This window comes from Pinus tabuliformis, chromosome 1_1, assembly GCF_031772625.1.
Source record: "Pinus tabuliformis cultivar Carrire ecotype Pingquan chromosome 1_1, CPIR1, whole genome shotgun sequence".
Classification (NCBI taxonomy): Eukaryota; Viridiplantae; Streptophyta; class Pinopsida; order Pinales; family Pinaceae; genus Pinus; species Pinus tabuliformis.
The window spans coordinates 816,055,980-816,128,068 of record NC_142297.1 but is presented as its reverse complement, the minus strand read 5'-3'; the positions used below and the strand labels follow the sequence as shown (position 1 = coordinate 816,128,068).

Below are 72,089 nucleotides of genomic sequence, written 5' to 3'. Positions count from 1 at the left end.
TAGCTGTCGAATTGCTCCCGAATACTACTCCTATGGAAGAATATCCTCTTTATCTAGAACGACTTGATGAGACACATCGACTTGCTGCTTTAGTTACTGAATCACAAAAGAAAAGAGTCAAAACTCACTTTAATATAATTGTCAAGCCACGTTCCTTCATGGAGGAAGATTTAGTCCTGTTGTATGATGAAGCTAATGACAAGCTGGGGGTAGGCAAATTCAAACCCATGTGGCATGAGCCCTATATTTTCAAATGTGTGTTGCAAAAAGGGGCTTATGAGCTAATCACTTATGAAGGTAACCCTTTAGATAAGCCTAGGAATGGGCTTTATCTTAAGAAATACTATGCATGAGTCTTTCGTGCATTGTTGTGTATATCAGTGTGTTTGTCATTTTGTACATGTTTGGCTTGGTGTGTAAGCATTTGCCACTTATTGTGTCCTTTTTCTTTTTATGTAGATGTCTATCACACCTTATGTCAATTTCGCTGATGGTGCCTATCACAGTACTAGGAATATTTCCTCTGCAGCATGGGTTATCTACGATCGTCATGGTGAGTTAGTGGATCTTCAAGGTGTTTGTCTAGGGTGTACCACAAACAATGTCGTTGAATATAGCGCTATCATCGAATTACTGGCTGAGGTTGTAGTCCTCAATATTCACACATTAGTTGTGAATCTAGACTCCCAGCTTATTGTTCTTTAACTTAAAGGGCGTTTCCGTCAGAAATCCTTAAATTTTAAGGTTGTATTTACGTGTTTGTTTACTGGAAAGGAATTTTGATTATATCACATATCAACACATTCCTAGAAGACTAAATACATTAATTGATGCATTGGAAATTCATGTATTAGATAGACATTTGTGAAATTTATGAAAGTAAACCATTAAAGACATAATAAGTCATATAGCAAAACAAAAACATAGGCATGTATATATATATATATATATATATATATATATATATATATATATATATATCTGTGTGTCTGTGTGTGTATCAGTGTCGCACATCACAATGCTAAAAAATATGTGTTCGGTTACATCACAAGACATCATGTCTTTCAAAAATGGTAGAAATTAAACCTAGGAGTCTAATTCTACATGGTGCTCTCTGTAGCACATCATTGCTTGGACCAAATGTCTGAGAAGTCGATGGATCCTGCCTGACATGCCTATTGTGTGTCGTTGGTACTATCGAGAGACATCCTCGAATCTCGCATAGTCAAGGATTCCCTTCGCCAATCCCTCCAAGTCTCGATCAATCTCATCCTCTCGATCTCCATGAGGAGGAGGAATATAAAACTCCCACTCACCTCTCTAAGCAATTGGGGACAAGCCTGCAGGCCTTTTCGGCCCAAAATTTGCCAGATTGAAACATAGTGATTAGAACATATATAAAAAATAATAAAAAATGATAAAATCATTAAAATCAAAATTTGTTACCTCTGTGGTCCCAAAGTTCCCCAAGGGTAAGTACTAACTCCAGATCACCTCTCAAATCTAGCCCATGATATGCCTAGTCCTCAACAACGAGAAGCTAGCGGTCCAACCACTCAAATAATTTGGGACTCTAGGACATATACTAACCCTCGCCTCCTCTGAGCATCATCAGTTCCCATCAAGTCATCCTCGGCTCTCGTGGAGTTGACCATGCTACAACTGCTTCCTGTCTCTGAAAAATAGGAAGGCGCTCAAGGATAAATGATACTAGGATGGACCCATACCCGAACTATTTTACATCCCCTCAGTGGCATTTTACTAATTTCCGTTTCTTGTTATTAGCCATGGCCTTGGCCTAGTTGAAGACAGTGGGATCCATGCAGTCAGCGGCCAGTCGTAGTTGGGTGTTTATGGCCTCATGAGGGGCCTGTGAACTAGCCTCTCTAGTAATGGTCAAGAGAAGGATGCAGAGAGATAAGTCTTTGACAGTAGTGATCTTGAGCTTTCCACACTTTTCTGACTTCTTTGCCTCTGGACACATCCTTCCCATCATCATGTCCATAGTTTCTCCTGTGATCTAAGTTTCGGTCATGCAGGGCCTTTCCCCCCTCCGAGACAAACCTGTCAAGAAATAGATATATGTTACCTCTATCTCCAACTCTTGCCCTCGAATGATGAACTTAGCCTTATTCGGATTCCACACTCTAATCAGATACTACAGTAAATCCGGTTGTGCCCTCGGACTAGGCAACATAAATAATTTAGGCAAACCATAGTTCTGGAGCACGTCCAGACAATCTTGGTCTCCCATGGCCAGTTCATCATCACCAGTATGATCTCATTCTTTCCACTCAATCACCATTTTTCTTCCCGCACATACACAACACAAATTATAAATACTTTGTTTCCATTTCAAATCCAAGGAAATGGCTTTAATTTTGAGAATTGTAAAGAGTCGACACTCAGCGCACCTGTTTTTCAAATAGGTGCACAGACTCGAAATCACACGTTGAGAAAAATCAGGATCTTCACGACTTTTTCATGTACTTTTTCATTGCGATCCTGAGCTAGCGACTTACGATGACCACCATGCATATGTCGACCCTAAAAACTTCCTTAAGGGCAGCTCGAACCACCGAAAAGGACAAATTATTTATGAAAACATGCAGGAAAATTATTAGAGTTTACGTGGACCGGAGGAATTTGCTGACAGGCTACTAATCTTTCTCCACTCAACTATTGAAATTTTGAATGCACGAGGGTACAATTTTAACTCTAAGGTTAAATGGTAAAAATTAATTTTTTTTACCAAATGACTCTTTTATATTCCTTTTTTTGTCAAATTAGGGTTTGTAAGTTAGGGTTTCTAACTATTTCGCGTATTTTTATATCAAAGATGGATCTTACGCTTGTTTTTGTGTAACAACAGGTTTTGCGAACCCTGGTGACTACTCTACGAGTTGTATTTCATACTTTTTTGGACTCGGTAAAAACATGAAAAATTCCCCCTTGGAGTCATCTTTAAGCTCTTTTGTGACTCTCAAAACATGAAAATATTGCTAAGTTCTTGTCACTTTGAACTTACTAAAGGCTGTGAAGCGTCATCTGCCCAGTATAAATTTACCCCTTTTTCAGGCTAGGATAGATTATTTACAAAAAAGGTATACCTTGATCTTTCATGGTCAATAGCTTCCATTGGATATTATTTTCTACCTTTTCAGGTTCAAGGGACAAATTTATGAAAAGGGACCTCTGTAGATTTCTTTTTCGTGTCTTTTTCAAACTCTCTAAACATGAAAAAGACTCTGAGTTTCACCTATGTTGGACTTGTTAAACTCTGACAACATTGGACTTATCACCATGACGAGATCGAGCTTCAACTTCATAGGGCTCATTAAAACTCACTAGGTCAGATTCGTCCAAAGGATGAACTTACATTACAAGCATATGCTATCCCATTCAAGCTTGTTTTTCAAAAATAATTGGGGTACTCGCCAAAAATTGTGGGGGAAATTTGGAAACATTCTGTTGATTGGCAGCTTGTCTCTCTTAGACATCGACACTCTTTGTGCTTCATGTCAGCTTGGGATATCCTCATTCTATCATTGTCCTTCCGGGTTTTGGGTTATTCATTTTGCCTCATTCCATCTGGTCCCTGCTACATCGTCATGACCATTGATCCCTTGGTACCAAAATGCTGCCAAATTCCATAGTCGTGTCGCCAATATCTCCAAGAGATTAATCCTTCTGCAGTTCGTGGCCTTATACACCTCCCTCATATTCTCTGTCTCATTCATAATCATCTTGTTCCTTCGTCTCGCATTGATGATGTGGGAAACATTATGGTCGTCCTTCGACTGGTCGCTTCCTGTCAACTTCAGCTCATTATCTGCGAAGTTGACCTAGAGACTCCTTTCTGGTACCTTGGAGCTTGCATGCCGTAATGGAAAGTTCTTCGCACTCGAAAGAAGGCTTGCATCATTGCTCTTCGATTGGGTGATTTCACAAGTGTTCCACTCTAGATCATTTTTCACACCTTGAGGATTGTAATAGCAGTACCGTGAGAACCATTGACATTACTGGTGGTCACTCTCGCACTTGTTAACAGTTCACATCATTAGCTGATAATCAAGTGATTTTCTAGTGTGCTTGACTTCAACACATCTATTCGTATATTAGAAATTGTACAATGGACAGGTCGGGATTCAAGACCCTGGCTCAGATTACACAAGTCCAGGTTGTGTGGATTGATTTATACATGACTCTTTTGATTGGATGGATATGACCATACCTGAGTCGTTTTTATGGTCTTTCTGATTATATGGTTGCATCCATACCACAGACCATTTATGTTTATATTCTGGATGGCTATGCCCATGCCTTATGCATATGTATTTCCTTTCACTATGTAGTCATGTATCAGAGATATCACTTGTACTTGTGTTTGTAGGTTCACCATGAGGACATTCTGTTTCGATTATGGATTCTTAAATCATTTCACCCCTCCCACTCTCTCGGCCTTCATGATTTAGGGGGAATCTATTATACAGTAATTTGTCACTGACTTTGCATTCCCTGATCCTGAATACTGCTAGTCCATATTACTAACATTTGTGTTGTGTCATGTTGCTGACTATGTGTCATTACCTTCCTTGCAATCTCAAGAAGAGTGTCTCATTTCATTATCCCTGAAGAAGACCCTTTTTACCTAAGCTTTTGGGTCGGCATGAGTCAAAATTTATCCTCCTCGCGAAGATTGACAAGTTAACACTAGCCCTAGCGAAGTCTTCTCTCTATCCATATGTTGCACCCACGACGAGCCAGATTTGGCAAGTTTTTCAACAACTCATCGAAACTTCTATATGAAATTACTTCATGGGCAGTCCTAGGGATGTTTGTTGGGTCAATTTAGCTCGCCTTTCTCCTTTGGGATAGTTGTTCCACCTTTTGTGCAACCTCCCTAAGATATAAGCTCATGCTTCCTTCTCTTATGGGACCTCTCCCTCCTGTAAATACCTCCTCCATGAATAACATCAACTAGCTTGGATGTAATGGAATGATAGCTAGATGTAATTGGATAGTTTCAAGTTACTAAGATAGGAGTAGAGGTAGAGAGTGTTGTTGGAGTGTGGAGGTAGCCTCATTTGTGTTGTGATTTGAGAGATGCTTGAGTAGAGTTGGCTTGAGAGCTTTATAGTATCAACCCTTTTGGACAGAACAGGGAGTCATATGTTCCCTCGGGAGATGGTTAACAAGTAAATGCTAACGGAGACATACAGACAGGACCCTTCAAGGCGGCTTGCGACGTCAAGTACTGATTGTAAGTTTACTTTCATTTATATTAATACAAGTCAACAACTTGTTTCCTATATCGTGTGTGATATGTCAATAGCTTGAGATTCCTTGACTCTTCAATTAGATTGTTTGGTTGTTTTCTATTTGCATTTGTGGTTTTTCTCTACATGTTGATTTCAAGTATAAACGACTAGAAGAACGAAGAGCTGGAGCAACACAACGAGGACTCCATCAAACGTCGCATTGAAGGTAGGTCTTCATAACACACACTTTCTAAGGAAGTCTGCTTTGATATTGTCTGTATAGCGACTAGACCCACTCTAGGGCTATAGGGGTTGCCTCTGTCCATAGAGGGAACTTACTTGTGTCACAACCTGTTAACTCATAGATAAATGAGGAGGAGTCCTTGACAAAGGATTATGTATGGCCAGCAAGGGGTTTAAGCTTCTGGGTTAAATATCTAGCAAGAAGATAGGTTGGCCCTCCAATAGTGTTGACAATGGATCTCAAGGGAGCCCCTTCCTTATGAATCTTTGGAAGGCCATAGATTCTAGGGCTAAAAGGGTTGCTTTTAATAAGCTCATGACTAAAAGAGCTAACTTAGCTATTGGATTTTATAACAAGAGCCACACTTTTGGAGATATTCTTTAAAGGATCTTTATTAAGTTTCCTATATCTCTTGCTATTACAAAGATGGTCCAACAATTTTTTTCAGTAATCCTCTTTATCTAGAATAACCACTGCACCAAACTCAAGTTTGCTAATATTAATTATTTCTAATTACATTATTAGAATTTTATCATTTGATTACGTTATTGTATTTTCCAAAAAGATAAAAACAAAGAAAAATATACTAATATAAGTTTCGTCTACAGATAATGAAAAATATTATATATATATATAGGACAATAACGTATATCAAACCCAAAAATTATATCACGAAGTGCCACAAATATTTAATGAATATGCCAAACCAAAACTGGTGAAAAATATTATATATATATATATATATATATATATATATATATATATATATATATATATTAAAATATAGAATATTAGCATATATTAAACCCAAAAATTCTGTTTATTGAAATAGCATACAAATAGAAATTGCAATGATTATAACTAGCTTTACTTTTATTATTACGTGAGGCTAATGGTATGCCATTTCGATAATAATCATAACAAAAAGAATTTGTTCACTATTTCCATATAAAAAATTAAACCACTTTAATATTGATCACCTAAAATATCATACAATATAAATAAATTTATTTTTCTTTCCAATATCATATCACAAATCACATAAATAAACCTAAAAATATGTATATTTTTTAAATAAATAAAATTATTTTTTATTTACTAATTTAAAAAACATTAAATAGTATCCAATTTATTTATTTTTTATTTATAAAATGTTATATACTAAGAGAATAATTCATTTTCATTAAATACCATCGGTAGATTTCATATCATAAAATTTAAACCTGGTTTCCAATTTAGCTATTCATTTTTAATAATTTCATCATTTGTTTCTGATTTGGTTATTCATTTTTAATGATTTCTAACCTTTAAATTATATATTAATTGTAAATCTAAATAAATTATTTAAAATCTAAATTAATCGTAATTTTACGTTTTTGAATTTGGAAAAGTCATACGTAGATTTTTTAGTTTTAGAATATAAAATCATTTTAAAATTATTTAAAATATATAAAAAAGTTTCTTAAATTTTTAAATAAAAATATGACATTTTATGCCATTTTATTAAAAATAATTGAGTTTATTAATTATTTATTTACTTATTTTAATAGTATTGATTTATTTTAAGTTCAAATTTAATATGAGCATACAGGAATCAAATTTTTTCAAGCTTTAACAAGCAAAATATAATGTGTTATTTTTCATTGTTTAAATTGTACTTTTATATTTTAAATGTTTTAACAGTAAAATTTTATTTTTTTGTGATATATAAGAATTTTTTTTAAATGATATATAATATATATCTAACCAACACTAAAATATTTTACACATGTATATCTAGATATTTTATCATGCAAATTAAAATAGTTTTTTTATTATTAATATATTTTTAAGTATATGTCAATATTAATCAATATTAAAATATTTTATGATAATCTACATTGAATATTTTTTTATACAACATAAAAATATTTCATTTTAACAATTTTTTTTTTTATATAGATATATTTAAATATTTTTGAAAAATATAAGGTTTAAACATCTTATTCATACATTTTTTTTTTGCTTCTAATTACTTTACAACATATTCATTTTTTTTTTATTATAATGGATATTATTTTTCAATTTAGAATATAATTGTTAGTTTCTATTTTTATTTTTATTTTTCATATTGGGTTTACACATCCCCCTCATACTAGGTTGTAGAATGAGCATCTCCATTGAATGAATTTTTCACCATGGGAATTAGTGACTTGCGGGATTGAAAGTCAAATATATCAAACATTTGTAACTTATCAAAGGATGAGATGTCCAAAACATATAGAAATGGATCTTATACTTAAGGGACCTTACCCTTATCTTTCTATTACAATGGGCTAACATGTCCCTTGTGAGAATTAAAGCTAGGTGGGGAGGCGAACAAATAATCTATAGATCCAAACTAGCTATGAACCCTAGAGTACAAAATTTATGAATAAGATGAAACTTTGTTTGATTCACTTAAAACATTATTGTCTATGTATAATAAGATATTCTTGAAATTGGATAATGGAATATGGAAGAAAATTGGGGTAGACACATTGTTAAAAAAATAACTTTAATCATAAAGTGTTATAGCATATTTAGACACTTGGGAGCTAGTTAAGACCAATTTGGTCTAACATATCTTTACATAAATGTATTTCTTTAGTGTTTTTTCTTAGTATGCATTGATATGCATTTATAGCTATGATATACAATAGTCACTAGACAGTAAGTGATCAAACAATTCATATTCTCCTCCATACTAATGACTATATTGATCCATAACGTACTATTTTATTGATTCATAATATTTATTTAAAAATAATAAAGATTATTTATTAATAATCAATTGAGAGAATATTTAATGTAAGAAAAATATTTTGCACTACTATATTCCCTGATATCAAGTTTGGTGGGTTGTGCATTGTCTCCATCAGATTTAACCATGTAATAAACCAGTTTACTAATCTTTAATATGTTTTTGCAAACAATTATTTAAAGTATTTGACTTAAGTGGAGCTACCCAATTTGTCTAACATGCATGTATATTTATACACAACCCTCCTTTAAACTTAATCAAACCACTTTTCATGAAATTCCAATCAATTTTGGACATATTTTCAAGCCATTTCAGAAAAAAGCAAATTATTTTTTCTAATTCCTAGTCACATTAAATGACATATTTTTCATTTTCTAATGTTGTTCTAATTCTCAATTTCATTGCATTTTCATAAACCATCGACTAGATAATTGTTGTCCAAGTTTTCGCGGAAACTAGTTTAGTTCATTTTTTACAAATCCATGGAATGAGAAACTTGTTGTTTTCTTATTTTATTTTATTGGTACAAAAATCACCAAGTTCGTTTTTTCTTCCCCTTCCACTCAAATATACTTCCCAACAATTTCAACCATCGTATTAGTTGATGGAGGACCATATCAAAGTTGATTTTTCTTTAGAAAGCTTGCCATCAAGTCCCTTGCTTATGCTTATGGGATTCTCCAACATGTTTTTGCTGCCCAAATGATATCAGTTTTAGACGGCTTCTCAAGATACAATTAACAACCCTCTAATCTTTTGATTCTCGTAGAACCATATTTATGTGGCAAATATGTGCTTCAAAGGATGCCTTTTGGCTTAATTAATGCCTCATTTACTAAACTTCATGGGAACTCATTATTCTAACCAAGTTGTGTTCAAGAACTCAATATTTTATACCAGGCATAATAGTTGCGAGATAAAAATGGATTGGTATATTTATTCATTAACTAAATTAAAATATAAAAATAAAATATAGTTAAAGTATTGTTGAAGCCCCTAAAATCGTTGCTTCAACATGGAGGAAAACCACCCGATCCGGACCTTGGTTGGCAGCTCCTATTGTGTTTGGAGTAGTTGCTCTGAATGGGGATAATGGGACCAGTTTCCCAATCTATTTAATGCTTGTCCTAATGGGGCGATATGTGAGGTTTTAAAGGAATTTCTAAGCTAAAAGTAATCTAATCTTAACTAACAATCACATGCATTTTATCCTAATTTAAGCACTATCTAATTATAAATATACTCGAGATTTAAATTGATGTATGTGATCTACAATAATATCTAAAAGAAATTGGTAATAAAGATCATTCAATTGCGATTAGAAGTGAATCCATTTTAACAATAATCATTTCGTATAAAAAGTTAGCCGAAATGATTGTGAAAGATATATCGCATAAGGAATTATTCATATATTCAACATAAAATATAGATCATCATCATACAGAAGTGCGATAATGGCAATCAAGATTTAGACATTCATACATAAAAAAATCGAGAATAAATCATTGCTTAATACATAAGTAAAAAGGATTACGAGATAAAAGTACCATTTATAATACGTCATACTCATGTGTTCCAGCAATATTGATATATCTTTAGTCCATTCAACACCTTCTAAGAGCACAAAAGTGAAATTTCATTAGAAGATTCTAAATCAGATAGAAAATAAATCATGTTCCATTAATTTCAGCAGAACTTCCTCAAAGGGACAAAAGTGCATGTTTTGAAGACAGTTTCTGATAAAATTTTGTACCCTCTCTAAATGCATGAGAGGGGTTTAAATACTAAAACTATAAAACTAAAAATAGATTATTACAAAAATAGTTGAGGAGGTTTAAACGACTTGCCTCAATTTGTGCAAAAATAAAATCAAAATGGAAATAAGCAAGGTGACTAACTATCCTGCATTTGATACTTCAGATCGAAAATGTCCATCATGGGCTTAAGCTATGCTAGTTGGCCGGCTTCAGCTTTCAACCATCTAACGAATACAGCATTGGTCAGTGTTGCCACCATTTTCTTCGTGGAAGTGGTTAGGCACCGTTGGGTCATCCATTGGCTATGAGGCTTTACCGAATGTTGCCAATATGCCTGTGAGTTTAACCTGGTCATCTTCCTTATCACTTCTGCTTTTTCTGTCTTTGCCTATTTCCATTGTTATTCAATCTGTTTCGCGTTAGGAAGGAAACCCATAATGGACTCTGCCACAAGGTTGGCACTATGTAAATTCTCATTGATGTTTTCTATGACATTGCTTTCTGCAACCATCGAGTCTGTTGTTTCCTTTTCTGCTTCTTTAAGCCGAGAATCCCAACTCACAAATAGGATTTTACTATGTGATACTTCTAGCTTGGGCAGGTCGGCCTTTCTCCCATCTTTTGTATTTTTCCAGGCGATAAAATCAGAGACCTTTCTAAAGGTATCATTGTATTCAAGTCTCATTTCCATGACTTGAATTATTAGTTTATCGCTTGTTTCACAATAAGATTTCCACTAGGAAATCTTCTAGCAGAATAATTCTTTTTGGTGCATCTGCTGAGAGTTAAGACTAAGTGCTTCAATAAAAAACTGATCAATTTTTAGATCATCTTTATGTAGATCAGTTATTGACTACGTATTTGCTTCCTTCCAGACTAAGCTAGTTCGATATTCTATTTGCATCTGTTCAAATGCCTATTGAAGATTGGCCAACTATATCTCTGCCTGCTGGTTGGATTTTACTTGCTGTAATTGTTTCTCAAGTGAAATTATTTTACCTTCATTTTCTCTAAGCAATACTTGTATTTCTTTTCCTCTGTCCATGGTTGTTGTAGTGTAAGCACCTACAAACTATGAGAGTCTAGTAAGGTTGGCAGATGGGTCAAGAGGTGATTCTTTCCATACAACATCCATTGGTTCATTTTCAGGGGTAGTAGAATATGTAGAGTCCAATTTACTTTTCTTTCTTTGTCTTTTCACCATGGCCTTATGTTGTGGGCTATAGAACACATTTAGAGGGGGGATTTCTTCAATTCTCAAAATTATTTCGGAAGTGGGGGTAGCAGGGATGTGATCTATCTCTTGTGTATTTGCAGGCTCTTCCACTATAATTTCCAAAGTTGTTTTCTGTTGTGGAGTTTGCAACTCTGGAATTTGTTCCTATGTGTTGAGACTTTTCTTAAAATTATCCCACTCTTCCTCTAAATAGATTACCAGGGGTTTTATTGGCTATGCGAAGGTAGTAGGGATTTCAGCCTACTTGCTAGCTGAAGTTTCTTCAACTGGCTTTTGTGTAGATTGGGATGTATCCTTCACTGACTCTATGCTTCTGTTTTCCCATTTTGCGATGACTGTAATGATTCCTTGGTGGATTTCTCTTGAGATTCTACTCCAGAATCGATCTTGGAATTTTCTTTGGAGTCACCTTCTATAGTCACACTAGGAGTAGGCTCCCTTATTGGTTCAATAAATAATTGGTCCAGTGGGACCTTTGCTAACCTCCTTTCTCTGTAACTATAAAATTTCCAAATATTCATGGTCAAAAAATAGTTGTGCCATATGCTTCACTTTTGTGAAGGTGTTTTTTTATAAAATGATATAATCAAAGGCATCCACCTCATTGCTAAATAATTTTATTTTCACCAAAGTGGTGAAATTCTCGACAGTTTCGAATGGGTCATATTTCCTTCCAGGGAATTTAGGTAATCACAAGCATAGCATGTTCTCTTCTTCTTTGAATGCATACCCTAGGTTGTGTAATGAAAATGCTCCACATTGTACAGGGAATGTAGGTCAGATGGCCTTCTTTGAATCTTTCAATGTCTTGCTCATTCCTCCCTCACTAGAAATTTGATAGGCTATCTCTATAGCCATCATTTCATTTGGAACATAGTATGGGAGGAAATGGGGGGAGGTGATGCTACCAAAAACCCTAATATATGTAAATGTTTCCTCCCCAAACCCTCCGGCCACTAGGAGGATGTCTACTTTAGCTTCTTGGGAAAACCTAGGGGCATCTCAATTATAAAGCCGCTTGTGAATAGGGAGCATAACTCCATGACAAATGTTGAAAAAATGTGGTTGAAACTTACATTCCCATATGTCCTTGTTGTATATGTGAATGGGAAGTGGATTTTGAACAGTCTATTTCCATCCCATGATAGGGAATTCAAAACTAAAACAAATTGCATCCATGACATAGGCGCTCATAAAAAATGGAGGGTAAACCCTGGAAGAAACACTTCTTTTCCTTCTATACTCGATAATTGGTTTTGCTAAATTGTCAAACAAAATTTGTTCCCAATTCATTATATTTGTGTTAACCGCTACATCTATTAATGACAACCATTATGGGGAGAACATAGCACTATCAGGTCTGCCAAATAGTCTACATAACATAGCCACTGTGTTATAGCTCCAAATCTCACTCTTATGGTTTGTGATGCTACAATCATGGCCTAGGGAAACCCCTCCTTCTAGACATGGTTCAAAATTTAAAAAATAGTGTTTTATTCCCTATACGCGACATTTCCCTGAGCTAAACGCATATATACGTAGGTCTATGTATACCCAACCCACGTATATGTCTTAAAACACTTAAAAAAAATTAAAACTCAATTTCAAGTGGAGATCGCAGGTTTTACCTGCTGATCACCTATTAGTGCCTGTGGCCCAACTATTCCCAACGAATTCCCAAGTAAAAAACTACTTTGGGAGAAGTATAAAAAGGCTTCAATGGGAAGGCCTAAGGGAGGAGAGAAGAGAGAGAAAGGTTATTATGCTGAGATTTCCTTGACTAGGTTTGAAGATCCTTGTGCCTCCTGCACTTCCCCCATTTTTACTAGAAACCCTTGTTTCCTTGTGTGATGATGTCCATTTACTACTTGTGATATCATGGAGTAAGTCATGGAAGGAGTTTGTTAAAGGCTTGAGACTGGACGAATCTAGAGGACGGTCCCACTTGGAGCCTGCGAAAGGATGACTCAGGTGAAATTGTTCCTTTCTGTACTTTATTTGTCTATAATAAAAGAAGCACTTGTCTTTGTTCCTGATATAAATCTTCTTCATGTTTATGATATTCATGTTAGAATTTGTATGTGAATGGTTGTTTAATTGCATAACTAACTCCCTTTCTTTATAATATGAAGATGGTTTCTTTATAATATTTAGTCCATATACTGTTGTACTTTCTTGAATTGATTGTTTTGCAGGTCAAAGGAGCAAAAGGAACTCCAAGAAGGGTCTGGACCCTGGAAATACCTTCTCAAACATAGGACCTCAGGTACACCCCTTATCATAGAGTTTTCTTATATTAGCATTATGGTTGTATGGAACGTGTGTTTCTCTGTATAGACAACTTTCAGTCTGCTAGGGTATTAGCCCAAGACCCTAGGGGAACTTTTCCCTTAACAGAATTGGCGACTCCACTAGGGAAAACATCATTGTTGTTCCTAGTTTGGTTGTGTTCAAGCCAATCACAGCTCAACTGTCCGTTTGCTTGCTGTTGCTGTGTAGTCTGTTCCTATAGGAACTTGAGTTGTAAGTTTGGTCAGTTTCTTCAGACTGTTTTTTATTTTTTTCTTGAAATATTTTATATACGATATTTTTCTTGTTTGCAGAGGCGTATATATGCATGTTTCCTTAAGTGAACCCACGTATACGCAAGTTTCCTTAGGTACAGTCACGTATACACCCAATCTGTACATCAGTAAAGTCGCATATATCTTGCAATTTTCAAGATTTTTTAAATCTTTTTGTCTTTGAAGGTCTATCTTCTGGTTTGATTCAGTCCTGAATAGTTACTTTCCAGTGTCAGTTTCTAGTTTTATAGCAAGTATCTGATTTCAAATTCTCTCTGATTGTGGGAAGTGTTGGTCTTGTTTTTGTTTTTGCAAGTGTCATTGTTTTTGCTTAAGCACACAAGATTTCTTGCTAGGAATCTTGGCTGCTTTGATTCATCAAGGCAGGAAGATTGATCTCAATCTTTGTGTTAAATATTGCTTTTGGTGACCTTTTTGTTTGCTTGAAAAACCTGCTTTTTGTGACCATCTACTTTTCTTGTTTCATGAAAGTTGTTGATTGACACTTTCTTGAAAATTGTCTTTTTGATCTTTTGGTCTTTGTTGCCAAAGCTTTCATTCTTGCTTTTGATTGTTAATATCATCTTTAAACACATTTATTTTTATTTATTTTTCATCCATTGTGTGTTGTCAACTTGCAAAGGTGTTTGTTGCCTATTATTCAATCATAAAGTTTAGTCTTGTTGAGAGCATTTTTGAAAATACATTTTTGTTTTTGCTTTTGAAGAAAACTTTTGAAAAACTTGGTTTTGCTTTCTTGAACTTTGTTTTGATTTGGTTTCCTTTTAGTGAATGAAAGTGCATTTTTGTTTTTGCTTTTGAAGAAAACTTTTGAAAAACTTGGTTTTGCTTTCTTGAACTTTGTTTTGATTTGGTTTCCTTTTAGTGAATGAAAGTGCATTTTTGTTTGTCTTGAAACTTCTTTTTAGTGTTTAGACAAAATGAATGGTAGCAACTCATATTCCATCTAAACATTTTGAGTGGCAAAATAAAAAATTGATAAACAAGTAACTTTCATTTCTTGATTTAGAGTAGTCTTAAGTCTTGCATCAGCATGTACTTATTGCATTAGGATTGATTTGCACATCCTTTTAGGCATCCATAGCTTTGTTAACTTTTGTGAGTGTGAAGCTTGAATTAAAGAAAAGAAAAGAAAAATTTGTTTTATTTGCAGTTCCTCTGAACCTTGTAGAAATTTCTTTTCATCAAAAAACAAAAACAAGTGCATTTACATGTAGTTTGGTTTTTATTAATTTCTTTTGCATCAAAACACCACAATTTTCATTCCCGCTATCCCTTGACTTAAAGAACATCCTATTTTAACATCAAGTGCTAATTAAAATATACTAGAACTTTTATAATTGTCAAGTTAGACACACCAACAGGTTTTAGGATATTTTAGGGCCTTGGATTAGGTGAGTGGATAGATAACTCTCGAAGGCCATTTAAACTGTCAAACATAGGAGTCTGAATAGTGAGTGAAAATCCAATAGCGTTAGGAAGACCAGGAAAGCTCCAGATTTGGGAGTTAAGCACGAGGGTTTTTGAAGACAGGGAAGAGAGATACCCCCTCTCCTACTTGTCCGATCTTACCTCACGACTATTTCGCCTGGCTTCTACAACGAGTTGGTATCCATAGTTGCTACTCCTAGGGATCTACACAGGTGGCTGCAGAGGGGAATCCTGTGGCACCTGAGGTCGACGTTGCATCACTCTCAATGGTACTACTGGAGGGAACCCTTGCGGAGCTTGGGGGCTTGCACCAGCACAGGATGTTGTTAGGAGGTCAGCGTAACTTCCTCTATTACCTTTGTTGATGGGACTGGGTCGTCATTATCCCAGACTATCCTCGGAAGGCCCCTTAATTCACTTTCTTTTATTTTAGTGTCCGGTCCTAATCACCCAGAGTGGAAATACTTGGAAGTTGTTTGACTGGCTGATATCTTTTAGGGACTTTACAGTGTGTGCTTTGTGCTCTTAGTTGGCCTAGCTTTCAAATTTTTGAGTCTTTAGTTAGATCTTAATAAAAAATTCAAAGTGGCTGACCGATCACCTAGATGGTCTCGAAGACTTCGTGGTCTTTCACCACCAAGTTTAGAGCCTTCTCCTAGAAGGCACGGAGGTAATACTATTGGTGGGTTTCGTCCCATGGCAGCTGACGCATCGGGGATTGATCCTCCTCTAGGGGGCATTAGTGTTCAAGTAAGGCCTGGCACTTCCGCAGAACAAGAGAGGAACACTCCAATTCTTTCTTGAGTTCTCTTCCAAACATAGAATAGCATAGAGGTAGAAGAACTCTTAGAGTCATTAGTGGCTCCGAATTCTCCCCTACCATCTAGCCATTTGAAAGTATTACAATATGTTGGGACTCCGACGCATAGACCGTCAAGTCCAGGTCACATTACGCACTTACCGTCGATGAACACTACTGGAAGCATGGCTTCTACTACAAGTGCTACAACTATGCAGACTCCAACATCAGTACAAGGGGGAGGAACAATTTCCATCCCCTCTGCATCTTTATTTGGGTCTTTTGCTAGCACATCTTTAGTTGGGTTTACCTCCATTCCTTCCACGAGTGGAAATTTCCAAACCAATGCTTTTAGTTCTGGATTCTTCTCATTTGGCACCCATTCACAAGGTATTTTGTCAGTTCTGTTTAGTGCCGCCACATCCATGATGGGTGGATCAGCTTCACTCTAGGGTTTTCCTTTTGGAAGTGGTCATATACCACATTCCAACCCAACAATTGGATCTATGCCTTTCTCTTCTTTAGGACAAAGCAGCAACCCTTTCCAAGGTTGGACTAACCCTACGGTTAGTGGCATGGGAACTGGGAATCCGTTTTTTGGCCAACAAGGGAATAGGCCGTACTCCACAGTTAGTTCGTTTCAAAGTATTCCTCCCTTAGATTCTTCTTGGAATCTGTATCAGGGGTTATAACCTCCTTATAATCCTTTAGGAGGAAGCCTTGCTGGTTATGGAGGTTTTGTGGCCAAAGTTGGTCAAACTCCGAATTTTTCTAGATCACAAGGTTTTCCTTTTGGTTCAGCTGGTTCTGCTGGTTACTTCAGGTAGCCTGGTGCCTTCCAAAATGTAAGCCAATCTTTTTAGAACTTTGGGAGCTCTGCCTAGTCTGGGTGGAATCCCCAAGGTCCTCCTAGGCTTCCATTTCTGGCAACTTTGAACTTGCCAGATCTCACAAAATTAACAAATGATCCAATCAAATATAAACTGGCCTAACCTCCGGTCCCAACCAAAATCCCTTCAGACATTCCAAAATTTGAAGGGAAGAGCGGTGAAGACCCAGGCGACCATGTAACCACATTCCATTTGTGGTGCTCATCTAACTCCCTTATCGATGACTCCGTTAGGTTGAGACTTTTTCAATGCACCTTCACTGGTAATGCGGCCAAATGGTATATAGAGTTTCCAAGGGGTATATTTACATCTTTCGTTGACTTAGCTAATATTTTCTTAAATCATTTCCAATTGCTTGTCCGTTATGATGCCGGAATTGAACTTCTGGCCACTTTTCGTCAGGATAAGGAAACTCACATTTATGACCATATTCAAGAACGGAGATGGAGAAAGAGGCTCATTAAAGCCGAAATCCCTCCGGTGTACTGTCTCGAATGGTTTTCGAAATCTTTACAACCTGAGATCTCTAAGGATGTCTCCATGTCCGGAGTCTATTCTAAGGAGCAAGCCATTTTTAGGGCCTAGCGATTAGAATTGATCTACTCTCAGTCTGGGATCCTACAAAAATGCTTGCCAGATGCTCTTGGGTCTAAGGTTGATATGGCCAAGTCGAAGCCAGGTCCCCATGCAGATGGTATCATTGGATCAGTAGACACAAATGCGGTGAACTTGTTGAGCCAATTACAACAGTTGTCTTTGCAAACTGCTCCTAACACCCAAGTCACATCGTCTAACCCCCCATCTTCCCAACCCTCTTTAATTAATGTCGTACATCCAACCCCAACGGAAATAAAAATTCCAATGGGAAGAAGAAAGGACGAGGTAAGAAAAAGAATCAAGATGGGAAGACTGATGCAAATAATCTTGGAAATAATGCTGGTGGTGGTAGAAATGAGTCTAAAAAGAAAGTCAAGTTTCCATGCAAGTTATGCGGTGGAGACCATTTAACTCACCTCTGCCCCAAGATTGAAGATGCTCAGTGCTTGTTAGGGCTGCAAGGGACTTCTAGTTCTCAAGCTGTGTTAACCAACCCTTTTCCCCAAGGGCAGCAACTTCTTGCTGGCGCGAGTTCAAACCCTAGTACCTCCATTGGGGGCATCCAGGAAGGGGATAAATCATCAAATGTTTTCATGATGGGTTCTCACGCTAATGTGGCCACACGGTCACGCGATTATGGTGAAGGTGAAACTTCCAAGGGTAAATCAGTTCCTGAAACTACCAACCCACTTCATATTGAGCGACCTTCTATTGAGACTATACCACGGGTACCGAAAGGTTCTCCAGTCGTGTCCTGCTCAACGAAGTGCCTTGCTATCGGAAATGGGGGCAGTGGATCCAAATAATTCCTTAGCTCTCACTTTTGATATGCATAATGTCAAAAAGAGACTTCCTCATCACATGGCTTTCCAGATAAAGTCTACCTACCAAAAAACTAATATTTTTCGGACGGTTATAGATGAGGGAGCTTCCACGTGTGTCATGTCTACGTCATGTTGGAAGGCCATTGGATCGCCTTCGGTTGTTCCTTCACCTACACTCTTGACAGTGTTTGATGGTCATTCTCATAGGCCATACGGGATTATTCCGGCCTTTCCTTTATGTGTTGGGGGGAAGGTCGTTAATATTGAAGTAGAAGTCATTGATGCTAACCTAGACTATAATCTCCTCTTAGGAAGGAACTGGGTATACGAAATGGACACCGTTGTTTTGACTATGTTTCGTGTCATTTGCTTTCCTCATGAAGGAAAAATCGTTAAGGTTGATCAATTGGATTACTGTCCGGTCAATCCTCAGGCAACTTCGGACTCTACTGTCCCTTAGTGGTTAACCCTTGTCTGCCTACTGAGAATCTAGGAGTCGGGTTGTACTCTTCATTAATGGGTACGTTTGATCTTCCCCCTCCTATGGCTAGAATAGGTACAATTTCATCCTCCAGGGACCCTTTACAGAAAGAGTTTGTTCCAGCTCATTATTTTTCAGATCTTGGAACCTTGTCTTCATCTGTGACCACATCATATGACGACAAGGCCGATGGAATAGAATCTTTTATGTCTGCAGTAGAACCTAGATGTGAATCTATTGATAACTCTGCAGATAACCATTCTACTCCTTCCTCTAAGAAAGAGATAGATGGTGATGTGGCTCATTTTTGGACCCTTAATTCCACCTCTGCATCGGATTGCTCGGATATTGTGTTTCCATCTGAGGAAGCGATGTTCGAAGCAATGACGACTGTAGATTGACCTTTGGAAGATTTACATCGTCGGTCACGTTTTCGTTCCCCTTTGTATAAAGTCGAATCTAGGTCCTCTAGTCTGACTAGAAATGTTTGTACGGTTCCTTTGGCACCAGCACAGTTGTTCGCCGAAGGAGGTATATCAATTGGTTCAGCAATATTGCCGATAAAAATCCCTAGGAGCAAGTGGGAAGAGCCCCCTGATGGGCTCTACCTTAAGAAGTAATTTGCTTAGTAGCTAGGCAATGGCTTCTTACATGTATATTTGTACATATCTCATCGAGAGTTTTTGATATCAACAATTTTTGGTCAAGTTTGCTCCTTTTGCTCCACTTCTTCGCTCTCAAACTCAAATGGTGAAAATGGTGAGTCCAAAAGCTCTTTTATACGTTTTGAAAATGCAAAATTTTTTCAAAATTTTATTTTGTTTGGCCTCATGTGACTTTTAAATTGGGAGCTTGGAATGTTGAGAATGGTTTGATTTTCAGGACATTTTGGATGTTTTTTCGACGGTTTTGAGATAGTTCCATGACTGCTGACCTATCATGGCAAGTATCATTTTCTCACTGGCATATAGGTTAGGGAAGCCATTTTTCCATTGCATTATGCATACTAGCCTCCATTTGTCACTGCATCTTCCATAGGGCCGATCCCATCGTGTTATGGTTCGTAAGTCATCTTCACTCGCTAATTCTTTAAATCATGACACGATGGTAGAAGCCATCCTTTATATGGTCATCATAGTTAGCACCTCACTGACATTTGTTGCCCATGCTGCTCCGATTTGAGTAGGCTTGGGAGTCCTCTGTAGTCCCGCCATGACTTATGCGATGAAGACTCATTCCTCTTTGCTTCTTCGCTTCGTTCTAGCCTTATACCCTGGAGGCTCCTTTGTGTTGGGTTGTACTACTGAATTGCATGTTGACTACTTGCAACTTTTGGCCTAGCGTCGACTTCACTTGGACTCGTGTTTAAGCCAACTTTTGACCATGACGACTGCAAAATCAACCTTGCATACCTTTCACTTATGCAGTTTGACACACCTTGACCCGTGGAAGGAACACACCTTTGAGTGTCATTGACCAGTTTTCACCTCCCTGCATTGAGCATAGGAACGTTCCATTCCCAGGAACTAAATCATCTGTTTCACCGACACTTGTTCTTTCCACTATACCATAGCATTCTTTTATTCTTTTTCCAGCTTAACAAAAAAAGACAAAAAAAATTATATATTCCAAAAAAGAGCAGGAATGGGACAATATTTCCATTTATTATTGGTAGCTAGAGTCAGCCATGTCACCCTTGAACAAATAACTCAAAACAAAGTCTTCTTGGTTTGGGTGGGATTGAGTTTGACTTAACCTTGTTATTGAGTCAATTCTACCCCAATTGGTTATCTCTTCCAATCAGATGGAGGGTTCGTTCGTGCCTCCTGCATGACGAACTTATGCAGAGTCATCATATGCTGCCATATAGTCACATTGAGTCGCGCTTTTGTTCAAGGGAAGTTAGCCTGAGTCGGCCTTTCTGCGATGTCTCTTAACTCATTTTTCAGTCGGCCATCCCTGGTTGTCAGTATCATGTCTATCATCACATCAGTTATATTGGTCCTTTACTCGTGCCGATTTGAGAAGGTCTCCATTGACTTCTTGCTGGCAGGCTTTGTCCTTATCAATGAAGAAACCTTGCTCTGAGGACAGGCCTAGAGTTACACCCTGGCCCTATTTTCATTATTGATAGGTCACCTTGTGCTCAGCGTCGATCAGTATCATGGGTCTTTCACTGAGTGGTTTCCCTTGTGTTCGACATCAACTTACATTATCACCTCGCCTCTGTGTTAGCTTCCATTATTTGTTGGTTCAGAGGGATCTGTCGTGCGCTAGCCACATCTTGCGTACGCTGGAAACGTACTTCGATTGGGTTACTACATCTCTTTCATCCGATTCTTTCCACATTATTTGCCTACGGGTTACACTTGTGCTATATTGGTGAAGGATGCCTTAATGCCTTCCTCCTAGTGGATCTTTCCCTATCGACTCCCACTCATTGCTCTGGGGCAAAGATCTAGAGTCCATTTGGCAGTACCTTGGGGTTTGCAGTCATTAGTGGCAGATCCTTCACTATCAATAGTGGGAAACCATCATTGTCTCCTTATCGATAGATTCTTGCAGGTGTTCAAGTCCAGCTCATGTATTCATGCTTAAAGAAGGTTATAGGAGACAAGCTCCCAGTTCAAAAAATATTGTCGGAACTTGATGAGGAAGGAAAAGTCATATTGGAACCTAAAGCATTCACAGAAACAAGAACTCGACAGCTACAGAATCGATCTATTTTAGAGTATCTCATGAAGTGGAAGGACTTACCTACTGAAGATTCCATATGAGAGGATGAGAATTTTATACAAAAGCATCCAGAACTACTCAAGCCTTGAGGACAACAATTTTTGAAGGAGAGGGGCATGTTAGGTCCCTATACTACTAGCATAACCCCTTATTGTTATTAGTGCAACCCTCGTATTATATTGTTGTGCCCATGTAGTCCCCATATTGTTATTATTATGCCCCATAGAAGCCCACTATTATTATTTTTGTTCCCTTACATTATTATTTTTATGTTGGCTTTGATTATATTATGACCCCTTAGACTCCTATATATAGAAAGGAGGTCTTTTCATTTTTATCATCCAAGAATTCTTCATTTGTGTAATGTAAAGGAGGTTCCCCCCTTAAAGAGGTTGATTTTGAAGTCGTTGATCTATCTTTCCTTCTATTTTTGGAGCTGTTTAGACAACATCCTTTGTTGTTCACAAGTGTTCAATGTTTCCTCCAAGGGCACAAAGTTCACTCCTTAATCCACCTTTTTCATTCCTTATTCTGAACTGCACCCTTCAAATACCAAGCCTTCCTTTAAGTGCACTCCTTTGACCTGAAGGAATACACCCTCCTTGGTAACACTCCTTTGACCCGAAGGAATGCGCCCTCCTTGGGAGAACTTCTTCGACCCAAATTAATGCACCCTCCTTGAGTGCATGAGTGCACTTGAAAGGCATGAAGCTTCATCCTTTAGCCTTTAGAATTTCTACATGCACCCTCTCTAGTCTCTTGAGCACATGAACACACTTTGAAGGGAGGAAGCTTCATCCTTCAACCTTCAGACTTGCGTCGTGCACCCTCATTGGTTTCCTTTGAGTGCACTCCTTCGACCTGAAGGAATGCACCCTCCTTGAGATATCTGCTTCGACTCGAATGGATGCAAACTCCTTGTTTTATTGAGCACATGAATGCACTTAGAAGGCATAAAGCCTCATCCTTTAGCCTTCAAGAGTGTTCCCTAGGCCATATTTCTCTCCCTTGAGTGCACAACGCACTCGGGAAGCCCGAAGCCTTCCTCTTCATTCTCTATACTTGCGCCATGCACCTTGCCATGGCTATCTTCCTCTCTTGAGTTGTTGGGCATGGGATCCCCCCAAGGCATGTTCTGCGGCTTAAAGCCCAAGTTTTGACTAAGTCCAATGTAAAGACTTCGCGAATTATGGGCATGGAGCGCAAAGTCGTAATAGAGTCATAGGACTATCTGCTCTTGTTTTTGTAATGTAATGTTGGTTTGAAAGATCTACCCATGGTCCACAGACCATGGAATTGTATAAATAGAGCGAGGCTCTAAGTTGAAAGAGAGATCAATCAATAAATGGATAGATCTAAGCAATGAGTGATGATGAATTGAGTCTAAGTTGAAGTGAAGAGTCGAGTCTCTCGTCGTAGAGTAGGAGAAGGCTTTGCAGCTGAGTACGCAGAGGCCTAGTAGTCCGCAGCTGAGTGCGCAGTGTGAGTTAAGTCTGTAACGAATTGAAGAAGTAATAAAGAGAAGTTTCTTATCATTTTGTGTATCATTTTCCTATTTTATGCATTGAAGTATATTGGATATAAATTGCAAGGTTACTATTTAATTGTTGTGTGAACTTACATGTACATGTTAAATAAGAAAATATAAGATAAAGTATTTGTTTATGTGAATTTCACTAACTGTTATAAGAATATAAGTAATATCTGCGACGGAACTTATGAAGAAAGCATAGATGGCTACCCTAGCGGTGTGAAAGCACCACAACGCCTGGTTAGGGCTATGCGAAGGTGATTATAACTGATCATGAAGATATCGTAAGTCAGGAGAGGGAGAAGTGACCTGCGCGAAGCTTATTCATAGTTGGACTAAGCGACACCTTAGACATCTCAAGAGTGTGGAAACTTGGTTCCAACATCCCCCCATACTGCTTCGGGTGAGACATAAGTCTGTGCTCTGCGGGCTGTTGCCCAAAGGGTCAGTAATATAGGGATTTGTTTGGCTAATTAACTTTGAACCTGGGTCAGGCCCCATCAAGCCAACATGAGCACATGAGTACCTGTTGAACCCATGAATCATTTTCCCCTCGGCCCTTCAAACTGTGCCCATGCTCACATAAGCCACGTTTTTCCCTCTCAAGTGCAATGGAAGGGCATGAACATAAAATATGCATAAAAAATGGTAGAATAAGATATATTAATGTTGATCATTGCTTAGAATGAATGATCGTAGATGCAGGTATTCTAGAAACATCATGACAAGCACGCACAAGCAAGATTGGGAAGAGAGAAAAAAACGAAGGAAACTGAATGAAGAACGAAGAGAACACTTGAACCTTGATGATCAAAGCACCCGAAAAAATCCATTACATCATGGACCCTTTGGAGGGTGATGACATCAACAATTGAAGTTTCTTGAATAAATGAAGACATAAGTGGAAACCATATCAGAACTAGAGAAAGTCCATGTCATCTGTCACTATTATTCCTAGAAATCAAAGATAGTGACATGTCATGTTTGATCACATGATGATGTAAAAGTCACGATGTATTATTGTAATCATTGTAAACAAAAATAGGTGGAAGTCCAGGAGTCATGTATGAACTAAAGAGTCAGGAAATTCCAAAAGACATGTTTAAATATCAAAATTCATACGTAATTCCAAAATTCATTTGGAAGTCTAAAGGTTGTAGAAGTCCAAAGGTCACTAGAAGTTTGAAATTCAAGAGTCATGAGGATGTGAAAAGTCGTTCCTCAAGTTATAAATAGACCATTGTTCCTCATGTAAAGCAATTTTAACCTTAGCTTCTTCCATAAGGAAAAGAGAGACAGAGTTAGTACTTTTGGGGAGGAAGTAGTGGCCTTAACACTCCACTCTTGGAGCTAGTGGTGTTCATTGCATTTATGTATCTTGGGATTTTTCTTAGTATTTAGTCCTTTCAAAACAACGTGTTTTCACACATGGATTTTGAATGTTTCTAAGACTATTCTTAGAATGTTTATGGTTCTGTTTATTTTGATTAGTACTAGATTAATTAAACTATTTTGGTTACTCCAATGCTCCTTATTCAAAATGTGTTGTTATGTTTATAATGATCATCGCATCCTTGTGAACTATTTCTCTTGATTTTAGATGAGTCTTTCTCTCTCATGTGTTTCTCCATTTGGGTAGTACTATTACTTCTCTCTTCAGAGTCTCATTTAATTTCACCCCAGAAGTAGAAGAACTTTGATACATTGGCAATAGAACATGCACAAGGCACACTCGCTTTCTCCTTCATAAGGGAATTTCTAATACCCCTCATGATAATTTTTATTTTAATTTATTTCTTTAAAATTTAATAGAAACAATTTGTGGTCTTTTATATATATATATATATATATATTATATTAGTTTTAATCTTTTATATCAACAAATTCTATTATTAGAATTTAATTTATCTTTTAATTTATTTCTTTAAAATTTGATACGAACAACTTGTGGTTTTAGGTTTTTTTTTTAATCTATTTAAACGAGGGACATAAAGAGAAAACGATTCTCATTTTTCTAGAAAAATGGTTGGAACTAATTTGGAATATAAAATACCTTGATCGAATTTATCGAATAGAAATAAAAAAAATGGAAAATATCAGGGGGTAAAATGGAAAATATTATGTATATATTTCCCTCTCTCCATTATCCAAATGGTTAAAAAAATAAAGTCGCCGTTATCAAAATTGTGAAAAAAATATAATTCAGTAACTAATCTAAAATAAAATTAGAAACAACATGAACATATACTCCCGATTTTATTTAATATTCCTCTAACATTATAATGCATAACTAACTAATATTAATCTAAAATTAAAATTAGAGAACATTAAATATATAATTTGTTATTTGTGGAGCTGAACTTGTAACGGGTGTGAACAGATAACCGCAACGAATGGAAATCATGGTCAGGCCAAGGCGGATCAGCCCACAGAGAAACCGGTTGTTATTGCGGCCACACTTTCGGATGACGCACACCGGTCACGTTCTCTCCTGCGTCCCTTGTACGTATATAAACAAGAAGCAATCAACTCCCTTCTCATCTTTTATTCATTCATGATTCGGCCTTGTTCAATTTTATTCTCACCGACTATGGCAGCAACAGCAAAAGGTATGGCTCTACTTCTTCTTGCAATGGCGGTGGGGGGCACCCATGCCCAGTCCACGATCTCCACGGTCTCAGTGCCAGAGAATACTGGCGAGGGCGGCGAAAGATTCAATAAGGATGTAAAGGCCGACCTGGAAAAGGGTCAATTGGATCTCCCCAATACTTTTTTGTATGACACACTCTACGCCCAACAGCCGCCCAGTGACAGGAAGACCGTGACCGTCGTATCGCTGGTTGTGGAAAACGACATTGACGAGGCTGCCAGGGTGGACTTGGAAACCAACACAATCTTCTTGAGCTCTGACTACATTAGCGGCTACGAGGGTAATCTAGTAAGAGACGTCTTTGGCATTGAGTTCCAGGGGGTGGCCGCCATCTGGCAGTGGACCGGCAACAACCAAGCGCCCGCGTGGTGGTTTAACGGCGTTTCGTAATATAACAGGGATATTACATATGGAGAAATATTTTGATCTACATGATATGTAACTATTACAAAAGGTATGCATTGCATATTTATATTTAGAACCGAATCAATTTTCATGGTATAAAGGGATTTTTTCTCGTAACCACTTATCACTTGGTCAATTTTCACGAAGGAAATGATAGCACATTATGAGGATACAAAGAGAAACACCTTCTTTAGCCAATTGATAAATCTCAAACAAAAGGGTTCAATGGCAGAGCACATTGAGGGCTTCAAAAATTAAATATAAGGGTAAATGCTATTCCAGAGAAGCAGAGGATTGATGTCTTCTTAGGGAATTTAAAGGATATCATTCAACATGAGGTTCGTCTTTGGGAACCTGATTCATTGGAGAAGGCATTCAGGCTAAAAAGAAAAATTGAAAGAAAAATAATGGCAACAAGAAATACTACCACTCACAATTATAAAGATGGAAGTGTTGTTGCTCCTAGCCTTCCATAACCTACAAGGTTGATACCACAACAATTGGAAGAAAAAGATTAAAATGGCCTTTGTTACAGTTTTGATAGCAAGTACACTAAAGGTCATAAGTGTGTTAAGAAGAAATTATTTTACATTGATTGTGAAGAAGAGGAAGATAATGATCAAGAAACGTTAAAAGAAGAGGATATACACCAGGAATCAACCACATAGGAAGAAGAAATGAATTCGACCATATCTTTTAATGCATTGGCAGGAATTACCACTCCTCAAACTCTCAAGATAGAAGGACATATCAAGAAGAAAAATGATAACCTCACTTTCACACAGAATCGAATGAAACAACAGGCATATCAACATCACAATGAAAGAAGTTTTGATATAGGCAATTGGGTATTTTTACGAATACAACCATACAAACACATGTCCCTCAAGCAAGCTAAAAAGGATAATAAATTATCACCAAAGTACTATGGTCCTTACAAGTTGTTGCAAAAGATTGGTACTATCCCATATAAATTGGAGCTTCCCACATCTTCCCGAGTGCCCCTAGTTTTCCATGTTTCATGCTTAAAGAAGGTTATAGGAGACAAGCTCCCAGTTCAAAAAATATTGTCGGAACTTGATGAGGAAGGAAAAATTATATTGGAACCTAAAGCATTCACAGAAATAAGAACTCGACAGCTATGGAATCGATCTATTTTAGAGTATCTCATGAAGTGGAAGAACTTACCTACTGAAGATTCCATATGAGAGGATGAGAATTTTATACAAAAGCATCCAGAACTACTCAAGCCTTGAGGACAACAATTTTTGAAGGAGAGGGGCATGTTAGGTCCCTATACTACTAGCATAACCCCTTATTGTTATTAGTGCAACCCTTGTATTATATTGTTGTGCCCATGTAGTCCCTATATTCTTATTATTGTGCCCCATAGAAGCCCACTATTGTTATTTTTGTTCCCTTACCTTATTATTGTTATGTTGGCTCTGATTATATTATGACCCCTTAGACTCCTATATATAGAAATGAGGTCTTGTCATTTTTATCATCCAAGAATTCTTCATTTGTGTAATGTAAAGGAGGTTCCCCCCTTAAAGAGGCTGATTTTGAAGTCGTTGATCTATCTTTTCTTCTATTTTGGGAGCTGTTTAAACAACATCCTTTGTTGTTCACAAGTGTTCAATGTTTCCTCGAAGGGCACAAAGTTCACTCCTTAATCCACCTTTTTCATTCCTTATTCTGAACTGCGCCATTCAAATACCTAGCCTTCCTTCAAGTGCACTCCTTTGACCTGAATGAATACACCCTCCTTGGTAACACTCCTTTGACCCGAAGGCATGCCCCCTCCTTGGGAGAACTTCTTCGACCCAAATTAGTGCACCCTCCTTGAGTGCATGAGTGCACTTGAAAGGCATGAAGTTTCATCCTTTAGCCTTTAAAATTTCTTCATGCGCCCTCTCTAGTCTCTTGAGCACATGAACACACTTTGAAGGTAGGAAGCTTCATCCTTCGACCTTCGGACTTGTGTCATGCACCCTCATTAGTTTCCTTTGAGTACTCTCCTTCGACCTGAAGGAATGCGCCCTCCCTGAGATATCTCCTTCGACTTGAATGGATTCAAACTCCTTGTTTTATTGAGCACATGAATGCACTCAGAAGGCATAAAGCCTCATCCTTTAGCCTTCAAGAGTGTTCCCTAGGCCATATTTCTCTCCCTTAAGTGCACAACACACTCGGGAAGCCCAAAGCCTTCCTCTTCATTCTTTATACTTGCGCCATGCACCTTGCCATGTCTATCTTCCTCTCTTGAGTTGTTGGGCATGGGATCCCCCCAAGGCATGTTTTGTGGCTTAAAGCCCAAGTTTTGACTAAGTCCAGTGTAAAGACTCCATGAATTATGGGCATGGAGCGCGAAGTCGTAATAGAGTCATAGGACTATCTGCCCTTGTTTTTGTAATGTAATGTTGGTTTGAAAGATCTACCCATGGTCCACAGACCATGGAATTGTATAAATAGAGCGAGGCTCTAGGTTGCAAGAGAGATCAATCGATAAATGGATAGATCTAAGCAATGAGTGATGATGAATTGAGTCTAAGTTGAAGTGAAGAGTTGAGTCTCTGGGTCGTAGAGTAGGAGAAGGTTTTGCAGCTGAGTGCGCAGAGGCCTAGTAGTCCACAGCTGAGTGCGCGGACCCCTGCAGCTGAGTGCGCAGTGTGAGTTGAGTCTATAACAAATTGAAGAAGTAATAAAGAGAAGTTTCTTATCATTTTGTGTATCCTTTTCCTGTTTTATGCATTGAAGTATATTGGATATAAATTGCAAGGTTACTATTTAATTGTTGCGTGAACTTATATGTACATGTTAAATAAGAAAATATAAGATAAAGTATTTGTTTATGTGAATTTCACTAACCGTTATAAGAATATAAGTAATATCTGCGACGAAAATTATGAAGAAAGCATAGATGGCTACCCTAGCGGCGTGAAAGCACCACAACGCCTGGTTAGGGCTCTGCGAAGGTGATTATAACTGATCGTGAAGATATTGCAAGTCAAGAGAGGGTGAAGGGACTTGCGTGAAGCTTATTCATAGTTGGACTAAGCGACACCTCAGACATCTCAACGGTGCGGAAACTTGGTTCCAGCATCCCCCCATACTTCTTTGGGTGAGACATAAGTCTGTGCTCTGCAGGCTGTTGCCCAAAGGGCCAGTAATACAGGGATTTGTTTGGCTAATTAACTTTGAACCTGGGTCAGGCCCCATCAAGCCAACATGAGCACATGAGTACCTGTTGAACCCATGAATCGTTTCCCCCTCGGCCCTTCAAACTGTGCCCATGCTCACAGAAGCCGATTTTTTCCCTCTCAAGTGCAATAAAAGGGCATGAACATAAAATATGCATAAAAAATGGTAGAATAAGATATATTAATGTTGATCATTGCTTAGCATGAATGATCGTAGATGCAGGTATTCTAGAAACATCATGACAAGCACGCACAAGGAAGATTGGGCAAAGAGAAAAAAACGAAGGAAACTGAATGAAGAACGAAGAGCACACTTGAACCTTGATGATCAAAGCACCTGAAAGAATCCATTACATCATGGACCCTTTGGAGGGTGATGAAATCAACAATTGAAGTTTCTTGAAGAAATGAAGAGATAAGTGGAAACCATATCAGCACTAGAGAAATTCCATGTCATCGGTCATTATTATTCCTAGAAATCAAAGATAGTGACATGTCATGTTTGATCACATGATGATGTAGAAGTCATGATGTATTATTGTAATCATTGTAAACAAAAATAGGTGGAAGTCCAAGAGTCATGTATGAACTAAAGAGTCAGGAAATTCCAAAAGACATGTTTAAATATCAAAAGTCATGCGTAATTCCAAAATTCATTTGGAAGTCTAAAGGTTGTAGAAGTCCAAAGGTCACTAGAAGTTAGAAATTCAAGAGTCATGAGGATGTGAAAAGTCATTCCTCAAGTTATAAATAGACCATTATTCCTCATGCAAAGCAATTTTAACCTTAGCTTCTTCCACAAGGAAAAGAGAGACAGAGTTAGTACTTTTGGGGAGGAAGTAGTGGCCTTAATGCTCCACTCTTGGAGCTAGTGGTGTTCATTGCGTTTATGTATCTTGGGATTTTTTCTTAGTATTTAATCCTTTCAAAACAACATTTTTTCACACATGGATTGTGAATTTTTCTAAGACTATTCTTAGAATGTTTATGGTTCATGTTTACTTTGATTAGTACTAGATTAATTGAACTATTTTGGTTACTCCAATGCTCCTTATTGGAAATGTGTTGTTATGTTTATAATGATCATCACATCCTTGTGAACTATTTCTCTTGATTTTAGATGAGTCTTTCTCTCTTATGTGTGTCTCCATTTGGGTAGTACTATTACTTCTCTCTTCAGAGTCTCATTTAATTTCACCCCGGAAGTAGAAGAAATTTGATACATTGGCAATAGAACATGCACAAGGCACACTCGCTTTCTCCTTCATAAGTGAATATTTAATACCCCCTCATGCTTATAGTTAACGCCAAGGCATACCTTTAAGTAAACCAAAGTCGGGTCATACTCTGAATGGGTCTCCTATTCCAAATTGTTAGGATATTCCGACATATAGGATATAGTTAAGTTCAACTTGGTCTAGTATAGAGTTAGGTAAAGTGTCTTTCTTTACCGTTGTACATTTTGTAACTTACAATCCGACGGTCACAATATGTAGTGATCTGACGGTTCACTCTCACCTCGGTATTACCGACACTTGATCCGTGGCTTAACACCCGATTGGTCCATGAGTTCTATTTAAAGCGCATGGAGGGTCATTGTTCGGGTAATCCGTGCATGAGAGAAGCTTATGTAAATTATCATTCTTTGATTAATAAATTGCATGTAGTACCCACGTTGGGACAGGCCGTGGACTGTTTCCCTCCTTGCACTTTGAGGGTTTTAACCACATCAAAAATACTGGTGTATTGATTTGAGATCTGGTTGTGAGCGGTGTCCTTTTGGTGTTCTTTCTGAGGAACTTACCCTGTAAATTCCTACATGGTATCAGAGCTATTTGAGGGCCGCGTCCGTTGGTGATCCAAATCTGAAGCCGGTAGAACTGCCTGCGGCTGTCGTTTCCTAGATCTGCTATTTTTGACTGCTTTCGGGCCGAGAGGACCTCTCTGTTGCGTTCGGAGCATCTGTTCCAGTGAGGAACCCCTTTCTTTACACGCGAAAAGGTTTCCGGTAGCCCTAGCTGCGTCATTTTTCAGATCGGGAGGTATACAGTGTTTTTGCAGTTTACTGTTATTTTCTCTCTGCTTATTTCGGTTTCGGTTTATTTAGCCTTTTTTTTAACCGGATCTATACCTTTCATTTCTGCGTATGCTCTTTGCCCTGCGACTCTGTGCGATCTGGGCAAATCAGAAACAGAAAGGAAGGATTTTTCTCATGCGTATGCTCTTTTCCCTGCACCTTAGTGTGATCTCGGAAAATCAGAAACATTGAGAAAAATATTTAGTTTTTCGGCTAAAGCTAACTTTTAGATTTAAAAAAAATATATATATATCTAGTTTTTTGGCTAAAGCTAACTTCGAGCCGCAAGGTTCGTTTTTCTTTGCATATTCGTGTTGGGTTTTGTGTTTTGTGTTTTGTAGGGAAAAAGAGTTTTTTCAAGGCAAGCACGCAAACCAAGGCCCCCCCCCTCTCTCTCTCTCTCTCTCTCTCTCTCAAATTTTTTGTATAGATCAATTGGTTCAAAGCTATTTTAAGAGAGTAGAGGTCTTGGGTTCAAGTCTCCATTTTGTGGGGGCAGATTTTTTCATTCCCGCACATTCGCGCACTTTACCGGCAACTTCAACAATTGTTTTTTCAAAAAGCCATAACTTCTTCATCCGGAAGCCTTTTTCAGAGCCGTTTTTTTTTAAACCGCCTATTTTTTCGAGATCTATCCATTGGAACACTTACTTTCAGCATCTTCAGCTTCATTTTTTTCTAAAAAATGGAAAGTCCATGCCAAGTCATTCTTGACAGCACTAACTACTTCCAATGGGTAGCCTACATGGAAGATTTACTTAGAAGTAAAGGTCTCTTCAGAATAGCCACAGACCAAGAGAAGAAACCAAAAGATGAAGACAAGGCTGCAAAATGGGAAAATAGACAAGATCAAGCATGTGGTTTGATAGGGATGTCTATTTCTCCTGATCTTAGATTCCATATTGCAAAACTTGAGACTCTTCATGAAGCATTGGAAAAACTCGCTAAAGTTTTTGGGATTAAAAATGAAAATAGAGCCCATCAACTTGAAAATGAGTTACTTACTTTGGATCCTAATAATTTTTCTTGCATTGAAGATTTCTTGTCCAAATTCAAGACCCTTAGATATCTCTTGGAAGGTGTTAAAGTTAAGAAAGAAGATGGTAACCTTATTTATTCCATCCTCACTAAGTTGGGACCAGCCTACTCTGTATTTGTTTCCACCTTCCATTCTACAAGGGAAGCTTTCATTTGTCAAGGACAAGACTACAAGGCCCCTTCCTTTGACTCTTTTTGTGATTCTTTAATAAGAGAACAAGAAAAACTCTTACATCTTGGTCTTCTTAATCTTGGAAACTCTTCCACGAAAGCGTTAGCCGCCCAGCAGCAACCAAATTCAAAGAATCCTAAGAAGTCATATCCTCAAAAGAATGGTCCTAAACCAACTCAGCCTCAAAATGAAAGATCATTTCAGCAAAATGATAAGACCAATAAAAACAAATGGAAGAAGACTGATAGACATTGTAACTTTTGTAATCGAGATGGCCACTTAGAATCTAAATGCTTTAAGAAGATGGAAGCCTTGGAAGCCGCAATGAAGAAACATAACATCCATGTGGAGCATTCTTCTACTTCAACTTCAACTTCATCTTCAGGAATGGCACTTTCTGCATGTCGTTGTCAATCATCTCAGTCTGGTTATGCATTAAATGTATCTTCTTCTTCTCATTCTCATGAGTGGCTCATTGATTCTGGAGCCTCTTATCACATGGCCAAAAACAAAGCCATGTTTTCTTCTTTAAATGATTGTAACACCAAAAATATGTATGTTGGTGATGATAGATCTCTTAATGTTGTAGGGACTGGAACTGTTCATCTAGACAATGGTCAGTTTAATGATGTATTATGTGTTCCAACCTTATCCTGCAACCTTCTATCTGTATATCAGATAGCTCATTCAGGTGAAGGTAAAATTATTGAATTTTCACCTCATGATGTTGTAATCAAGGATCTGAGAGATCCTAAACAGATTCTAGCTACTGGTATTGCTGATGATTCCACAAGGTTGTATAAGTTTCACAACTTTGGGTCATCAAATCTTCCCTTAGTGTTTGTTGCTCATAATGATCAAGTGAGAAAACTTTGGCATGAGCGATTTGGTCACTTAAACTATCGCTCCCTTCAACATCTATGTAAAGAAAATATGGTGACAGGTCTTCCTATGGTATCTTGCAGAGATGGTGTTTGTTCCGGATGTGTACTCGGAAAACATCATCGGGACAGTTTTGAAAAACGTGCCTCTTGGCACGCCTCAACCCCTTTACAGCTTGTGCACAGTGATTTATGTGGTCCACTTCCTGTTGCTTCATTCTCTGGCTGCAAGTATTTCTTAACTTTCATTGATGATTTCTCCAGGCGCACTTGGGTATACTTCTTAAAACTCAAGAGCGAAGTATTTAACACTTTTTTGGCCTTCAAAGCCTTTGTTGAAAAACAATCTGGACATCAAATTCTTAAGCTAAGAACTGATAATGGTGGAGAATATGTTAAAAACACATTCATCAACTTTTGCACCGAAAATGGAATTCAAATGCAACATACTGTTCCATACACTCCACAACAAAATGGTGTAGCTGAAAGGAAAAATCGCACCTTAAAGGAAATGGCTAATTGTATGCTGCAATCTAAAGGACTCAGTCTTAGTTTTTGGGCCGAAGCAATTAATTGTGAAAATTATATAATCAATCGCACTCCTACTAAGGTTCTACATAATATCACTCCAGAAGAAGTTTGGAGTTCCATTAAACCAGATGTAAGTCACTTTCGTGTTTTTGGAAGTGAAGCATGGGCCCATATTCCAGATGAAAAGCATAAAGCTTTAGAACCTAAGAGTGAGAAATGTACTTTTGTTGGATATTCTGAAGATGTAAAAGGTTATAGACTTATTCGATTTAAGTCCAAAAATGTTATCATTAGAAGAGATGTAAAATTTGATGAAAATAAATCGACCTGCGAGCCTAGTCCGGCGGATGTGCCACCTCTTCCTATCTCTTCTACTTTTGAAAACATTTCTTCTTCAGATGATGAAAGTGAGGATGATAATCCTCCCCCACCTTCTCAGGATCCTCAACTTCCAAGATGGGTCCGTGCTACTCGGGATGCAGCAGGTGATCTTGCCGATGATCCTACAGATCAGCGACGTACACGTTCTCAGTTTGAAAGAGCCTCTTCTTTACTGGCTCAAGCTCCAGTAAATCATGATCCTGACACTTTTGCAGAAGCTTCAGGCCATCCACATTGGGAAGCAGCTATGAATGAAGAATATCATTCATTGATGACAAATGATACATGGGATCTTGTTCCTCTACCAAAGGGACGCAAACTTGTTAGATGTAAATGGGTTTACAGAACCAAGTATGGACCAGATGGGAAAGTTGATAAACATAAAGCTCGTCTTGTTGCTAAGGGTTTTTCACAGGTTGAAGGCATTGACTACACTGAAACCTTCTCCCCTGTTGCCAAAATGAACTCTATCCGCCTTGTTCTTTCCCTTGCTGCCTCTTTAAAATGGGAAGTCCATCAGATGGATGTTAAATCTGCCTTCTTGCATGGGGACTTGCAGGAAGAAATCTATATGGAACAACCCATTGGCTTCATACAAACAGACTCCAGCCTTGTTTGTCGACTTAAGAAATCCCTTTATGGTCTCAAGCAAGCTCCTCGGGCTAGGTATGCCAAAATGGGTAGCTTTCTTTTAGAATCTGGCTTTTCTAGGTGTTATTCTGACAATACTGTCTACACCAAGAAAGTGGGCAACTCTCTTATCATCCTTGTTCTTTATGTTGATGATCTTATTCTTACTGGTAGTGATCCCAACCTTATAAACCATGTGAAGTCGAGCCTTAAAAAGAAATTTGAATGACAGACTTATGACACTTACACTATTTTCTCGGTCTTCAAGTCTTGCAATTCAAGGAGGGTATTTTCCTTTCCCAGTCCAAGTATGCTTGTGATATTCTTCGTCATTTTCACATGGAAGACTGTAAGCCAGCCCCTTCTCCCTTTCAGTCTGGAGTCAAACTTTCAGTCTCTTGTACTTCTCCTGAAGTTGATGCTACCTTATACCGTCAACTTGTAGGAAAACTCTTGTATTTAACCAATACTCGTCCTGACCTCTCCTTTGCTGTTGGCCTTGTTGCTCGTTTTATGCAAAACCCCCGTGAAAGTCATTGGAAAGCAGCTAAAAGAATACTTCGTTATGTTCGAGGTACAGTACAGTTTGGGATTCATTACAGTGCCAAAGCAGCTTCTCTATTAGTTGGTTTCACTGATTCTGATTGGGCTGGTGACCCTGATGATCGGAAGTCTACTGCCAGTTATGTCTTCACTCTTGGTTCAGGACCTATTATATGGGCTTGTAAGAAACAGGCTGCCATTTCTCTTTCGTCAGCAGAAGCAGAGTATCGTGGTGTCGTGGAAGCTAGTAAGGAAGCCTTGTGGCTTCTTCAGATCCTATCAGAGTTTGGCTTTGAGCAGCAGCATCCAACCACACTTTGGTGTGATAATCAAAGTGCCATTCAGCTATGCAAAGATCCAGTCCAGCATCAGCGCAGCAAACACATTGAACTACACATGCACTTCATCAGAAAGCACATTCATGACCATGTTCTTGAAGTGCAATATTGTTCAACAGATGATCAGGTTGCAGACATCTTCACAAAGGCTCTCACAGAGGCGAAGTTCACTAAACTTCGATATATGCTTGGAGTTCAGGAAGTTGTCACTAAGGGGGGATAGGCTCTAGTGCCTCCTTCCTTCTCCTATTGTGTCATATTTGTAAATCCTTCAATCCTATCCCAAGTTGTTCTTAAGGGCGGATGTTAGGATATTCCGACACATAGGATATAGTTAAGTTCAACTTGGTCTAGTATAGAGTTAGGTATAGAGTTAGGTAAAGTGTCTTTCTTTACCGTTGTACATTTTGTAACTTACAATCCGACGGTCACAATATGTAGTGATCCGACGGTTCACTCTCACCTCGGTATTACCGACACTTGATCCGTGGCTTGACACCCGATTGGTCCATGAGTTCTATTTAAAGCGCATGGAGGGTCATTTTTCGGGTAATCCGTGCATGAGAGAAGCTTATGTAATTTTTCATTCTTTGATTAATAAATTGCCTGTAGTACCCACGTTGGGACAGGCCGTGGACTGTTTCCCTCCTTGCACTTTGAGGGTTTTAACCACGTCAAAAATACTGGTGTATTGATTTGAGATCTGGTTGTGAGCGGTGTCCTTTTGGTGTTCTTTCTGAGGAACTTACCCTGTAAATTCCTACACAAATGGTTTGAGGTATAATTGGGACTTCACATTGGGGATACCCCGTTTATGTTGCCGGTATCCAACACCGTTAATAGTACCTTGAACACAAAGTGTTTTTCTAAATGATTTTATTGTATTTGATAAGTTTGACGAGGAATTGAGTCATGAAAAGTGACTAATGAACCTTATAGGTGATTAAGGTGATTCTGGAGAATTATGGGCAATTCTAGGAAGTTAGCCTAGAACTGGTCCTAAAAAATTGGATCATGGTTTCTAGGTGCACCCTCTAAAATGGGAAATTTTGGTTGCAACCACACAGAGGAATGCTTGTGCATGCAACTAGTGCCTTCTGGCCTCATGCACACCTTAGCATGTGTGCAAGTGGGAGGTAGAGTTTGGTAAAAGAAAATTACAACTTAGGGTCTAATCATCAGTGGTTATTGTCTAACATCTGGGTGATTAGGTGTCGCTAATAGGTATTAGTAAGTTTTCATTTAATAGACCCAACCTTCGTAGCTGGAACGTGGAAGTTGGGTCACATCATAGTGACTCTCAGTTCATGTTTACCTTGGAGAACTTGTAAAATCGGGAAAATGTGGGGTGGGGTGTTACAAAAAATTTCAAATGGGTACCATTGATATTAATATTTCTAAAGAAGAATCCGTGAAGGCTAATCGACAACTCAAGTTAAATCAAGAATAGTTTTTATCAAAAATTGAGTTTAATTTAGGTTCAATGATGTTTACTAAATATATTTTCTCAAGCTATGTCCAAAAAGTTAATTGACAATACATATGTGCATAATGACTTCAAGAAATTGGTTTCAAGGTAGTCCTAGCATAAATTGGCTTTAGGGTATCCTTCCAAGATCATAGAGCTTGACCAACTAGAAACCAATATAGCTTTAGACAATTAGGAAAGGAATATTGACTAGTTGAAAACCAATATAGCTTTAGTTAATTGGGAAAGGAATATTAACGAGTCTGAAACTCTAGTTGATAAGAAAAAAGGGATTGTTTTGTCATAGTTGATGGGGCCATTGACTTGATTATTGATTTTGGTATGCCCAATGCTTAGTTCATGGGTGAACCGATTAAAGAAGATATATACATTTATGATGTACATAAGAAAAGGAATGAGACTAATGATATGATCAATATGCTAGATTAAGTCAACATTGAATAAGTCAATCAATTGTGAGCCCATCTAAGCTAGATTAAGTCAACATTGAATAAGTCAATCAATTGTTAGCACATCAGCACATCTGCATGAAAATCTTAAGCAAAGCATGCACGCATCTGCATCAAAATCTTAAGCAAAGAATCCTCACTATTACAAGCTAAAATCCCTGATATTGAAGGAAAAGCATATCACTGTGAAATTACCTGGAGACTGGCTCTCCATCATTAATTATCAAAGTCATAAATATTCAAAAATAGTTGAAAGATTACCCGGAAAAGATAAGGAAATCAAATCTTCATGATTTGAGGATATCAACAAATTCTATTATTAGAATTTAATTTATCTTTTAATTTATTTTTTAAAATTTAATAGAAACAACTTATGGTTTTAATTTTTTTTTTTAAATCTATTATATCAACCGATTCAATTATAAGAATTTAACTTTTCTTTTAATTTATTTCTTCAAAATTTAATAGAAACAATTTGTAGTCTATATATTATATTTTTAATCTTTTATATCAACAAATTCTATTATTGGAATTTAATTTATCTTTTAATTTATTTCTTTAAAATTTAATACAAACAACATGTGGTTTTAGGTTTTTTTTTATTTATTTATTTAAACGAGGGACATAAAGAAAAAAGGGTTCTCATTTTTCTAGAAAAATGGTTGGAACTAATTTGGAATATAAAATACCTTGATCGAATTTATCGAATAAAAATAAAAAAAGGAAAATATCATGGGTAAAATGGAAAATATTATGGGATATATATTTCCCTCTCTCATTAAGTTTAAGTTAGGTGTGTTGAGTAGTTAGTATATTTTATTATTTTTAGTTTGAAAAAAAATAAATTTCAATTTAAATGCTTAAATGCGTTGAAGAGGAGTTGCCGAGCAATTTGTTCACTCGCCCCTCAAAATCTCTCAGCGATTTGTTCAATCTCCCCTCAAAATCTATCCTCGCCCAATTCTTATTTGAAACAAAGTCGCCGTTATCCAAATGGTTAAAAAAATAAAGTCGCCGTTATCAAAATTGTGAAAAAAATATAATTCAGTAACTAATCTAAAATAAAATTAGAAAAAACATGAACATATACTCCGGATTTTGTTTAATATTCGTGTAACATTATAATGCATAACTAACTAATATTAATCTAAAATTAAAACATTAAATATATAATTTGTTATTTGTGGAGCTGAACTTGTAACGGGTGTGAACAGATAACTTGCCCCGGGGCCGAACGAATGGAAATCATCGTCGGGCCAAGGCGGACCAGCCCACAGAGAAAGCGGCTGTTATTGCGGCCACACTTTCGGATGTCACCTTCTCTCCTGCGTCCCTTGTACGTATATAAACAAGAAGCAATCAACTCCCTATTCATTCACGTTTCGGCCTTGTTCGACTATGGCAGCAGCAGCAAAATGTATTGCTCTACTTCTTCTCGCAATGGCGGTGGGGGGCACCCATGCCCAGTCCACGACCTCCACGGTCTCAGTGCCAGAAAATACTGGCGAGGGCGGCGAAAGATTCAATAAGGATGTAAGGGCCGACCTGGCAAAGGATCAATTGGATCTCGCCAATACTTTTTTGTATGACCAGCTCTACGCCCAACAGCCGCCCAGTGACAGGAAGACCGTGACCTCCGTATCGCTGGTTGTGGCAAACGACATTGACGGGGCTGCCAAGGTGGACTTGGAAAGCAACACAATCTTCTTGAGCTCTGACTACATTAGCGGCTACAAGGGTGAAATAGTAAGAGAGGTCTTTGGCATTGAGTTCCAGGGGGTGGCCGCCATCTGGCAGTGGACCGGCAACAACCAAGCGCCCGCGTGGTGGTTTAACGGCGTTGCGCAATATTTCCGCTTAAGAGTCGGCTTCGCCCCAGAAGGCTTTGCTGCTCCCGGTAGCGGAGATACTTGGGAAGAGCAACAGCCTCCAAACGGTGTGACTGCCAGGTTTATCGAGTACTTGGAGACCGTTACCTCTGGTTTCGTTGGCAAGCTGAATGCGAAAATAAAAACTTCATGGAACATCGGATACTTCAAGGATGTCACTGGTAAATCCGTGGATGAGCTTTGGAAAGATTACAAGGCTAAGTATGCAAAATGATCCTGACCACGTGAATTTATGCACGAGCGTAGGTCTACTATTCGATAATAAATAGCGCCATACTAGGCCGTTGGTTTTAGATCAAAATAGCATTCTACTAATTGCTTACATTCAAATATGATAATAAGAGATGGGAAAAGTATCATCTAATTGCTTACCTTCATAAAGAAGGCATTGAAATGCACGAGCGTAGGTCTACTATTCGATAATAAATAGCGCCATACTAGGCCGTTGGTTTTAGATCAAAATAGCATTCTACTAATTGCTTACATTCAAATATGATAATAAGAGATGGGAAAAGTATCATCTAATTGCTTACCTTCATAAAGAAGGCATTGAAACCCTTGAAGAAACCCTAATTTGAGCTCCATTAAAAGTTTGACATCCCTTATGATGTTCGTAGATCTCACCCAAAAAATCAAATAGTATGCAAATTCCATTTTGACTTAGATCTAAAAGGGATTCTTGCATATGCAGCCCTCTTAAAACAGAGCTTCTGCATCAACCAGGGTATTTGGAAAAGGCGCTTGCTCTGCAGCCACAATCTTTTGCATCTTAACCTCAACCTCACCATTATAGGGATGTTGCTGGGTAGTCATGGCTTTTCTCCCATTTGTGAGCAAACCCTCGACAAGGAAAGCTCCAACAATTACACTAACATTTTTGTTGGATTTATTACCTTCAGCACCAGTGACAATACTATCTACAACAGGTAGCAAAGAAGTGTTATGATTCTCTCCCTAAATAGGAGCCGAATGCTCCTCTAAAATGGTAGTATTTGTAGTGTCTTCGCAAATATTACGATGTGGTTCCATTCATTACAAGTGACCTTTCAACTTCCAAAGTGTTTTGTACTCATAAATCTAGAATTCTTAAATCCTAACCCTAAATCTAACCAACAAACTTAGAACACACTTACTTTGAAACATGTAAATCTTATTGCAACAGCTTTTATTTCACAACTAACATGATATTTTTTTCATTACAAAGTGGAAACTTCACTTTGAATGAGAATATTAAAACATTACGTAGATTTAAATGATATCAAAATATTACTTCTACTTAGATGCGTAGAATAGACAATTCATTGACTGAAAGATAATGCTAAATTTGACTTTGAAAAAGCATATCGTTGTTCGCAATGGAAACATGCACGAGCTTCTGTAAATTGCGAGAGACCTCCATCAAAAATTGTGTTTCAAGACGGAGGTGGCAATGATGGAGTATGTTAAGAGTTAGTTGTCATCATAATTTTAGGTACTAAATTGTCAAGATAAATCAGGAATATTATATGTGCATAATAAATAAATAATTTTTCAAATAGAGATGTTAGCATATATACATAGTTATCGATCGTATATAATTTCTTTAAATTTATATTTTACTTTTCATTTTTAAATTTTACAATTCATTAAATAAACCACAAAAAATTATTCAAATGAACAATTTCAATCAATCAATAAAAAATGTTTACGAGGTTTTCGATAGACAATGATCAGGTGCTATGTTAAGGCACTTTTTGATGTGAAGTTATCGATTCATTTCCCCTCCACGATCGAGGTGATATATTGATGAAGATGTAGTGCCACCAAGTTTACAAAAAAAATCGATATTTTTTTTTCTAATTTCAAAAAAAAATTCAATAGTTTTAATTTTTATATTATCATCAATTACTAAGACCAAATTATATTAAATAAAATCTAATATTAAGTTATTGTTCGGGATATAGTTAAATATATAGATTAAAAAAGAATTATAAAGTCAAATCCAAACTTAAAACAAGGAGCTAAGGTGAGAAAACGACATTGATTGGGAGAGAGCGAATTCGAGGGCGCGACGATAGAGTTACAAAGGGGCTTGGAGGTTGATCCTGATGGAGTGTAGCAGAGGAGGGAGATCCACTCCCTCCTTCAAGGAAACGACGGCTGGCAAAGGGCAAGTCACCAATGGATAAAGTCAGAAGTTCTGGTGAGGAAGGGGGCAAAAATAATGAAAAGGAGTCAGATGGGGCCAGAACCAAAGAGAACAGTAGCGCAAAGGACAAAGAGGAAGAAGAAAAAAGCTAGGGAACAAGGGACAAATATCAAAAGGGACCGTGCAGACCCAAAACGGTGATTACCCCGAGAATAGTGTTGAATGATCCTACTTTGCAGGAGCACAAGGAACATATGGCGACTTACCACACAATCTACAAATTCATGGGAATTTGGCCATATGAAAATGCATTACAGACATGGATCAAATACCACTGGAAACCCAAAAGAGGTATTGAACTCCATCTGGGGTCAAAGGGTTTTTTTATTGTGGTATTTACTAATATTGAGGATAAAGACAAAATATTTGAAGGAGGACCCTACTTTTTCGCAGCAGCAGGCCTCTATATGAGGTCGTGGAAGATGAATTTCATTCCAGAAAGGGAGACATTCACCTCGGTACCTGTTTGGGTAAGGCTCTACTCCCTACCCCTCGATTATTAGCAACATGGGTCGCTTCCTGCTATAGGCAATAAACTAGGTCATTTTGTGAAAGCTTCGGAAGGCACAAGAAGGGGTAAATATACTTCCTATGCTAGGATTTGTGTAGAAATGGATCTATCAGGAGCTCTTCCAGATGAAGTAATCCTGGAAGTTTTGGACGAGGAATGGGTCCAAACGGTGGATTATGAGCATATTCCGTTCAGATGTCATAGATTCCATGATCATGGGCACCTGATTAGAGACTTCCCCCTTAGCAAAGTAGATAATAAAGGAGAACAAAATAATGTGAAGGATTCTGAAAAATTTCAGAAAGTGGTAAATAGAGGAAAAGGAGGCAGAAAGGGCTCAAGGCAACAGTGCAGTGAGGGCAAAAGAACAACTCGAATAGGTTTGGAGTGTTGGAAGAAAAGGAAGAAATGACAAGTGAAGACCTAGCAATGGAGGAAGGAACTAAGGAACAAGAGAAGGGCGCGAACTATAACATAACATACGAGGTTTGTAACAGGCAAGAAACTATGAATAGGGAGATTGAAGAAGAAATGGATATGGAAATGACCCAAAGTGAAATAGATCTGGAAGACCATGAACTATAAGAAATCCTAGAGAAGAAACACCTAGATCTGGAAGGGTTCTTGATGCAAGGAACCGAGGGAGGGATAGACTCACTACCCCAAGAGGACTGCAATAGAATATAGCAATTGTTTTTATGGAAGACTCAGGAAAGAGGGTTAGAAACAAGATTAAACACTAACAAGATGGAAATCAAAGGAGTGAAAGCAATAAAATCATCCCAGGGACTAGCTCCTAGAAATGCTGGTAAAAAGAGAGGCCGAAAAAAGCAGAAGGAACTTTTGATGGAATGTGGAAAGCCAATGATAGATTCAGGTAAGATGAAAGACCTAACCAGTTACTCCTTTACAAATCTTTAAATATTAAATTTACATCTTGGAATATCAGAGGTTTAGGAAGTAAGAGAAAATAAAGATTGCTTAGTTCTAAAATGAAACAAGATATGACAGACATGATTTTCATCTAGGAAACGAAATGTTCCATTCAGAAAATAAGGCTTATACACGGCAAATGGCTCATGAGATATGAGTTTCTAGAGGTTAAAGCTGAGAACACGGCGGGGATTATTCTTACTCTTTAGAACCCAAACAGGATCAACATTTTGGATGCAAAGGCATCAAGAAATTATCTTTCAGTGGTCATTCAACCTGTTGGGGTTTCAGAAACATTCCTGGTAACAAATGTTTATGGACCTCAAAAATTAGAGGATAAACTCAGATTGTTAGAAGCCCTTAGTGACCTCAGGAGCAGACAGGTTGAAAATCCCTGGATCTTGGGTGGATATTTTAACATGATCAAAAGTCTCTCAGAAAAAAGGGGGTTCCAAAACACTCAATAAAGACTCCTTAGCGTTTCAAACATTTACAGACAATATGAAATTGGTTGAGTCAGATTCAAGCAATGGCCTTTTTACATGGAATAACAAAAGAGGAGGTAAGGTGCATGTAGCGTCTAAGTTGGATAGGTTCATGATATCGGAGGAATTAATGTTTCTAAATAGTGAGATAACAGCCAGAGTGCTTCATTTTGGAGGTTCATATCACTGGACGATTCAGTTGGAAATTAAGGGTATTGATTCTCCTAGGAATAGACCCTCCAGATTCGAAAACATATGGCTCTCCCATCCAGATTTCGTTAGTAACATTGAAAAATGGTGGGTTGAAGACTTGCAAATACAAATATCTAAGATGTTTCTTCTTCATAAAACACTGAAGCACATTAAGTTTAGACTAAAGGAATGGAACCAAAAAGACTTTGGTAACAATTTTGAGGAGAAACAAGTAGTGGCAATCAAAATGCTAGAACTCAGTAAGGATCTGATAAATGAAGGATTTGATAAAGCTAAAAGTGAACAGGCTGATAAATACCATCTTGTTTGGGAAAAATTATGCAAACAAGAGGAAATATTTTGGAGACAAAAATCCATAATCCAATGGCTCAAGAAAGGAGAACAGAACACTAGATTTTTTCACAAATCCACCATAGCTAACAGAGCTCACAATAGGATCTCCATGATTAAAGATGAGGGAGGAGAAATCTAGACCACTCACAAAGATATTGAAGTGGTGCTTGTCCAACATTTCTGGACTATCACTCGGGAAGACACTCCTGACAGGGATCAGGCCATCAAGGGAATCACAGGGTATATCCCCAAACTGGTGTCCAGAGAGGAAAATTTTAACCTCAATAGACCAGTGGAGGAGGAGGAGGTTAGTGAGATTCTCAAAGATATGCATAATGGTAAAGCACCAGGCTCAGATGGGTTCAATGTGGATTTTTTTAAGGCATGTTGGCATATTGTCAAAGAGGAAATTGTGAATGTGGTTGAGGATTCTAGGAAAAGCAAAACTATCCTGAAAGCCCTCAATATCTCCTTTATTTCTCATATCCCCAAATAGGACACTCCTCAATTGGAAAATAAGTTCAGACCAATTGCCTAATGTAATGTGGTTTACAAGATAATATCAAAATTAGTGGCTAATAGACTCAAACCTCTCCTACCCTCGCTTGTGTCTAAAGAACAATCAGGATTTGTGGAGGGAAGACAGATTCTTGACAACATTAGTCAAGCACACGAGGTGGTGCACATGCTAACTAGCAAAAAACAAGCGGGGATGCTCATGCAATTGGATATTGCCAAAGCGTATGACAAAGTGAATTGGAATTATATCGAGAAGGTTCTCTATGTCTTTGGGTTCGACCACAACTAGGTCAGATGGGTTATGGCACTGGTGTTCTCCTCCAGCTTTTCCATTCTAGTTAATGGATCCCCCTCAGAAATATTCAATCCTTCTAGAGGCCTCAGGCAAGGAGACCCTCTTTCTCCCTTCCTTTTTATTCTTATGATGGAAGGGCTTGGGATATCTATCAAGCAAGCCAAGTATAGGGGTAAAATTAGGGGTCTTCAAATTTCAGAGAATGGCTCTGTGCTGACTCATCAACAATTTGTTGATGATACCTTACTGCAAGGCGTTCTAATAGTCAAAGAGGCTTTGGCCTTCAAAAAAATTCTCAAAGATTTTGCCCTGGCTACATGTATGGAATTCAACCTCTCTAAATCAAAAATATTCTTCTTCAGCACTAATATTGCCATCCAAAGAAACATCTCGAGAATTCTTAGATTTCAAAGGGATTCCCTCCCTTCTAAATATTTAGGAATACCTCTTACTTCCAGACCCATGCATAAGAGTATTTGGGAAATGGTACTTAATAAGATGCAAGATAAAGTTAATAAGTGGACCTTCCATGCCCTGAACCTGGCTGGGAGGTTAGTTTTGACCAGGGATGTTCTTCAATCCATCCCGGTTTTTATGTTATCAACACTCCTAGCTCCAAAAGGTGTTCTGGAGCAAATCAGAGACATTCAAAGAGACTTCTTGTGGGGAAAGGAGGAAACTAAAAATAAATGGGCCCTAGTTTCTTGGGAAAAAATATGCAAACCCAAGAGTCAAGGGGGCCTAGGCCTGGACGATCAAGAGATTCTTTGTAAAGCTCTTGGAGCCAAACTCTGGTGGAGATGGGTGAAGGAGCCAAAAGCTCAGTGGGCAAGGATATAGAAAGTGAAGTATGCCATCTCATGGCACAATAATGATCTCATATGAGTGGCTGGAACTATAAAAGGCTCTTGCATATGGAACAGAGCCTGGGAGAATAGAATTCTAGTTCAAAAGAATAGTTTCTGGGAAATTAGAGCAGGAGATCTGGCTCTCTTCTGGGAGGACAAATGGCAGCATGAACCAATTCTGTTAACAGAGAATTTTGTTAACCTGAAGTAGGAAACAGATGCCCAAGGGTTAATCAAAGTTAAGGATTTTTGGGATCTTTCGCAAACCCCTGAAAAATGGAGAAGCTGGAGAAACATTGAATGTGGTGAGGACAACCCCCTAAAAATCAAAGCAGAGGCTCTGGGGGACCTACTCAAGAATAGGATGATCTTAAAAACAGAAGGGTAGGATCAATTGAGATGGGGTAATAACAAGCAAGTAGCCTTTAATCTTAAGGAAGCTAAAGGTTGTCCACTCGGGCTAAATTATAGTGTTCACGATAAGACGTGGACACAGATTTGGAGGCAACAAGATCAAGGCTTTTATGTGGTTGGTTCGTCACAAGAAAATATTAACTTCGGAGAATATTAGAAAAAGGGGAATTATGGGGCCCTCATGCCAGCTCTGTGAAGAGCAAGAGGAGACAACGAAGCATTTTCTCAATAGTTGCTCTTATACCACCTGGATATGGGATTCATTCTCTATGATTTTCTAGCAGTCTGATAGGGATAGAGGAAGTATCGTAAACACCCTAAACCACTGGAGAAAGAACTTCAAGGAGAATGAAGTCCTAAATTTGACCTGGGCCTTCACACCCTGCTTTATTATCTAGAATGTTTGGAAAGAGAGAAATAAAAGAATTTTCAAGAATGGTAAGTCTTCAACACAACATGTTCTTGATCTTATCTTGAAGCAGATCAAAGAGACATTGAGTTCTAATGTTAAGAATATCCCCTCGAATCCCCCTCCAGATGAAGAGCATAGAATTCTCAGGCAACTGGGATTGCAAGGGATAACTCCTCAAGGTAGAAACAGAAAGAATAATACCATGGTAACAGAAAAGGACTACTAGCAACCCCCACCTAAAGGCTTTCTAAAATTTAACATTGATGGTGCCTCCAAAGGCAATCCGGGAACTAATGGTTATGGAGGAGCTTTAAGAGATGACGAGGGCAATATTATATTTATCTTCCACTACCATTTAGGCAGGGCTACCAATAACTTGGCGGAAGTGATGGCGCTGGAGCAGTGCCTTGAGTTCCTATCTTAGAATCAGTGCTCTAATATCATTGTGGAAGCAGACTCGGAGATTACTATCAACGCAGTGAAAATAATCAATGGTGGTTCTAGGCTGGAAAGAGTCTCGAGTCATTGGAAAATTATCCAGGTTTTTTAAAGAATCCAAATGAATATTCAGGGTCTTTGTACCATAAGTTTCAACCACGTTCGACGTAAGGCCAACAAGCTGGCTAACTTACTGGCCAATCAAGGGGCGAGTAGTGCAGAGTGAGGAAAGGCGATAAAGTGGCAAGAAATTCCTCCAATTCGTCTAAAGGCTATCTGTGAAGATCAATCTGCTAAGGACAAGGAGGTTTTTTGATATCGAGCGGGGTTGAATTCAACGATTTGATGTCATTGGAGAGTTCCTTCTCGGCCCACTCGGATGTTCCTGTGAGGCTGAGTTTCTGGTTTTGGTGCAGCTACTCCCGGTTCATCTCGACAAGGTTTCCCAAGCTTTTGGGTGGCACCTTTTGGTTATATCTCCTTAATAAACTCAGGATCAGTTCTAGGGTACACGATACGAGTTGGCAGAATGAACATTTAATGGGGTGCCGCAGTAGGTGTCCCCTTCCTACTTCCAGGATTGCGGTCATGGCGCAAGGCGGGTTTCCCGTGATCGCACAACTTCTCAATGGTAAGTGGTTTTGTTATTTTGAGAGCGATCCCATAGAATGCACGACATGTGGCAGGGAGCAGCTGTGGAAACCGCCCTTCATTGCACATTATAGTGCGGTCAATTTTGGCGCTCCGATATTGTTTCTGGCCATTGGATCTGGCCTTTGGGTTGGACGGTTGAGATTGCCCGTGTGTTTTTGTGGGGCCCGTTGGGTCTTCTCTCTATTTTCCGTTGGTGCGTCTCATCCATTCCCTCCATCTTGTGCATTGGGGGTCGGTGCTGACTGCAGTCGCGGGTTGACGCAAGAATACCAGTGGAGGATGGTTTTCTGGCGATCGCAGGCAAAAAATGGTGTTTCATTTTTTGTAGCGAACACCTTCAGAGCGCGACACGTGGCGAGGGGTTGGTTTGAAAACCACCTTTATCACATGCTATTGTTCAGTCATGTTGGTCGATGTGATATGATCGTCGGTCGTTGGATCATCTGCAACAGTTCAATGGCTAGGATTGAATGTGCTAGTTGGTGGGCGAGTTTGGTAAGGGTCACGCTTCTTACCATTGCATTTTTATCCTCCACCCTTGGTTTGGGTATGCTGGATCATTGGTGAATATCTTCAGTTCTCGTCGCTTGATCTATCGGAATAGTTTAAGCCAACTCATCTTTCCCGCTTTTGACTTCAGCTTTGTTCCTGGTTTTTGGAACCACTTCCGGCTTCCTTTTTGTTCGAATTTAGTAGTTGGGTGGTTTGCCCGTTTTCGGTTGGGCTTTCAGGTCCCTCCTGTCTTCCACAACTCTAGGTGGATCATTGTAATTTATGTATTTTCTTAATGAATTAGAAGGCCCGACTCTTGCTTAGCAAAAAAAAAAAAAAACAAGGGTCTAAGGCGCTGAAAAAAATTAATGGAGTCAAGACCTTAGTAATATATATATATATATATATATATATATATATATATATATATATATATATGGAAAATCAATGACATAATTAAAATAATAAAATTTCAACAACGTAATTAAAAATAATCAAAATTAGTAAAAACTTTTGAATTAATTTTTTTTCGAAGTCAAACATAAATCAAAGAGATAAAGCCCTACAAATAATTAAAGGATCCTCAAAAAAATCAATGAAATAATCAAAATAATAATTTTTTTATGAAAATAATAAAAAAATAGTAAAAAACTATGAATAACGAATACAAATAAAAAATATAAAGTAGTTAAAAATAACTAACTAAATAAATAAAATAGGTAAAAATGAAACATATATATATATATATATATATATATATATATATATATATATATATATATATATATATATATATATATGCAATCAAAATAAGAGAAAAAAAGAAATATAAATTCAATTAAGATAAAATAAAAATAAATTAGGAAGACAAAATCGAGACCCAACATTTGTTAATTTTCCCAACCATCGTCTCTATTCAAATTATTGGGCATTCCTTCGATTTATAGGGATTCCTTGAATTTTCGATGATGGAAATGACTAATCTTAGCAACGACCTAGGCCTCCTCAATGTAGATGTGATGCTTAGTTTTTTCTACATGTTTTTTCCAAAGTTGTGGAGTAGGGCTTACCATGTTTGATGTCAACGACGTGCTCATGAATCCTTTGATTAATTAAATGACTAGGCTCACCTATGTAGGGAGTCCCACAAAAGAAAAGGATAACCTAAACACCTTTAATATTTTTTGGGTTGAACAAGTCTTTGATAGATCTTAGGGAGCTCTTAATGGTATTTAGAGGCATAAAGGTTGAAGGAAACTTTTGCTTCTTTAATATCTTTGCAATCTTGTCAGTGGTCCCTTGGATAAATGGGAGATGCATCCCTAAAAATCGATCCTTGGGTTATTTTTTAATCTTAGGACATTTTTCGGCCTTGAGGAAAGCCTTAGTATATTGGTGCCTATTGTCCCCATTATTATAGAAAACACTTAGGAGATGATATTTCTCATCATTAAGATGGCTTTCATCAAAAAATCTTAAAGCTATAGTCGTTAAATTGTTGAGAACGCCAAGCTTTTAAGTTGGGAAGTAATGAGATTTAGCATGAAGTTATTGCTTCATGTGAGTTTTCTTCTAAAAGACCTGATGAGAAAAAGAGCCATCATCCTTCCTTGAAAGGAGGATGTCAAGGAAAGGAATACTAACATTGCTCTCATATTCCATGGTGAAATTTATGGAACTAGACTGATTGTTAAGATGAAGGAAAAAAAATTTCAACTTTTCCTTACCATGGGACGGATGACAGAAATGTCATCCACAAACCTCTTCCACATCTTAGGAAGAAGTTGAGCAGATTGATTCAAAGCCATCTATGAATAGATTAGCCACCACAGGGGAGAGGGGGGAACTAATGAAAACAACACAAGTTTGTTCATAGAATTTCCCATTAAAAGAGAAGAAAGTAGGGGTGAGACAAATACCAACTAAACTAGGTGTATCAGGATCCATAATACACTTGATGACTTCAGTGACCTCATTGATAGGGATATTGGTGTAGAGGGAGACCACATCGAAACTCAAAGTTTGTCATCATGATCCAATTTTATACCCTTGTTACACAGTAATTTGTCACTGACTCTACATTCCATGATCCCAGGTACTGCCAGTCCATATTACTGACATCTATGTTGTGTCATGTTGCCGACTATGTGTTATTACCTTCCTTGCAATCTCAAGAAGAGTGTCTCACTTCATTATCCCTGAAGAAGACCCTTTTTACCTAAGTTTTTTGGTCGACGCGAGTTATAATTTATCCTCCTCAAGAAGATTGACAAGTTAACACTAGCCCTAGTGAAGTCTTCACTATGTCCCTGTGTTGCACTCGCGATGAGACAGATTTGGCAAGTTTTTCAACAACTCGTCAAAACTTCTAGATGAAATTGCTTCATGGGCAGTCCTAGGGTTGGTTGATCGGTCAATTGAGCTCACCTTTCTCCATTGGGATAGTTGTTCCACCTTTTGTGCAACCTCCCTAAGAGATAAGCTCCTCCTTCCTTCTCTTATGGGACCTCTCCCTCCTATAAATACCTCCTCCATGAATAACATCAGCTAGCTTGGATGTAATGGAATGATAGCTAGATGTAATTGGATAGTTTCAAGTTTCTAAGAGAGGAGTAGAGGTAGAGAGTGTTTTTGGAGTGTAGAAGTAGCCTCATTTTTGTTGTGATTTGAGAGATGCTTGAGTAGAGTTGGCTTGAGAGCTTTCTAGTATTAACCCTTTTGGACAAAAGAGGGAGTCATATGTTCCCTTGGGAGATAGTTCACAATTAAATGCTTACAGAGACATACCAATAGGACCCTTCAAGGAGGCTTACGATGTCAAGGCCCGGTTGTAAGTTTATTTTGATTTATATTAATAGAAATCAACAACTTGTTTCCTATATCATGCATGATATGTCGATAGCTTGAGGTTCCTTGACTCTTCAAGTAGATTTTTTGGTTTTTTTCTGTTTGCGTTTGTGGTGTTTCTCTACATGTTGATTTCAGGTGTAAATGACTAGAAGAACGAAGAGCTGGAGAAACATGACAAGGAGTTCATCGAACGCCAGATTGAAGGTAGGTCTTCATAACACCAACTTTCTAAGGAAGTTTGCTTTGATATTGTCTTTGTAGTGACTAGACCCACTCTAGGGCTAGAGGGGTTGCCTCTGTCCATAGAGGGAACTTACCTGTGTCACAAGTTGGCGACCATAATGGGGACTTGTCTTTTGTCTTTTGTGTTGATTAGCTTTGTTGGTTTATTGTCTTCCTTACTGTTAGACTACTTTTATAGCCTTCCCAACCTTATGAGTGATAGATTTGGCCCTGCTATAGTCAAACCTTCATTTTTTGCTTTTGATTCCGGGTCGTCATTGTTTATTTCCTAACAGTTGCAAAGTAGTCAAGCCCGCGTTGATTGCTGGTTTGAAACTTTTACTGTATGGCTTGGATAAATTGTCTAACAGTCACATCGAGGCTTGAAATCAGCTCGGAAGCTAACTGATGTACTTTTGCGACGATGTCACAAAGTTTTAGTTAGGGAAGTGCAACGATTTGTTGTCGGCGCATGTTGCTAGTGTTTTACTTGCAACGATTCCTGTGAGTTTCAAATTTTGAGGTTTGTTTGGTTGATCGGCCGATGTGTTTTGTCCTCAGAGATTTTTTTACTTCTCTCTGTTGTGTCAAGAGAGTTAGTTGTTAATATTTTTGATTTCGGTTTTCATGTCTTTTCAAATTCTCTCTCTTGAACTGTGTGATGTAAATACCCTAGGGTTTCTCCACTGCTTGGTTTGCTTGCGTCACACCTTCATTGAGATATTTAGACTCTTCTTGGAAGAATATCTCTGATAGTTTGAGTCATCTTCTATTTTGTTGGTTGTCATCCTCTTGATTGGCATATGTGTTTGGTCACCGAACTTCATTGTCTTGTTCGTTTGGTCTCCTTCTTTCACTTGGCATAAATCGCTTTGCTTCCTAGTCAATGAGATAAATTTCCAGTTTTGCGAAAAAGGATTATTTATTTAGTTTTGAGTCTTTGATTCATTTTTGCATGTAGTTTCTTATCATTTATTCAAGAAAATTAAAAAATGAATTCATCTTGTATTAAGGTTTGAAAAATGAATTTTTTCATTAGTAGATTCTTGCGATTAAGATATTGAAAAGAGAAAAGTGTGTTTCTCATTCTTTCTTGGATTGCTTGCAAGTTTGAGTATATGGTAGGAGTGTTCCTTTTTCTTTGATTGGTTTTCTTGTTTGTCATTTAGCTGCTATGCATTGAAGCTCTTACTCTTCCTTAGCTAGTTATTCATCCAACGAAAATGGTTTTTTTTCTCATATAGTTGCATTCTGAGAATGTTAAAGATACATTCGATAGGGCCTTGAAATCGAGATTTCATTCAAGATTAAATGTTAAAATCTATTGAATGAACTTAAAAATGCATTGGAACCTAACACTCACATATCTAAAGGTCTAGGCTAGAGACATGTTCCAGTGTCATTAAACCTAGTTGCTATTGTTCTCACTAAGGTTGGGTGATTCCTCCTTTTGTGATGCAATAGATGCTAGTATGGATTTGTGCTGCCCATACCATCGCGTATATATTGGGAGACCCCACCAAGTTATCTTCCTATTATCCATGGGAAGCTGAGTCTACCACCTTACAAGTTGTAACACACCGAACATAACATTCAAGAAGATTGACTGCCGTACGGAAATTCCTTGGTCATTTCTCTTTCATTTTATTACCAAGGTGTATATGCAATTTTATGATTTGTCTAGTAAACCTCTTGCCTATAATTCTAGAGCAGTCACTTTTGTTCCTTTTCGACTCTTTAAAAGTAAAAGGATCATCTGAGCACTTGTCCTTTTAGGCTCATTAAACTTCGAAGGCGACTAGATTCATCTTTAGCCATTTTTCTCGACTCTTTAAACATGAAAAGGCAATATTTCATTCCAGCGCCATAAAATTTATTTGTCCGTGATAACATTTTACCTATTAATCTTGGCTGCATTGTGATCACATCTTGATAGACTTTTTGCAACCCTATTCATTATATATTTTCTCCCAGAATTTTGAGCTAGGCCATCCTGGCGGACTCACCGAATCCGTTGTCCCTGCCAAGTGATAGAGAGCCACTTTCTCCTATCCCTTAAGAGGTATCATTTGTTACTGGTGCTCTTCCCATTGTCCCAAGTGTTCAACCTCTTGATTCTCGTTCTCTAGGTGAGGATCTTTTTGATTGGACTCTTCCCAACATTTGGGACTTTTTAGATGCAGATCTCCCATATACTCCTCTTGATGCTTCGATTGTGATGGCCACTTCCGACATGGATGAGTCAAGTCCTATTAGAATTCAAGAAAGCCTTGGGTAAATTGGGGAACATCAGTTTCCCCTAGAAGCTTTTCCTTTCCATAATGCCCCAAATGTGTCATTTCCACTTAGCTATAGCATTGTGGGTGACATAATTGGTTCTACTTCTCTGCATTAGAGCTTTATGTGGTCTCATACTACTGTTCCATCTTCCGGACCTTTCATGTCTACTCATTTGGCCATGTCTTCCATACCTTAGATGCAGGTTATATCTGTCACATTCGTTCCATCAATGCCCATCATGTGTGTGGCCTCCACTGCTCCTTCTGTTAGTGCGGTTACTGCATCTTTAGTAATTACTACTGTTACTGGGATATCATCCGGACCTATTGGCGACAATCCTTCACCTTCGGTTTCTGGAGTTGGTAAACCTACAAGTAGTGTACCAAGCCCTTCAAGTTCCATTTCGATGGGATAATTATATGAGCAATACTTCTATGTTCTCCAAAATCTGACCCATAATCCTTTGGGTTTGCAACCATTTTTCGTTCTGCATAACCCTTCTCATTACTATTATCATCGTGGAGCTCATATTTATTACACTAGGTCACTTCTTCCAGGACTCCCTTTTGAGAATTATGTTTTGCTTTAAGTTGCCTAGAATCATACTACCTATCATGGCCTGGAAGGACAACTATTTCAAGGGAAACCTTCAGGTTTCCAAGGGCAACCATCATGCCTACAAGAACAACCCTTTCAGGGACAACCTTTAGCCTCTACAGGTTCCTATTTTATCTATTTAGGGCAACCTTTTGGTCAGCCAGGTCAGCCTCAATTCCAACCAGGCCAACTTGTTACCCAGCTAGGTCAACCTTCTAGGTAGCTAGGTTATCTTGAGTTTCACCAAGGCCAACCTGTGGCCCAGCAAGGTCAACCCTCCAGTTAAGTGGGACAACCTCAGTTTCAGCAAGGTCAACCTATCACCCAACAAGCTCAACCTTCTGGACAAATAGGTCAACCTCAGTTCCAACAAGGCCAACCTTCTGTCCAGTTGGGTTAGCCACAGTTCCAACAAGGACATCAGTCTGGTCAAATCAATCCACCTCTTAGTCAACCATGCATTCAGACATTAGTTGGTTCCCAAGACCCACCCAGTTTCTAGACTCAGACTCGACTCCGAGCTCAACTCGATCCCAAAACTCAAATTAGATTTCAAGCCCAACATGTTTATCAAATGCAGCCTAGGCCTTAGGCACAGTTTGGACCCCAACTACAATACGGTCTCCAAGTACCTCATCAACCCCAAGGGCAGCCTCAAGGTGATCCATATCAAATTTATCAGCAACCACAGGTTAATCCTTATCAAAAATTTTAGCAACTATATGCTACCCCTGTTGGTCAAGCTAGTAACCAATGGTTTGCTGGCGATCAAAATCTGGGACAACAACCTGTTTATGGAATTAACCTGCCTAACTATAACCCTTATGGACAAAACCCTTATGGAATAAACCCATGGGGGCAACAAGGCTCTGGTTGGAACCATAATGCTGGCCCTTATTAGAGGCCTATGATGTCCTTTAACCCTCAATTAACTTTTCTTGCGACTTTGGAACTGCCCAATGTGTCCAAGTGACGAACGACCCTATCCTTCATAATCCATATTGGCCACTAGTTCCAACCAAGATTCCCGGTGATTGTCCTAAATTTGATGGTAAATTTGGAGAGGATCTCCAAGTGCATGTTATGACTTATCACCTTTGGTTCTCATTTAGCTCATGGCTTGATGATTTATCCACCTCCGTCTTTCTCAAAGGACTCTTACTAGTTCTGCTGCAAAATGGTATATTAAGCTTACCCGTGAAACTTTCCAAGACTTCAATTGACTTGCAATGGCATTTCTTACCCATTTTCAGTTACCGATTCGTTATGAAATGGGAACACATCTCCTTACTTCTCTAAAATAGGACACTGCTACTCACATCTCTGATCATATTCATGGATGGAGAAGGTGGTGCCGTTTGATTAAGATTTGGATCCTTGATCAGCTTCTGACTGACTGGTTTACTACCTCTTTTGTCGATCTGATAACCTGAGATATTGCTATGGTGGGCATGTGTTACTGAAGAGCAAGCTATCACGCGTGCTCAATATCTTCATTTGGTTTATTCCCAATCTGACATGCTTTATGATGTCTTGCTAATGCTCCATGACCTGGAACTTCTAAAGCTCCATCGACGGCTTCTGTCGATAGTTTTATTGGTTCTATTGCTCAATCTTCACGAAAGTCTTCTGCGACTCTTGCGAAGCAAAAACCTACTGTTCCTAGTGAAAATACTTCTCATTCCACATCTAATACTGGCAAAACCTCTGAAGTTAATGTCGTTCAGTCCACCATGGTAGAGAAAACTTCGAAAGGTAAGAAGAAGGGGATAAGTAAAAATAAGGTTGATCCACTGTAGCAAGATCCTCCTAAGCCTCCTGTTGATGATAGTTCTAAGCGAAAACCTAAGTATCCTTGTCTTATCTGTGACAAGGATCACTACACTAAAGACTATCCTAGACGATCTGAAGTTAATCATTTTCTTAAGGGGACTTCAAGAACTCCTATTTTACTTAAAGAGCCTTTTCCCTCCTAGAAAACTTAAATGGTGGTCGATCAACCTCAGTCCTCTTCCACTTTTGGCTCCCAAGCTTTCATGGTTGGGACTATCCCTATTCATGTGAGTACTTGATTGAAAGAATATCCTCCATCTGCTGGCGAGGAACCTGAAGCAGCTTCTAACGGTCCTTCGTCCAGTTCTAGCCCTCTTCCAATTGAATGGCCCGGCACCGAGTCTGTCATTAGACCTCCTACTAAGGGAGTTCTCTATAAATCTTCCTATAACCCTAATGCTCGTGCCACGCAACACTATAGTATTGTTGAAGACTTAGCCCAATCTCCTTCGGCTATGTCTGCCTTGGAAGTTCTCCAAAGTTGTCGTCCCCCCCGGAAGTCTCTTCTATCTGCCATTGGTAGCATTGATCTAGTTGATTCAGAGTTAATTAAATTTGATCTTGAAAACCATGTTCCACAATTTCCTCATCAAGTCACTTTTCTCATTCAAGTCATCATTAACTCGAAGAACATTCATCGTATTGTTATTGATGAGGGTACCTCCACTTGCATCATGTCTATTGCTTGTTGGAAGGCCATCGAATCCCCGTCTTTGATTCAATCTCCTAATAATTTGGAAGCCTTTGATGGAAGAGATTCTCATCCATTTGGTATTCTCCCACGCTTGCCTATCACCCTGGAAGGGAAGATAGTTAATGTCAAAGTCGAAGTTGTTGATGCTAATGACTTACAACCTTTTGTTGGGGCGAATTTGGATGTACGCTATGCATGTCATGGCTTCGTCATTATTTCGTGTACTCCATTTTCCTCATCGAGGGAAAATATTCATGGTCAATCAATTTTCTTTTTTTGCTTCGTCTTCTTTGGATGGCAATGTTCTGTTTGTAGAGCATACCAGTATTCCATATGACAGTGTGGGTGTTGGACTCTTTAAATATCCTGCCCTTATGGGTGTCTTCTCTCTCCCACCTCCTAATTTCGCCTCTGTTAATATGATTTCTATCAATCATGATCCTTGGGTGATTCCCCCCGTCGATTAGGGAGATTCATGGGGTGAGGTTATGCCGTTGAGCCCTGTCGAGCTCAACTATGTTGAAATCATTTCAGCTTTGATTTCATCTTCTGCCTTTCCATCTTTGAGTAGATCTCTCGACACGTATGTCCAATCCCCTTGTCTTGGAGATGTTGTTTCTCCGGACCCGTTGCAAGAGACATTTCCTTCTGATGAGGCAATTCTTGAGACTATGTCTTTTGAGGATCCTCCTTGGCTCGATCATCACCATCGTTCCTCATTTCTCCCAAGCCATGGGGCCATGACTGCCTATCTAGGTAAGTTTGCTTCCCATATTCCTTCTAAGATGCTTCAGACACCTATCCTAACTCATGAGGCTTTTTCTGAGGGAAATATGGGGAATATTATGCAAACCATGCCCATCGACATCTCTATTAAACCAAGGATTGTTGAAAATATTCACATTGGAGTTACTTGTTCTCTTGAGGAGATCTAGCTTTACACCAACCTTTTTAGCGAGTTTTGTGACGTGTTCGCATGGTCATATGAAGAAATTCCAAGTATTGATCCAAGTATTGTGGTACACAAGATACCTACGTACCCTGGTGCAAAGCCAGTTTGACAATGTTTATGTCCCATGCACTCGAAAAAAGCACAGCCATCAAAGGTAAAGTTGAAAAACTTCTCAAGGCATGTTTTATTTATCCTATCCCACTGACAGACTGGGTATCTAATATTGTCCCTGTGACCAAGAAGCAGGGCACTATTAAGGTTTGTGTTGATTATCATGACATGAATCGTGTATGTATGAAAGATAACTATCCTACTCCCATTATTGACCAGCTTATCAACGACTGTGCTAGGAGTGGGATATTCTCTTTTATGGATGGCTTTTCTAGTTACAACCAAATCAATATTTCACCTACCAATCAGCACAAGACTGCCTTCATCTATTCGTAGGGTACCTTTTTTTACAAAAGGCTTCCTTTTGGCCTGAAAAATGCCAGTGCCACTTTCCAGTGAGCAATGTCCTATGCTTTTCATGACATCTGCCACATTTTTCAGTCATATCTGGATGATCTTCCAACTCATTCAGCTAAACGTACTGACCATTCGAAACACCTCCACCAGACTTTTCTTCACTGTAGACATTACCATATTCATCTCAATCCACATAAGTATGTCATCTGCATCGAATCCGGTAGAATTCTTGGGTTTGTCTTTTCAAAAGAGGGCATTTTTCTTGATCCCCTCAAGGTCGAAGCTATTCTAAATCTCCTGCCTCCTGCTTCTTTGCATCAACTGCAGAGTTTGTAGCGGAAGGCCAATTTCCTACATCGTTTTATCTCTAACTATGTCAAGGTTGCTAAAGGTTACATGTGTCTCCTTTAGCGTGACACTCCATTTATTTAGGATGACATCGCCCAAAGGTAATTCGAGCAACTCAAGACACTTCTTGTTTCTGCTCCTTTGTTGTGTCCACTCGACTATCATCATGATTTCTCACTTTATCTAGCTGCCAGTGATAGTACTTTTGGTATGGTGTTGGTTCAATACGATGATGATGGTTCCGAGCATGTTATCTATTATCTTAGCTGCAACCTTCTTGACACCGAGACCCATTATGCTTATGTTGAGAAACTCACTTTGGTAGCTGTTCAAGTTGTCCAACACTTTCTTCATTATATTTTGTTGCACACAACAACTGTGATTTCCTATTGCAACCCGATGACCTACATTTTGTCACATCAATTGCAGGGGGCCAAGTACTAGAAATGGATTGTTATCCTTCAAGAGTTATATTTGCAATTTACTACTACCAAGTTTAAGAAGTCACTGGTATTTGCTGAGTTGATTTTCTCATTACCATCTGCTTTTTGTCCCTCTCGGATAGAGGAACACATTCCGAATGACACCCTTTTCTTGATCAGTACCCTCGATCCTTGATGTGGTGACATTATTGTTTACCTCCAGATGTCTTCATTCTGTCCTGATTTGTCTAAGGATGCTCGGTGATGCATTCGCCACCATTCTCAGGGTTACCGTATTGTTGGAGACACTTTATAACACCTCAGTGTTCATTCAATTCTCTGTCGTTGTCTGACTTTCAAGGAAGATGAACGAGTCTTAAATGACTGCCACTCTGACACCTATGGCAGTCATATGTCTTGCTATGCTATTACCCAAAAGATTCTTCATGCTGGTTACTTTTGGCCCTCCATTTTCAAGGATTGCATTCTAGCAGTCCATTCCTGTCACGTGTGTCATATTTACTAGTGGAAGATGCGTGCGCCACCTTCCCTTTTGGATCCTGTCATTTCCGTAGTCCCTTTTGCTAAATGGGGCATTAATTTTATGACTAGTAACCCTTGCTCGGCTGGGGGCATGGGTATATCATTGTTGCCATCGATTATTTTACAAAATGGGGTAAAGCAATGTCTACATTGTCTATAGCCACTGATCATGGTTCCCATTTCTGTGGTTATATGATGACTGAGTTGACAACCTAGTTAGGTTTGCATCATGATAGTTTGATGCCTTACTACCATCAGGCCAATGGCCAAGTTGAAGCCGTAAACAAAGTATTGGTTACCATGCTTCAACGTACCATTGGAATGCACACGTCCAACTGGAATTTGATGTTGTTTTCCACCCCGTGGGCCTACCATACGTTGGTTAAGGATGCAACAAGATTCACACCATTTCAACTTGTCTACGGTCTGGAAGCTACCCTCAAGATTGAATGCGAAATCCCTTCTCTCAAATTAGCTGTCGAATTGCTCCCGAATATTACTCCTATGGAAGAATGCCCTCTTTATCTAGAACGGCTTGATGAGACTCATCGACTTGCTGCTTTAGTTATTGAATCACAAAAGAAAAGATTCAAAACCCACTTTAATCTGACTGTCAACCCATGTTTCTTCATGGAGGGAGATTTAGTCCTGTTGTATGATCAAGCTAATGACATGCTGGGGGCAGGCAAATTCGAACCCATGTGGCATGAGCCCTATATTTTCAAATGTGTGTTGCAAAAAGGGGCTTCTGAGCAAATCGCTTATGAAGGTAACCCTTTAGATAAGCCTAGGAATGGGATTTATCTTAAGAAATACTATGCATGAGTCTTTCGTGCATTGTTGTGTATATCGGTGTGTTTGTCATTTTGTACATGTTTGGCTTGGTGTGTAAGCATTTGCCACTTATTGTGTCCGTTTTCTTTTTATGTAGATGTCTATCGCACCTTATGTCAATTTCGTTGATGGTGCCTATCACAGTACTAGGAATATTTCCTCTACAGCATGGGTTATCTACGATCCTCATGGTGAGTTAGTGGATATTCAAGGTGTTTGTCTAGGGTGTACCACAAACAATGTCGTTGAATATAGCGCTATCATCGAATTACTAGCTGAGGTTGTAGTCCTCAATATTCACGCATTAGTTGTGAATCTAGACTCCCAACTTATTGTTCTTTAACTTAACGGGCGTTATTCCGTCAGAAATCCTTAAATTTTAAGGTTGTATTTAGGTGTTTGTTTACTGAAAAGGAATTCTGATTATATCACATATCGACACATTCCTAGAAGACTACATACATTAATTGATGTATTGGAAAATCATGTATTAGGTAGACATTTGTGAAATTTATGAAAGTAAACCATTAAAGACATAATAAGTCATATAGCAAAACAAAAACATAGGCATGTATATATATATATATATATATATATATATATATATATATATATATATATATATATATATATATATATATATATATATATATATATATATATATATATATATATATATATATATATATATATATATATATATATATATATATATATATATATATATATATATATATATATATATATATATATATATATATATATATATATATATATATATATATACATATATATATATATACATATATATATATATATATATATATATATATATATATATATATATATATATATATATATATATATATATATATATATATATATATATGTGTGTGTGTGTGTGTGTGTGTGTGTTGCACATCACAGTGCTCAAAAATATGTGTTCGGTTACATCACAAGACATCATGTCTTTCAAAAATGGCAGAAATTAAACCTATGAGTCTAATTCTACGTGGTGCTCTCTGTAGCACATCACTGCTTGGACCAAACGTCTGAGAAGTTGATGGATCCTGCCTGACATGCCTGTTGTGTGTGGTTGGTACTGTCGAGAGAGATCCTCGAATCTCGCATAGTCAAGGATTCCCTTCGCCAATCCCTCTAAGTCTTGATCAATCTCATCCTCTCGATCTCCATGAGGAGGAGGAATATCAAACTCCCACTCACCTTTCCAAGCAATTGGGGACAAGCCTGCAGGCCTTTTCGGCCCAACATTTGCTAGATTGAAACGTAGTGATTAGAACATATATAAAAAAATAATAAAAAAATGATAAAATCATTAAAATCAAAATTTGTTACCTCTGTGGTCCCAGCGATCCCCAAGGGTAAGTACTAACTCCAGATCACCTCTCAAATCTAGCCCACCATATGCCCAGTCCTCAACAACGAGAAGCTAGCGGTCCAACCACTCAAAAAATTTGGGTGTCTAGGACATATACTGACCCCCGCCTCCTCTGGGCATCATCAGTTCCCATTAAGTCATCCTCGGCTCCCGTGGAGTTGACCATGCTACAAGTACTTCCTGTCTCTGAAAAATAGGAAGGTGCTCAAGGATAAATGATACTAGGATGGACCCATACCCGAACTATTTTACATCCCGTCAGTGGTACTTTACTAATTTCCGTTTCTTGTTATCAGCCATGGCCTTGGCCTAGTTGAAGACGGTGGGATCCATGCAGTCGGCAGCCAACCGTAGTTGGGTTTTATGGCCTCGTGAGGGGCCTATGAACCAGCCACTCTAGTAATGGTCAAGAGAAGGACGCAGAGAGACAATTCTTTGACAGTAGTGATCTTGAGCTTTCCACGCTTTTCTGACTTCTTTGCCTCTGGACACATCTTTCCCATCATCATATCCATAGTTTCTCCTGTGATCTAAGTCTCGGTCATGCAGGGCCTTGCCCCCCTCCGAGACAAACCTGTCAAGAAATAGATATATGTTGCCTCTATCTCCAGCTCTTGCCCTCGAATGATGAACTTAGCCTCATTCGGATTCCACACTCTAATCAGATACTGCAGTAAATCCGGTTGTTCCCTCAGACTAGGCAACATAAATAATTTTAGCAAACCATAGTTCTGGAGCATGTCTAGACAATCTTGGTCTCCCATGGCCAGTTCATCATCACCAGTATGATCTTGTTCTTTCCACTCAATCACCATTTTTCTTCCTGCACATACACAACACAAATTATAAATACTTTGTTTCCATTTCAAATCGAAGGAAATGGCTTTAATTTTGAGAATTGTAAAGAGTCGACACTCGGCGCACCTATTTTTCAAATAGGTGCACCGACTCGAAATCGCACGTTGAGAAAAATCAGGATATTCACGAATTTTTCATGTACTTTGTCATTGCGATCCTGACCTAGCGACTTACGATGACCACCACACATATGTCGACGCTAAAAACTTCCTTAAGGGCAGCTTGAACCACCGAAAAGGACAAATTATTTATGAAAACATGCAGGAAAATTATTAGAGTTTACCTGGACCGGAGGAATTTTCTGACAGGCTACTAATCTTTCTCCACTCAACTATTGAAATTTTGAATGCACGAGGGTACAATTTCAACTCTAAGGTTAAATGGTAAAAATTAATTTGTTTTTACCAAATGACTCTTTTATATGCCTTTTTTTGTCAAATTAGGGTTTGTAAATTATGGTTTCTAACTATTTCGCGTATTTTTATATCAAAGATGGATATTACGCTTGTTTTTGTGCAGCAACAGGTTTTGCGAACCCTGGTGACTACTCTACGAGTTGTATTTTATACTTTTTTGGACTTGGTAAAAACATGAAAAAGTCCCCCTTGGAGTCATCTTTAAGCTCTTTTATGACTCTCGAAACATGAAAAGATCGTTGAACTCTTGTCACTTTGAACTTACTAAAGGCTGTGAAGTGTCATCTGCCCAGTATACATTTACCCCTTTTTCAGGCTAGGATAGATTATTTACAAAAAAGTTATACCTTGATCTTTCATGGTCAATAGGTTCCATTGAATATTATTTTCTACCTTTTCAGGTTCAAGGGACAAATTTACGAAAAGGGACCTCTGTAGATTTCTTTTTCGTGTCTTTTTCAAACTCTCTAAACATGAAAAAGACTCTGAGTTTCACCTATGTTGGACTTGTTAAACTCTGACAACATTGGACTTATCACCATGACGAGATCGAGCTTCAACTTCATAGGGATCGTTAAAACTCACTAGGTCGGATTCGTCCAAAGGATGAACTTACATTGCAAGCATATGCTATCCCATTCAAGCTTGTTTTTCAAAAATAATTGGGGTACTCACCAAAAATGGTGGGGGAAATTTGGAAACATTCTGTTGATTGGCAGCTTATCGCTCTTAGACATCGACACTCTTTGTGCTTCATGTGAGCTTGGGATATCCTCATTCTATCATTGTCCTTCTGGGTTTTGGGTTATTCATTTTGCCTCATTCCATCTGGTCCCTGCTACATCGTCATGACCATTGATCCCTTGGTACAAAAATGCTGCCAAATTCCAGAGTCGTGTCGCCAATATTTCCAAGAGCTTAATCCTTCTGCAGTTTGTGGCCTTATACACCTCCCTCGTATTCTCTGTCTCATTCATAATCATCTTGTTCCTTCATCTCACGTCGATGATGTGGGAAACATTATGTCCATCCTTCGACTGGTCGCTTCCTGTCAACTTCAACTCATTATCTGGGAAGTTGACCTAGAGACTCCTTTCTGGTACCTTGGAGCTTGCATGCCTTAATGGAAAGTTCTTCGCACTCGAAAGAAGGCTTGCATCATTGGTCTTCGATTGGGTGATTTCACAAGTGTTCCACTCCAGATCATTTTTCACACCTTGAGGATTGTAATAGCAGTACCTTGAGAACCATTGACATTACTGGTGGTCACTCTCGCGCTTGTTAACAGTTCACATCATTAGCTGGTAATCAAGTGATTTTCTAGTTTGCTTGACTTCAACACATCTATTCGCATATTAGAAATTGTACAATGGACAGGTCGGGATTCAAGACCCTGGCTTAGATTACACAAGTCCATGTTGTGTGGATTGATTTATACATGACTCTTTTCATTGGATGGATATGACCATACCTGAGTCGTTTTTATGGTCTTTCTGATTAGATGGTTGCGTCAATACCACAGACCATTTATGTTTATATTCTAGATGGCTATGCCCATGCCTTATGCATATGTATTTCCTTTCACTATGTATTCATGTATAAGAGATATCACTTGTACTTGTGTCTGTAGGTTCACCGCGAGGACATTCTGTTTCAGTGATGGGTTCTTAAATCATTTCACCTCTCCCACTCTCTCGGCCTTCATGCTTTAGGGGGAATCTGTTATACAGTAATTTGTCACTGACTTTGCATTCCCTGATCCCAGATACTGCTAGTCCATATTACTGACATTTTTGTTGTGTCATGTTGCTGACTATGTGTCATTACCTTCCTTGCAATCTCAAGAAGAGTGTCTCATTTCATTATCCCTGAAGAGGGCCCTTTTTACCTAAGCGTTTTGGTTGGCATGCGTCAAAAGTTATCCTCCTCGTGAAGATTGACAAGTTAACACTAGCCCTAGCGAAGTCTTTGCTCTATCCATATGTTGAACCCACGACGAGCCAAATTTGTCAAGTTTTTCAACAACTCGTCGAAACTTCTAGATGAAATTATTTCATGGGTAGTCCTAGGGCTGGTTGTTGGGTCAATTGAGCTCGCCTTTCTCCTTTGGGATAGTTGTTCCACCTTTTGTGCAACCTCCCTAAGAGATAAGCCCATGCTTCCTTCGCTTATGCGACCTCTCCCTCCTGTAAATACCTCCTCCATGAATAACATCAACTAGCTTGGATGTAATGGAATGATAGCTAGATGTAATTGGATAGTTTCAAGTTACTAAGATAGGAGTAGAGGTAGAGAGTGTTGTTGGAGTGTGGAGGTAGCCTCATTTGTGTTGTGATTTGAGAGATGCTTGAGTAGAGTTGGCTTCAGAGCTTTATAGTATCAACCCTTTTGGACAGAATAGGGAGTCATATGTTCCCTTGGGAGATGGTTAACAAGTAAATTCTAACGGAGACATACAAGCATGACCCTTCAAGGAGGCTTGCGATGTCAAGTCCCGATTGTAAGTTTACTTTCATTTATATTAATACAAGTCAACAACTTGTTTCCTATATCGTGCGTGATATGTCGATAGCTTGAGATTCCTTGACTCTTCAATTAGATTGTTTGGTTGTTTTCTATTTGCATTTGTGGTGTTTCTCTACATGTTGATTTCAAGTATAAACGACTAGAAGCACGAAGAGTTGGAGCAACACAACGAGGACTCCATCAAACGTCGGATTGAAGGTAGGTCTTCATAACACCAAATTTCTAAGGAAGTTTGCTTTGATATTGTCTGTATAGCGACTAGACCCACTCTAGGGCTAGAGGGGTTGCCTCTGTCCATAGAGGGAACTTACTTGTGTCACAACCCGTTAACTCATAGATAAACGAGGAGGAGTCCTTGACAAAGGATTATGTATGGCCAGCAAGGGGTTTAAGCTTCTAGGTTAAATATCTAGCAAGAAGATAGGTTGGCCCTCCAATAGTGTTGACAATGGATCTCAAGGGAGTCCCTTCCTTATGAATCTTTGGAAGGCCATAGATTCCAGGGCTAAAAGGGTTGCTTTTAATAAGCTCATGACTAAAAGAGCTAACTGAGCTACTGGATTTTATAACAAGAGCCACACTTTTGGAGATATTCTTTAAAGGATCTTTGTTAAGTTTCCTTTATCTCTTGCTATTACAAAGATGGTCCAACAATTTTTTTCAGTAATCCTATTTATGTAGAATAACCACTGCACCAAACTCAAGTTTGCTAATATTAATTATTTCTAATTACATTATTAGAATTTTATCATTTGATTATGTTATTGTATTTTCCAAAAAAATAAAAACAAAGAAAAATATACTAATATAAGTTTCGTCTCCACCTAATAAAAAATATATATATATATATATATATATATATATATATATAGGACATTAACATATATTAAACCCAAAAATTATATCACGAAGTGCCACAAATATTTAATGAATATGCCAAACCAAAACTGGTGAAAAATATTATATATGCGTTAAAATATAGAACATTAATATATATTAAGCCCAAAAATTATATCACAAGGTGTGACAAATTTAACACTGATTAAATCATATTTAATGAATATGCCAAACCAAAACTGGTGAAAAATATTATATATATGTTAAAATATAGAACATTAGCGTATATTAAACCCAAAAATTATGTTTATTGAAATATCATAAAAATAGAAATGGCAATGCTTATAACTAGCTTTACTTTTATTATTACGTGAGGCTAATGGTATGCCATTTCGATGTTCACTATTTCCATATAAAAAATTAAACCACTTTGATATTGATCACCTAAAATACCATACTACATAAATAAATTCATTTTTCTTTCCAATATCATATCACAAATCACATAAATAAACCTAAAAATATGTATATTTTTGAAATAAATAAAATTATTTTTTATTTACTAATTTAAAAAACATTAAATAGTATCCAATTTATTTATTTTTTATTCATAAAATGTTATATACTAAGAGAATAATTCATTTTCATTAAATACCATCGTAGATTTCAATTTATTTATTTTTTATTCATAAAATGTTATATACTAAGAGAATAATTCATTTTCATTAAATACCATCGTAGATTTCATATCATAAAATTTAAAGCTGGTTTCCAATTTAGTTATTCATTTTTAATAATTTCATCATTTGTTTCTAATTTGGTTATTCATTTTTACTGATTTCTAACCTTTAAATTAGATATTAATTGTAAATCTAAATTAATTATTTAAAATCTAAATTAATCGTAATTTTACATTTTTGAATATGGAAAAGTCATATGTAGATTTTTTAGTTTTAGAATATAAAATCATTTTAAAATTATTTAAAATATATAAACAAAGTTGGTTAAGTTTTTAAATAAAAATATGACATTTTACGCCATTTTATTAAAAATAATTGAGTTTATTAATTATTAATTAATTAATTATTTATTTATTTTAATAGTATTGATTTATTTTAAGTTCAAATTTAATATGAGTATACAGGGATCAAATTTTTTCAAGCTTTAACAAGCAAAATATAATGTGTTATTTTTCATTGTTTAAATTGTACTTTTGTATTTTAAATGTTTTAACAATAAAACTTTATTTTTTTTGTGATATATACTAATTTTTTTAAAATGATATATAATATATATCTAACCAACACTAAAATATTTTACACAACATGTACATCTAGATATTTTATCATGCAAATTAAAATGGTTTTTTTATTATTAATATATTTTTAAGTATATGTCAATATTAATCTATATTAAAATATTTTGTGATAATCCACATTGAATATTTTTTTATACAACATAAAAATATTTCATTTTAACAATTTTTTTTTCTATATATAGATATATTTAAATATTTTTGAAAAATATAAGGTTTAAACATCTTATTCATACATTTTTTTTGCTTCTAATTACTTTACAACATATTCATTTTTTTTTTATTATAATGGACATTATTTTTCAATTTAGAATATAATTTTTAGTTTCTATTTCTATTTTTATTTTTATTTTTATTTTTATTTTTCATATTGGGTTTACACATCCCCCTCATACTAGGTTGTAGAATGAGCATCTCCATTGAACGAATTTTTCACCATGGGAATTAGTGACTTGTGGGATTGAAAGTCAAATATATCAAACATTTGTAACTTATCAAAGGATGAGATGTCCAAAACATATAGAAGTGGATCTTATACTTAAGGGACCTTACCCTTATCTTTCTATTACAATGGGCTAACATGTCCCTTGTGAGAATTAAAGCTAGGTGGGGAGGAGAACAAATAATCTATAGATCCAAACTGGCTATGAACCCTAGAGTACAAAATTTATGAATAAGATGAAACTTTGTTTGATCCACTTAAAACATTATTGTCTATGTATAATAAGATATTCTTGAAATTGGATAATGGAATATGGAAGAAAATAGGGGTAGACACATTGTTAAAAAAAATAACTTTAATCATAAAGTGTTACAACATATTTAGACAATTGGTAGCTAGTTAAGACCAATTTGGTCTAACATATCTTTACATAAATGTATTTCTTTAGTGCTTTTTCTTAGTATGCATTGATATGCATTTATAGCTATGCTATACAATAGTCACTAGACAGTGAGTGATCAAACAATTCATATTCTCCTCCATACTAATGACTATATTGATCCATAACGTACTATTTTATTGATTCATAATATTTATTTAAAAATAATAAAGATTATTTATTAATAATCAATTGAGAGAATATTTAATGTAAGAAAAATATTTTGCACTACTATATTCCCTAATATCAAGATTGGTGGGGTTGTGCATTGTCTCCATTAGATTTAACCATGTAATGCACCAGTTTACTAATCTTTAATACGTTTTTGCAAACAATTATTTAAAGTATTTGACTTAAGTGGAACTACCCAATTTGTCTAACATGCATGTATATTTATACACAACCCTCCTTTAAACTTAATCAAACCACTTTTCATGAAATTCCAATCAATTTTGGACATATTTTCAAGCCATTTCAGACAAAAGCAAATTATTTTTCCTAATTCCTAGTCACATTAAACGACATATTTTCCATTTTCTAATGTTGTTCTAATTCTCAATTTCATTGCATTTTCAAAAACCATAGACTAGATAATTGTTGTCCAAGTTTTCGCGGAAACTAGTTTAGTTCATTTTTTACAAATCCATGGAATGAGAAACTTGTTGTTTTCTTATCTTATTTTGTTGGTACAAAAATCAACAAGTTCGTTTTTTCTTCCCCTTACACTCAAATATACTTCCCAACAATTTCAACCATCGTATTAGTTGATGGAGGAACATATCAAAGTTGATTTGTCTTCAGAAAGCTTGCCATCAAGTCCCTTGCTGATGCTTATGGGATTCTCCAACATGTTTTTGGTGCCCAAATGATATCAGTTTTAGACGGCTTCTCAAGATGCAATTAACAACCCTCTAATCTTTTGATTCTCGTAGAACCATATTTATGTGGCAAATATGTGCTACAAAGGATGCCTTTTGGCTTAATTAATGCCTCATTTACTAAACTTCATGGGAACTCATTATTCTAACCAAGTTGTGTTCAAGAACTCAACATTTTATACCAGGCATAATAGTTGCAAGATAAAAATGGATTGGTATATTTATTCATTAACTAAATTAAAATATAAAAATAAAATATAGTTAAAGTATTGTTGAAGCCCCTAAAATCGTTGCTTTAACATGGAGGAAAACCACCCAATCCGGACCTTGGCTGGCAGCTCCTATTGTGTTTGGAGTAGTTGCTCCGACTGGGGATAATGGGACCAGTTTCCCAATCTATTTAATGCTTGTCCTAATGGGGTGATATGTGAGGTTTTAAAGGAATTTCTAAGCTAAAAGTAATCTAATCTTAACTAACAATCACATGCATTTTATCCTAATTTAAGCACTATCTAATTATAAATATACTCGAGATTTAAATTGATGTATGTGATCTACAATAATATCTAAAAGAAATTGGTAATAAAGATCATTCAATTGCGATTAGAAGTGAATCCATTTTAACAATAATCATTTCGTATAAAAAGTTAGCCGAAATGATTGTGAAAGATATATCGCATAAGGAATTATTCATATATTCAACATAACATATAGATCATCATCATACATAAGTGCAATAATGGCAATCAAGATTTAGACATTCATACATAAAAAAATCGAGAATAAATCATTGCTTAATACATAAGTAAAAAGGATTACGAGATAAAAGTACCATTTATAATACATCATACTCATGTGTTCCAGCAATATTGATATATCTTTAGTCCATTCAACACCTTCTAAGAGCACAAAAGTGAAATTTCAGTAGAAGATTCTAAATCAGATAGAAAATAAATCCTGTTCCATTAATTAAACCAGAACTTCCTCAAAGGGACAAAAGTGCATGTTTTGAAGACATTTTCTGATAAAATTTTGTACCCTCTCTAAATGCATGAGAGGGGTTTAAATACTAAAACTATAAAAATAAAAATATATTATTACAAAAATAGTTGAGGAGGTTTAAACGACCTGCCTCAATTTGTGCAAAAATAAAATCAAAATGGAAATAAACAAGGTGACTAACTATCCTGCATTTGATACTTCAAATCGAAAATATCCATCATGGGCTTAAGCTATGTTGGTTGGCCAGCTTCAGCTTTCAACCATCCAACGAATACAACATTGGTTAGTGTTGCCACCATTTTCTTTGTAGAAGTGGTTAGGCACCGCTGGGTCATCCATTGGCTATGAGGCTTTACCAAATGTTGCCAATATGCCTGCGAGTTTAACCTGGTCATTTTCCTTATCACTTCTGCTTTTTCTGTTTTTGCCTATTTCCATTGCTATTCAATCTGTTTTGCGTTAGGAAGGAAACCCATAATGGACTCTGCCACAAGGTTGGCACTATGTAAATTCTCATTGATGTTTTCTATGACATTGTTTTCTGCAACCATCGAGTCTGTTGTTTCCTTTTCTGCTTCTTTAAGCCGAGAATCCCAACTCACAAATAGGATTTTACTATGTGATTCTTCTAGCTTGGGCAGGTCGGCCTTTCTCCCATCTTTTGTATTTTTCTAGGTGATAAAATCAGAGACCTTTCTAAAGGTCTCATCGTATTCAAGTCTCATTTGCATGACTTGAATTATTAGTTTATCGCTTGTTTCACAATAAGATTTCCACTACGAAATATTCTAGCAGAATAATTCTTTCTGGTGCATCTGTTGAGAGTTAAGACCAAGTGCTTCAATAAAAAAACTGATCAATTTTTAGATCATCTTTGTGTAGATCAGTTATTGACTACGTCTTTGCTTCCTTCCAGACTAAGCTAGTTCGATATTCTATTTGCATCTGTTCAAATACCTGTTGAAGATTGGCCAACTATATCTCTACTTGCTGGGTGGATTTTACTTGCTGTAATTGTTACTCAAGTGAAATTATTTTGCCTTCATTTTCTCTAAGTAATACTTGTATTTCTTTTCCTCTGTCCATGGTTGTTGTAGTGTAAGCACCTACAAACTATGAGAGTCTAGTAAGGTTGGCAGATGGGTCAATGGGTGATTCTTTCCATAGAACATCCATTGGTTCATTTTTAGGGGTAGTAGAATATGTAGAGTCCAATTTACTTTTCTTTCTTTGTCTTTTCACCATGGCCTTATGTTGTGGGCTATAGAACACATCTAGAGGGGGAATTTCTTCAATTCTCAAAATTATTTCGGAAGTGGGGTTAGTAGGGATGTGATCTATCTCTTGTGTATTTGCAGGCTCTTCCAC

General features: G+C 37.5%; 2 protein-coding genes across 2 annotated transcripts; both read left to right on the top strand.

Moving 5' to 3' along the window:
* The first annotated feature begins 25,745 nt into the window (after window positions 1-25,745).
* On the top strand, window positions 25,746-26,195 carry LOC149216567 (uncharacterized). The gene has a single exon (XM_089390004.1). The coding sequence runs from the start codon at window positions 25,746-25,748 to the stop codon at window positions 26,193-26,195; it is 450 nt and encodes a 149-aa protein (XP_089246130.1).
* A 13,145-nt stretch (window positions 26,196-39,340) lies between these two features.
* Window positions 39,341-40,045, top strand: LOC149216566 (uncharacterized). Its single transcript, XM_089390003.1, has one exon. The coding sequence runs from the start codon at window positions 39,341-39,343 to the stop codon at window positions 40,043-40,045; it is 705 nt and encodes a 234-aa protein (XP_089246129.1).
* The last annotated feature ends 32,044 nt before the right edge of the window (window positions 40,046-72,089 follow it).

What these genes read in the sequence shown, in the direction of transcription:
- LOC149216567 (XM_089390004.1), top strand. Translation starts at nt 25,746, where the DNA reads ATGGCAGCAACAGCAAAAGGTATGGCTCTACTTCTTCTTGCAATGGCG.
- LOC149216566 (XM_089390003.1), top strand. Translation starts at nt 39,341, where the DNA reads ATGGCAGCAGCAGCAAAATGTATTGCTCTACTTCTTCTCGCAATGGCG.